General features: G+C 37.0%; 1 protein-coding gene across 1 annotated transcript; it reads right to left on the reverse strand.

Annotated features, from left to right (window-relative positions):
• Positions 1 to 6,392: 6,392 nt before the first annotated feature.
• On the reverse strand, positions 6,393 to 49,936 carry LOC141488323 (mitochondrial adenyl nucleotide antiporter SLC25A24-like). Its single transcript, XM_074188310.1, has 10 exons — positions 49,693 to 49,936; positions 32,222 to 32,348; positions 29,337 to 29,424; positions 26,214 to 26,322; positions 21,525 to 21,683; positions 20,593 to 20,745; positions 14,875 to 14,982; positions 13,222 to 13,389; positions 11,382 to 11,532; positions 6,393 to 11,143 (listed from the first exon to the last, which is right to left on the reverse strand). The coding sequence occupies exons 1-10, from the start codon at positions 49,873 to 49,875 to the stop codon at positions 10,965 to 10,967; spliced, it is 1,425 nt and encodes a 474-aa protein (XP_074044411.1). The 5' UTR covers positions 49,876 to 49,936; the 3' UTR covers positions 6,393 to 10,964.
• Between the last annotated feature and the right edge of the window lie 22,153 nt (positions 49,937 to 72,089).

A 72,089-nucleotide genomic window follows, 5' to 3' on the forward strand; every position in this document is an offset into this window, starting at 1 on the left:
GGCATTCTCCATTAAAGATATCCCAAAATTGCCCCTGATTGTTGCCCTGGTGGTATGAGCAAGTCCATTAAGGTTGATCATCACCCCCATGTTGCTGTTAGGATGTACAATGTTCTTTTGGTTCTGCTTATCTCACTCAGCATCAGTTCATGCAAATCCTTCCAGGCTTCCCTGAATTACCATCCCTCCTGGTTTCTAATACAACAATAATGTTCCATCACATATATATACTACAAAAACTGAGTTGTATTAAAAAAAAATGAGGACCCCCTATATTTAAGTATATTTGAGTAGGAAATGGAGGAAAAAATAAAAAGATGATAGTTAATTCCTATGAAGCAATAATTCTATTCACTTCCATCTAGGACTAGGGTGTGATGGAAACAGTTTATTCCATTCTTTCATTTGTTCAACAGCAGGGGGAGATAGAAATATAAACAAGAAACAGTTGTGCCCAGGAGGAATTTTGGAATAGCTTTTTCAAATACAAACATGCTAAGCATTATCATTTTAAGCCTAGGTGTACATAGTAGAAAGATGTGTTATCTACTTCTGCTTACCACTATTCAAAGCCTAGCCGACAATTAAGGAAATTTAGAGGCAGAAGGGAAAAATTCTTTCTGAAATAAATAGTACCCAATACACCAATAGTTAATATGTTTCCACATAGCTCTCTATTACCTCTAGGATTCATTATAAACTTCTGATCTTGGCATTCAAAGCTCTTCTTTGGTTCCAGAGTTTTTCTGATTTATTGTGCATAGCTTCCATTCATTTAATTATTTCAGTAAATCTTCATCTGATATTAATTCTTTATTTAAAAAAGTTAAGCATCTTAAGTTATGATGTTGTCATGATTTCCTCCTAGAAAAATATATATAAGCACATATTTATGTATGTGTGTATGTTATACACATATATGCATATACAAACATGTGCATATATATCCTACCTTTAATGCTGAGGTTTATTACCTGGGATCCATGAACTTTTTTTCAAATGTTAATAATCATATTTCAATGCAATTGGTTCCTTTTGTATATTATTAATTATAAAACATTATTTTGAGAAGATTCCTTAGGCTTAACCACACTGCCAAAAGAGTCCAATGCACACAAAAGGTTAAACATCCTGGTATTGAAATTAAAACATTTGAAATTAATAATGATTGCTATGAAACTTTTATGATATATAAGGGTAGCTTGTTGAAGACAACAGATATACAATAAAGTCAAGATATGCATTGCACAGGATTTTCATGGAACTTTTGTCACTTACTTTCCCCCTTTCTTTTATTTTCATGAGAGAACAGAGGATTGTGGGAATTAAGAAAACATCCAGAACCTGAAGCCTAGAGAGAGCCCCCTCTCCCCAAATGAATCCTCCATAGGTCAAAGATGAAAAACTTATAATTAGCAGGAGTCCTCACACTGATACTGGTTGTGGAAGAAGGGATACAGATACATCAAAGTATGGAAGCATTAATATACCTTAGTTCATTTGTAATCTGGTACAGATTACTCAGAAAACACTAAGTCTAATTCATTCATTTTATAGATGAGGAAACTGAGGAACGGAGTAATTAAGTGACTTTCCCAAGATAACATGTCATAAGGGAGAAGTGTTTAATTTCTGCCATTGACTCAAACCTCCACTGATTGTATTCCCTCAATTTTAGGAGGGGTCCAAACACCCCAATTCAATCTAACCATTAACAATCAGATTTGCTTTTTCAATGAAATATTTATTTCAAAAATATAGCAAAAACAAATGCATAAACCTTCCCCCCAATACTACAAGGAAGTATAATCCCCCTATATCTCCTTGGTCCCTGAAGAGGAAGGAGGATGAGGTTCACAGATTAGCTTGATCTCCTACATAGCACCAGTCCCACCAAGTTCCTTGTCCAAAACTTACATCTCCAGACCCTGGCTTCATATGGCTTTCCTGCTGGGCTGGCAGGAATGTGGAACCTAAAATTCCAGCTCAAAAAATCACCTCTGTTCAAGCTTCCAGGGTCTAATACTCTTATCTTCTGCACCCAGAACTAGAAAATGACAAATGAAGCAGATCAAAACCTCAAACCTCTCCTCAGGACCTAAGAGAAGGAGAGAAACCCTTCCCCTTGCCCATGATGCCTAGGCTTCAGGTGAAGAAGACACCAGAAAGAGAGTATGAGCTTGACCGTGATTCTCAGGTAAATTTTCTTTCAGAGGGGGATGAAGCAAGGAGAGAGGAGTAGAAAAGAGGATGACAGATACACATTTAAACAAATGAAAAGATTTGTGATTGGGAGGCTGCATAATACAATGGAATGCAAAAACCAGTAATACTCAAGTAAGGGGAACCAACTGGGATCAAATGCTGTCTCTGGAGCTTCTCTAATAGTCCTCTCAACTCCATGAAGGTTCTGGGATTTCAATTTTGGCTCATCTTCCTGGTCAAGGACCTATACTGCACTTGGGACTCTGGATGGTTTCTGGAAAGCCACAAAGTGTAAGGGCAAAAGGGAAGAGACAGCAAACAGAGAATAGCAGTCAATACTAGGGAGAAGCAGTTGAGACCAAAATAGCCTCAACACAGCCTTACCCTTCCCAGGTGCTTAGGGAGGAGAAGGGCCAATGGTGGTTATCAGAGACGTGGATTACTATCATCCTTCCAGCTCACCTGTGTGGTTGATATTCTGCTGAGGCTGCACATGCCCATCAGGGATTGCAGAGAAGCCATCTGCCCTCCTCAGGAACAAGAATTGATGGTGATGTATTTGCATTTTATATGCTATTTCCTTTACACTCATTTTTTTTTCCCTCTTTCTCACCCAGATGTGTATTTATGTATATCCCTTTTGCTGGGTATATACAGGGCAGGTTTGTTTGGTAGATTTTATCACAGTATACAAGATGGAAATGCGAACTGGGAAAATGGGGAGAGACATTAAAAATGATGCTTACATGCACTATAAATGTATATGTTCCCTGGGCTTATCAAGCTATTATTTAGCTTTATAAATGATTCTATAACTCTCCCTACAAGAAGAACCTTCAACCAGAAATGACCTTCCATTTTCTTTTTCTCCCGACCAGCAAGCTTGATGAAACTCCCTTCCCTTGACCAATGAACTTGATAAAGCTCGGCTGAGTGTGGATCCTTTCCATTTCCCTCTCTAGTCTGACTTCCAGACCCGTGCTAACATAGTGGCACAGTGCCACCTAGTGGTGCGAAACGGGTGCTGGTGACCGTAGGCAAAGCCCTTATTCTCCCTCCATTTCTTCCTCTATAAAATGATGGGATTGGACTGGATGGTTCTGAGATCCCTTCCAGCTCGGGTTTGGGATTTCTTTGATCCTGCAATTGTCATATCATTTGTTTATAAGAATAGTTAAGGTATAGAGATATGTGTATATTACATATATATTATATGTATATATTATAGATGTATATGTATATAGATGTATAGATATGTGTGTACATATGTATTTTTATATATAGCATGTATGTATGTATATATGTGTGTGTGTGTGTGTATAGCATCCACTTTGTTCTAAGCATTTTACAAATATTGACTCATTTGATCTTCACACAACCCAGGGTGCTATTATTACTATTATCCGTCTTACCATTGATGAAACAAATTAAATGACTCATCCAAAATCACATGGCTAATGAGTGTATAGAGATGAATTTGAACTCAGGTCTTCCCTACTCTAGGCTCAAAATGCAATCCATTGTACCATCAAGCTGCTTCTACATTGTTCCTCTAGATGTCCAATTGGGTTTTAGCTCCCAAAAGTCTCAGGGAGGACAGAAACTCCAATAAAACAACCATTCCCATAGAGCTAGGTGAAACCTTCATTCCAGACTACTAAATATATGGCCAATAGTAAAATGCTGATGTGAATTTTCATAGCAAAATGATGATGCTTTTTATGAAGGATATTTAAACAAAACAGGCGTGTCATCTTCAACCTTCAGAGGATATACTTATACATTTTCATTACACAGACAAACCACACGAGCCCATTAAAAACAATTATGAAGAGAAAATAATCAACTGCTAACATACATGGCCAAAAAAAAAAGTGAAATGGGAGATCCAAAAGGGAGAGAAGAGCATGACCTAGAATAGTAGAGGATGACAACATGTTTATTAAAGACTTCCAAAATCCTCCTTTGACCTCTTCCCAACCCAGTTGGTCATTTTTAGAGCTAATGAAAGGGAAAGGGATTAGAGCTTTGAGTTCATTGATATAGGGACTCCCAGGTGAGGAAATTCTCTCTACCAATGCAGGTCAACACTTTCTATGCAATTTATAAGTATTAGCATCCTAAAGTACTGAAATGTCATATGACTTGAAGAAGGTCACACAGTCAATGTGTCAGAGGCAGGGCTTAAGCCCCTGTTGTCTGGGCTCCAAGATAGGAGTGTACTGATAAGTGTTTAACAACTGGCTCTAAATCTGGAGGGGGGGAGGGGGGGAAATGGTGAGGGGAATGAGTCTCACAACACATTTTTTTGTTTAATCAGCAAATTAATATTTTCTCCATCACATCCATAGTCCTAAACAATCAACAAAGCAATGAATTAAGTCCTAATTTGTAGTTTTCTGATTTCTAAGGTATAAATACACATAGTGGAAAGTTAACCATTAGAGTTATGGTAATATCAAGTTGAAGGGTAGTTAAGTGGCACAGTGGATAGAGCTGGGGTCTGGAGTCAAAAAGATCTGAGCTCAGCCTCAGATAGCTGTGTGACCCTAGGCAAGTCACTTAAGCCTTATTTGCCTCAATTCTTTATTTGTAAAATGGGGACACACTGGAGAAACAAATAGAAAATCTTTGCCAAGAAAACTCCCTGGATAAGTCCATGGTATCACAAAGAGATAAATACAACTGAACAACAACCAGCAAGATAGAGTATTAAATATCTCTGATTCTCACAACTTCTCAAACCTAACAAAAACAGAAATTAGGAGTGAAAAATAAGGCAAGTTCAGCTGTCTCCATTTCTGTGATACCCAGAATCCAAAAGGTTAAAAAGAGAAAATTGAACTGATGTCTACCCCAAGCTCCCTCAGTACCCTTCCTCCACAACCTACCACACTTGAAATTATACCAGTCAATTCAAGGACATATACATGGTTTTACAACAAAATCCAAGGACACAGGTTCGCAACAAAAAATACAACCCTCCATGCTGGTCTCCCCACCCACCCACCCTTTTCCAGTACAATGGAGATCCAGGATCCAGTGTGAAGTAGTTTACTAAGACTGTGATAGCAAGAGAGTGGCAGCATTCTTTCCTGAAAACTGCAGAAGAGCAGAAGAGAAAGGAGAAAGGGGCAGGACACATGTTTGAATTTGAAATAGAGCTCAGTCCCATACACCCCCTCCTCCCAGAGTCTCAGTGATCCAAATTTCAGAAATCAGTGCAATAAAGCAGCTCTCTTAAACTTCTGGTGCCACAAGAGAGAATTGAAGAGCAGAGGGAGCAGAACACAGTATGGAGGTGGAATACACAACCTTCCCTAACCTGAAAAATGGAGCTCAGCATCTTAGTTGGGTCAGTTCTATGCATCCACAAAAAATCTCTTGTAGCTGAGATCCAGACTAGTGAACCATAAATTGCTCAATAAGGGAGGAAACTGAGGCATTTTGAGATCCAGTCCCTAAGAAAACTACCATAAGAGGGGAAAGAGTCAGGAAATGAGCAATAGGGGAAAATAACAAAGCGGGAGGGGGGGTAGGATAGAGGAGTAATTACCAAAGCTCTGAAGAAAAAGAAAACTCAAAAGACTTTGAACATAAGCAGAGGTGACATTAGCAGCAAAGGGAAGTATGGTCTTCAGATCTAGTAATAAGTTGAGGTATCCATGAATAAAACAAAGGAAAATGATCCAATTAGGCAGAGAATCTTGTGGAATTTGAGGAAAATATGGAACTTCAAGTGGGAAAAAGGAAGAGAATATGGACCTCAAAGCTTTAAAAATGAATGTTAAAACTTATTTTTAAATATAAAATACCAAATAAATGAATTGGAAAAAAACAATGGGCAGGATAGAAAAATCTGAATCTGTGATGACAGTCTCATCAGAGAAACAAAAGAATAGCATGAGATTACAAATACACAATAGTGAAAGACAATCTAGAAGAGAAGCAAAGAAAAATAATATTCAGTGAAAATACATTCACTGCCCAATCAAAACATCCTATCTTCAAGATAGGATGCAGATAAACAACTTAAAGATCTTAGGTCTTCCAGAAGAACATAATAAAACAAAACTCATCATACTATAATGGAGGAAATTTGGTGGAAAATACTGCCCAGAACTTCTGCATTACAATAATTAAGTAAATTAAATACCAATTGAAAGAATGTAAAGCTTGCTTCTGAAGGAAAAAAAACTCAACTCTGCTAACTTCAAAACACATAATAAATTCAACAATTAAATCTAGAAAAAAAAAGTTCCACAATCAGGAAAAAGACCTTCAAATACAAAAAAAATAATATTTTGATATTATTCTGCACCCTCCAGAAAACAGTAAAAGGGAATAAAATTATGATTTAGTTGTTCCCAACTTTTCATAACTATATTAACTATAGCACACTAGATCCTTTTGTCCTTTACAATCTCCTGAAGTCTGTCCAAGCTCATGTTTATTGCTTCTATGACACTATCTCTTCATCTCGCCCTCTGCCATCCCCTTTTCCCTTTTCCTTCAGTCTTTTCCAATATCTTCAGCTTTAGTATTTGACCTTCCAGTGAAGTCTGAATTAATTTCATTAAGTATTGACTGATCTGACCTCCTTTCTATCCCAGCAATTCTTAATATGCTCCAGCACCACAATTTGAAAATATCGATTCTGCAGTGCTCAGCTTCCTTATAGTCCAACTCTCACATCTCTACATTGTCACTGAAAAAAAAACACATACAATTGACTCAATGAACCTTTGTCACAAAGGTGATATGTCTGCTTTTTAGTATGCTGTACAAATTTACCATAGATTTTCTTCCAAGGAGCACCTTCTAATTTCATGGTTGTAGTCACTAACTATAGTGATTTTTTTATCTCAAGAATATAAACTCTTGACATTGCTTCCACTTCTCTATTTTCCAGGAAGTGATGGAATGTGTTGCCAAAATCCTAGGGTTTTTTGTTTTGCCTTTTTTTTAATGTTAAGTTTCCCAGTTTTTATATTTTTTTTTCTTTTACCCTGATCAAGAGGCCTCTTAATTCTTCTTCACTTTCTGTCATCAGAGAAGTATCATCTACATATCTGAGATTGTTGATATTTCTCCTGGCAACATAAATTCTGGCTTTTGAATGCAATAATGTGTTCCAAAGAAAAATGGGTCTCAGGATGCAGCCCAAGGTGACCTACTCTGTAAATCTGAGTTCTTAAAAGATGGACATTCAAAAATAGAACATTTTGAAACATACTTAGAAAGAAAACTACACCTGCAAAGATTTCCTTCTGAAACACCTCAGATCACACATATGCAAGAGGGGTGAACAAATGCAAGAGCCCATGAACAACAGCAAAGCAACCAGAGAGAATAGTAAGAGACTTTCCTAATTGTACACAAATTTAAAATAAAGGCAGACCGGGGATATTATGGACAGAACTTGGAGACATCCTGCCTACTGTGAATCAATGTTTTTTGGTGGGACCATATTACAAAATGGGAGGGTGCATGAAAAAGGAGGAGGGCAATAGGGGACTTGCACAGAATATACCTAAATCAAATCAAGGTCAAACAATGAGACCCCTGTGGTCTCAGGAAGAAAAGAGTCTGTAAGGGGACTAGATTAGGAGTGTCATAAAAATAGATCAAGCAGGATCTGAATGAAGAGATATGAAAGGACACACCCAACCCATTCCTACATAGAAGTGGAAGGAACACAAAAGTTAAAACATGTTTCTGTCAGAATATTTCAATGTATTGATAAATGTGACAATTTATTTTTTCTCTTTTAAAAAAAAGCCTATTTACTATATGGGATGGTTCCCTGGGATGGAGAAGGGGAGAGATGTTGGGGATAACTATGATGATATTTCAAAAAGACAGCAATAAAAACTTTTTTTAAAAAGTTTAAACGTTGGTTCTCCTAAGCCAGTATGAATCTGGCTTTAGCACATCCCTGCTCCAAGGCTATCTACCAGCCGTAACTATCACACAGTTCTAATGATCAAATGAGAAAGCAAAAAAAAAAAAAAAAATACAACAGGGAACATTTGTTTGAAAACAAAAATTTTTTTCTTGTTGTTTTAATATAAATACATGGTTTCATGCCAGAAAGAGGCTATCTTAAAATTCCAGATTTATGAAAATCAACAGATGTTTTCAAGAGAAGTGAAACACATATAAATTGCTTTCATGCCTTACACATTTCAAATAATCTCTTTACAGGCAAATAGTGTCAGCTGAGCAATTTCCCCTTTTCAGCAACTAGAGATAAGTCAAAATTAGCAAAATGATCAATCCTCCAGTTTGATGAATAAAATAAAGATTGAAAATAGTTGCTGAGCTATTTAGGGTTTTTATTCAAGGTATCAAAAAAAAAATCCCTGGAGGATACAACTACATTCTAAACTACTTTGTATACATTCTAGACATGGAAACATTCAGCAAGAATAATTTCGTGTGAAAGCTACTTTTCACATCAAACTTCCCAAGCATCCAGTAGAGGTCAAATACCTTGTTGCTCTCTTTGGTTCTGAAAACATAGGAGGTAGACTAAGAAAAAGCAAACATTAGTTATAAGCAGCACTTGATTTTTCACCATCTAAGCTATTATAATAACAACACCCCCCCCCAATAAAAAACTCCCTATCAGTTTATTTGTTTACAAGTTTGGAAAGCCAAGTTACAAGTTGCTAACAAATATTTCTAAATCTTATACAACAAATTTCAGGGGGGAAATGATCTGACTGGAAAAAGGGAAAAAATTTTTTGTGGATACAAATTAAGGTCAATGATGTTACAATACTGATATTTAATCCACTAAAAGATGTCAAATGGGAATCATTTTGTAAACTGTGGCTATAAATACCAAACTAACTGTAAAGGACATATGAAGAAAGGTACTATCTGCATCCAGAGAAAGAACTGATAAATAGATGTACAGGATAATTTTACATGCATTATACTTATTTGCCAACTCTAGGAGAGAGGAAAAAAATTTACATGATAATTGTGTTGTGTATTTGAAAGGAAGAGCAAGTTGTACATAGTAGACTTGCAGTTTCAGGTGCAATCATCTTTTTTATTGTACTATGTTACAGAAATGAATGTTTTCTTCCATAAAATAAAAATAATTCTTTTTTTAAAAAAAGTAAATTCACGCCTAGATATTGGCTGCATATGTAGTAAACAATTCAGGACCCAAGTTCATGCTGGAAATAGGAATTCTTCCTTTTGGGCAATGAATGGCACAGAAATAAAATGCAAGGAATTTCACAGTAGGTCCCTGAGCACAGATGTGGACTGCTGTTCCAGCAGCTCCAGGCTATCTCTCCATACAGTTAATCATCCCTGTTCCACTGAAATGTACCTAGAATTGGAATCAGCTGCCAGCAACACCTGGTTCTCCTGACATATGGATAATTTTACTTTGCACACTGAAAACTACCTTAGGCTCATTTCTGTGGAGGCAGTGGGGTGCAGTGAAAAGAACCCTCTTTTTTCCAATCCACCTGCTAATGCTGCCATTTACATTCTATCTAGGTTGTAAATGCCTTTTATGTATCTAATTATTTATACATCACCTCTCCATCAGAAGGAATGCTCTTTGAGTAGAATAGGGGTTTTTTGCCCCTTTTACTTTATCTCCAGAGTTTAACAGTATCTGGTCATTGTCTGATCAATTGGCTTACTGGCACCAGACAACCTGGAATGAAGTTCCAGCTTTGCCATTTATTACCTCTATTCCTTCGGGTGAATCACTTCTATAAAAGTGGAAATGACCAGGCTTGTACTACCAACAAGGAGGCTATGATGAAAGCACTAAAAACCCTTGAAGAATTATTGAAAAATATACTGTTGTTTCCTCACTCAAACTACTCAAGTTGAGAGGAGTGACAGCAAAGAAATGGAACAAAGGAGAAATGATTCTACTCCGGAAAATAACTGAGAAGTAAAATTTAATATTTCAAAGGATGCTCCCACTGAACCTTCCTAACATTATTAAGCAGATTTACTCAAACTGGTGATCTCTTTACAAATTTAACAATAAGCTCATAACATAATAACATTTACAAATGAAGTCAAAAAGGTACTTGGTGAAATAAGCAGAATTTTATCACTCTTCTTTACATCATAATGATAAAAAATGGAGGTATTCGCATACTGTGACAACCCCCCCCATACACACCCCAGTTTTTATTTTGCTTAAAGAAAAAGAACTCTACTTCCTTAATTATCATAAACTAGCTTAAATGCACTGGATTGTTTATTCCCTAATGGCTGCAAAAGTTGTCCAAAATACACACACACACACACACACACACACACACACACACACAAAATGTAAAATCCAGTTGGTGAATTTTTAAGGCATTTAAATACAAAATATAAATTGGTCTAGCTGACCGAGAAGTGAATGTTTGAAAACTTTACTGTTGAAAATATGTTTCTCTTCCATTGAATCCTATACTACTTGAATGATGTTTTTAAATGTGATATCAGGAGCCAAGAGGACAATAGGAGAGGTAAGTAGAATTCTTTGAATATCAAATGTTTTAACACATAAAGAACTTAACAAAAGTATAATTTCATCTTTAAATCTTCATACATATAAAATTACGGTAAGATGTTTGATATGATGGTTGATATGTTTCTCCCATTGGGGCCATGATGCATCTCTTCTCAAAGATCTTTGGTGACTTTTAGAGATGAGGGACACACAGATACTGTCGTGCTCTTTTGCATTCAAGTTCATGTCAAGAGTTCACTCTTCATTTCTAGGCTATTCCCAAGTTTTCCTTCATTTTCTCATATGCAACATAGCTGATGCTCACTGCAGGCAACACTTTCATGAAGTTGGGCAGGATGCCCCTGTAAAGTCCAAAGATTCCTTCTTGGGAAACTATTTTCTTAAAGAGGCCAACCATAGTCATCTGAGGTGCTCCTTTCACCATGGCTAGAAAGTAATGGAAAAAATAAAGGTCATGCTAGTAGTTCCTGTGATGAAATGAGATACTGAATTCCTTAAAAGAAACAGGGGATTTCCTTATCGCAGTCCCCTCAAAAAATCCAGCACTTATTAGAAGAGAAGTTTGACCTCTGAGTAATTCTCCAAAGATGAAACCAAATGGGGATGATTTTAAAACCATAAAACATTGTTTCTTACCATGGTTATTCTTTTGGCAAAACCTCACCTTGAGCCTGCATACGGGTCCTGACAAGAGCCAAAGGATAGCTGGCCAATTGGCCACATGTACTGGACAAGGTACCACATCCCAGCAGCACCATTACCCCAGGGTTTACAGAGTTTTCTGCATAATGATCTAGCCAATGATTCTTCAAGAGCTGTCAAAGAATACAAAAGGAATATACTATCACCATCATACAAGTCAAGAAATAGTTAAAGGAGTTATTGTCTTTTTTCTTCCACTCCTATACATAAATAACCCAACATTAGCCACTCTACTCTTCTAATTGCCTCATTGCATATATTCAGCTATGAGGTTATAGCCTGTAGTTCAAAGTATCATTAAAAGTACTTCTTTTGTTCATTGACTGCCCCTTTACTTCTAAGGATAATTCAAGAACCAAATAGTGTTGACTCAAATTATCTCATGGATCCCCTGTTCCTCGTTATCTGATTAGCATTAACCAGAGCTCAAGAGTTTTTATGGTTGAAGGGCCCTTACTCTCTACTGCAAACTTAAGTTGTCTGACTTGAGCAAACAACTTTTCAAAGTTCCCTTCCCTTAGTAGAGGGTATCAGTGGTTTTCAAATACTGGGTTTAAAAACAACTTTTTTTAAATCTAAGGATTTATACTTTTTTCAGTCATGATGATAATAATTGTCATAATTGTAAAAGGTATAGAAATAATAAATAATTAAGTTTCCAAAGCCTGTTTTTATTCAACATTTACTTGTTACCATGGTACAACAAGACAGATGCCAAGGTCTATGTCAATGATGTCTGGAGGCAATATACTTTGAACTATAGAGATGAAAGGATGAAAACAACTCAAAAGAAAACGTCATTGCCCCATTTGCACTAGACCAAAGTAGCAAAAAAATATCAAGAAAAAAAGGTACTCAAATCAATTTTCACATTGGAATTCTATAGAAATCTGAATGTACTTCATAAAACTCATAACCCAGATGTGCTGTTGTTTGCACAGAAGATGGTGCTGGTCTGACTGGGGGAATGAGCCCTTGGCAATGGCTATTAAGTTGTGCCAATTTAATCATACTATTTTACCTACCCACCTCCTGACCAATTAAATTGTGTCTCAGGACAAGCAGTACATCTAACAACAGAGTGGAACGGAAGAGAATTCTGGTTCCAGTATCACAGAACCTGTCTTCAAACTCTGGTTCTAATACTTCTGTGTGACCTTACAAATATTTAATCTCTCTTGGTCTTATCTACTAATCTCTCTCAGTTTCCTCTACTTAGAATGAAAACGAGAGACTTGGTCTAGATTAGGGACAGACATACCATAGTCTCAAAAATATAAAAACTCTTCTTAGTTTTGAGAGGTGTAGAAAAACAGCTGCTAAATTCTGCCTACACAGAATTTAGCCTAAGGGTAATAGTTTGCCTACCTCTCATCTAGATGATTTCTGAGGTCTTTTCCAACACTGACCTTACATAAAACTACTTATTCCAAATAGAGATTGAATCAGAGATCTTGGCCTGAACAATGTCATATCCTAATTAGCAACAGAAAATCTCCTCTCCAATTTAGCATTCCATTATCTTCTCCTTCTCTTCCCCATCTTCAAGATCAGAAAGGTTCAAACATCCAATATCTCTCTTGCTGAAAAAGTAATATAAAGGGCAAATAGAAGGTACAGTAGATAGAGCACTGGCCCTAGAGTCAAGAGGATCAGAGTTCAAATTTGGATTCAGATACTTACTAGCTGTATGACCCTGGTCAAGTCACAACTCCAATTACCTCCCCCCAAAAAAATTTTAATGAGCAGAGATGGTAATACAGTCAACAAACTTATCAGATTCAGTTTGAGGACAAACTTACCTCATAAACAGCCAAATCTATTCCTGCATAGGGGATGATGCCAAGGAAGTTCGGAATGTAGCCTTTGTAAAAGGCTCCTAAACCTTCATGCTTCAAGATCTTCTTGGCACAGTTGAACATTCCTGAGTATTGCCCAGTTTTGCCTACAGCCAACCTAGTCTTTAAAACCTGAAGATGAAAGGACAGGGATATATCTAATTGATCAGAAGTAGCCTAACCTACTCAAAATTGGATGATGCCACAGATCTTGCTAATTCCAAATTTCAAGTTGAAGGCTCTCTTAAATTCAATGAAAAAAATGTCATTGCTGTTAAGTTCTAATGGTTTATATCTTGGAATTATAAGTATGTGAGAAGAATTTAAGGAGACTATAGGAGTACTTGCCAAGGAAAGAAAGCCAAGAAGTGAGAGAGGATAATCAGCCTTGTGCATAAAGAAGTAAATTCCACTGCTAGCATTCAGCATAGGAGAAGATCACTGTGCTAAGAGGGTGAACAACAGCAGTATGGATAAGCAAATATGGGATCCCCAAACTCTTCAACTGAACCATGGGTGCCACTCTTTTTTATTTTAGCCTCTTTTTTAAAAAATACTTCTTTGCCTTGATATCCCCAGAAAACCTAGCTAGCAATGTTCTTTGCACAGTATATAATATTTGTCAAATTGATTTTCTTTGAATCTATAAAATAAGTTGACTGGACTAAGGGGCACTAATTCTGCCATTTAATATCCATTTGACTTCATCAGTAAAATAAAAGAGTTGGCTCAGATAACCTTCAAGTCCCCTCTCTAGAGATCTCTGATCTCTAAATTCGCCAGCTCAGCTGCCTATCCATTCTCATGTCAGAATTCAGTATAAGGGGACAATATTTTAGACAGTTAAAATACTTAAGCATAAGGCAGTATGACAGCAAGGCCCCAAAGCAAAGACTCTGGCAGACCACAGAAGTACAAATCATGAATTCGCACTCCACTACATCCAAATCTAACATATTTAATGATACTGATGTCCTCCTTCTTTGCCTGCTGCATTTCCATTGACTGAAAAAGGAATTCTCTCCATGTCTGAATAATCAATCCCCTAAGCCACTGCAGATCTTACAACTTTATATCTTGATTGGCATTCTGTTGTTATGTTTTTATTCTATGTTGCTTAGATACACTACAATCAATGGGAACGTCCTTATTCTAGCAATAAAACTGTCAATTCAGGTGCAATATTTGGGATTAGTTAAAAAATGCCCTAAAGGAGGGCTCTTTGTTTGGGGACCAATTCCTACCTGATAACAGAAGCAATTAGGATGGCACTGTGGCTAGAGGCTGGGCCTGGTGTCAGAAAGAATTGAATTCAAATCTGACCTCAGATATTTACTAGCAATATGATAAGCAGATCACAACCCCTATTTACCTCAGTTTTCCCATCTGTAAAATGGAAATGATGATAATAGCATCTACCTCCTCCAAGGGTTGATCCCAGATGAGAATCAAAAAAGTTAATGTTTACAAAGTGCTTAGCACAAAACCTTGAACATAGTAAGTACTCCATAAATACCATAATTATACTATAAGATAGTTTCTCTCTAATGTTGTTTTTACTACTAAAACTAGACACGGGGCTTATATGAAAGAAAAATGAAAAAAGTCAGCACTTACCTCCATGGGGTAGATGAATGTCTGTGCTGTTGCTCCTGCCATGGAACCAGAAATAAATCTCTCGGTATTCCCTAATTTGGCACCATCAGAGGTCAGCCACTTCTTATACTGTGTGAATAGAAGCATTTGAGGAGTTACACACTGAAGACACTGGCCAGAAGTGGGAAAAGGGCACAGTAATCTCAACTCACCTGGCTCCCAATCCTAAAATCCCTGCCTAACCCATGGACAACCAAACCAAAACACAATTTCTTCCCTTTCCTTCTCTCTCCTTCCCCTACCTTCTTCCTAACTTCCTGGTTTCTGTTAAGGGTATCACCATATTTCAAGTCACTCACAGCATCCTCCCCATCAAGTCCCATATCTAATCAGTGGCCAGATCTCATGTATTCTATCTCCACAACTTCTCTCATATCTACCTCTCACATTCATGCAGTGACTGTCCTCACCACTTCCTTCCTAGACTATCACAATGGTCTCCTAATCGTTCTCCCTATTGCCAATCTTTCCTCAATACAATTTATCCTACACACAGATGCCAAATTGATGATATTCTTAATATTATAAACATGTCATTCCCCTACTCAAGAAACCCAGGTGTGTCCCACATGTCTCCCTGATAAAATATAAAATCTTTTCTTTGATATTTAAAGCCTTTCTGGTTCCTACACACATTTCAGGCTTCCCCTTTACACAGCAAGGCTCAGCCCAAATACCACCTTCTACATCTACATGAGTCCTGACTTGATCAGGATCAAGATGCCATACCACTTCCCAATGGCTAAGGTCCTAACCTCTGGTAATGAATTTGTATAAAAACAAGAACTGAGTATATGATTTTATTAGCATAAGGAACTTCCTTTACCGATAGAGGCTGGCACCTTTCTACAGCCTCAAGTTTTGCCAGTCGCCTAAGCACTGGAAGGGTGTGTAATTTACAGATTGAAAAATGGTCACTATATATCAGAGGGAAGCTGTGAATTCAGCTTCCTGTGACTTCTAAGGCAGTTCTCTTGGGCATCAGTTCTCTCCAGTTCTCTGAGGGTCATGCTATCTTTCTTATTTACTTTGCAAGTATTTGATATCTATTTATGTATGTACATGTTGCTTTCTCTTCCCCCAAAAAATAAAGATAAAACACTCCTGAGAGCAAGGAATGTTCTAGCACCTCCTATAGTGCCTACCATGTGGTAATCTGTAAACATTTCAGAAGCACCTACTCTATTTCAGGTACTGTCCTAAGTTCTGGCAGCCACATGATGAATGCTTGGCTGGTGAATAATAGTCTCAATAAGCCATCTAATGTTAACACACAACCACACCTACTTCCCACACCATACTCCCACATACCCCCCCACCTATCACCCACCCCCACAACAGGCTTTCAATCTGATGAACTCCCAGGAATTGGTCCTTTGATACTCATAGATACTGGAGGCACCTAGGTTGACCCAGTAGATAGAGTACAGGGTCTAGAGTTGGGGAGATCTGAGTTCAAATCTAACCTCAGAGGTTTACTAGCTAGGTGACCCTGGGAACTTAACTTTGCCTCAATTTCATTACCTGTAAAAATGAGCTAGAGAAGGAACACTCCTATATTTTTACCAAGAAAATCCCAAATGGGGTCATGAAGAGTTGTTTGTGACTGAAATGACTGAAAAACAATAACTCAAAAGATTCAGGGGAAGTTGGCAGCTTCTACCAAGCTGGAAATATTTTGACTACCAAACCAGCAGAAGGAACAGACTCACCCAGTTCAAAGAAGTTCACCAGTCAGAACACTAGCCATGCCATGATGAGGAATCTTTTTTGATCACATTGTTATCTCAATCATCTTCATGACTCCATCAAAGGTTTTCTTAGCAGAGGTACTACAGTGGGTTGGTCATTTCCTTTCCTAACTCATTTTATAGATGACAAAACTAAGGCCAACAGGGTTAAGTGACTTGCCCAGGGTCACACAGCTAGAATGTGGCTCAGGCCAATTTTGAACTCAGAAGATAAGTCTTCTTAATTCCAAGCATGGCACTGTGCATTATGGCACCACCTAGCTGCCTTTTTTAGTCACAGGAATTTCCAAAAACTATCCAAGTCATAGAGTGGTCATCATCTGTCAAAGAAGTTGAGGAGATGGGAGAACAACATGGCACAGTGGATATAATACTGGATTTGAAAACCTGAAGGGAAAGCCCAGAATCTAATCCTGCCTCATACATTTAATAGCTATAGGACTCTGGATAAATTATTTTAAAATTCTGTAACTTTGTTTCTCCATTGGTAAAATGAAATAACAATAGCATATAGTGTTGTTTGTTGTGAGGATAAAATGAAATGATACATGAATGCATTTTGCAAACCTTAAAAATGCTATATAAATAGGAGCTATTGTTTTTATAAAAATATAAAAAATAACGACTCTGGTATAATTTGCTTTGGGTTTTTGTTTTGTTTTGTTTTTTTTCCTGAAAACCAGTGGTCATCAATAGCACAAATACCACCATGGCTTCTTGGAGGACTTGGGTTGTGAGATGAGCCTTGGATTAGTAGAATTTAGATAATTAGAAAAAAAAAGGAGAAAAGCACAAGGGAAAAGAAGGAATGTGTAATGTGAAATGATTGGCCTCAACAGAATAAACAAAGTAAAGGGAGATGATGGTTCATCATTCAGTTATTGTTTAATAGATGAATATATTATTGTTCATCCATAAACTATTATTAGTGTTAATGAATAAATTAATGAAGAAACCAAAGTTGTCAAGCTTCCTAAACACTGTTGGAAGACAGTCTTTGTCCACTAAATCTAGGTTTTCATTAATTTTGTGACTCCATGTCAAATCTACATTTCAGGGTTACAGTTCTGTAACCTAAAAATCAAGTTCAAATAGAAACATATTCCCCTGGGGTTGCAAACTTAGAAAACCACAAAATAGCATTAGTTATGTTCTGCTATATTTTTATTTATTCTTGTTAAATATTTCCCAATTACATTTTATTCTGGTTTGCAGAACTTTTGCGGAGTCATTTGCTATAAATTTGACACCTCTGACCTAAAATATAAGCTAGTAATGTGCTATTTTAGAAAGGTACAATTATATAAATCCTCAAACATTCAGGGGAAGACAAGATCCTGGTCTAGCTAAGAGGCTGGCTATCATTCCAGCTTTTCTTTGTCCCTCAGTTTATTAAACTGATCAAAGGAATTCATCACATTCCTCCCAAAAGCATTTTGTCATTGTGAAAAGACTCTAGCCAAAATCATTTAATTCCACTTGAGGAGATAAAAATATGAGAAGGGAATTGCACAAGTAATGGATTGTCTAGGAGAAAGAGTGAAGACCAAAAAAACAAAATCAGAAAAGAACAACAACCTGAATTTACTGTGACACAGTTGTGCCTGCAGCTATTCAGGAAGACCTACGTTAAAGAACCTCTCCTGCATCTTCTTAACATCAAAATAAACTGAGACCTTACAGGTGATCTAAGTCAGATGGATCCAAAGAAAATATAAAACTTTTCACACCAAAAATTTAATTGTGTCCTCTTTATTTCTTCAGGTGCACAGGCTTAACTCTGTACCTTTTGTCAATGGAATAAAATCTTTACATAATGTAATAAAGTTAATTTAAAATAAGATGAAGCAGGGCAGCTTCGGGGTTCAGTGGAATAGAATACCAGCCCTGGAGTCAGGAAAACCTGAGTTCAAATCTAACCTCAGATCCTTAATAATTACCTAGCTATGTGACCTTTGGCAAGTCACTTAACCCCACTATCTTGCAAAAGTCAAAAAATAAATATAAAAAATATAAAAAGTAAAATATAAAAAATAAAATAAGATGAATCCTGGAAAATGGCTTTTAAACACAATAGCGCACAATTTTAAAGGATCCCTACTACTTACAGAATCAGAGAGCAGGCTACCTGCTAGTTCACTGCATTCACCCAAAGCATCCCCCTTATTCTATAACAACAAGAAGTCATCCAGACTTCATGCCAGAGGTTTTGATCATTGAGCAGAGGACCTGTTTTACTTTTCTATTTATTGTCTCAGCTCTTAACATGGTGCTTTGAATATTATGACAGCTTTTTTCATACATAATTAATAAAATTATTATTTTAAAAGGTTTACCCACACAAAAACTGATGGCAGGGATGGGCAGCCCTGCAAGGAGAGGTCGAAACTTGCATCACTGAAGGGCACAACCATATCAATTAAATCAAAGGTCCACTGAAGTATTCCAGCTGTTTTAATATGGATTTTTCTAATCAGAATCTTCCTATGAAGCTCTTCAGCTCTCCCCTTCTGGTGTCCTCTTCTTATCATTACTACTAGATTTATCTCCTGGAGTAATAATCCTGATCACATTTCACATAAAAATCTATCATGCCCTGTCTTCAAAGACTCCACATTGCCTACTGAATAAAGTTTAGATTCTCCAATCCAGAATTCACCACAGCTCTCCACAATTTGGGTTCTTATTTGCTTTTGCTTTTTTTTATTTCCTACTATTCTCCTTTACATTTCTCTAAATTCTTAACTGATCTGATCAACACCTTGTATTTTTTTTTGCTTCAATTGTTTTCCTTCTTCCTAAAATATCCTCTTCTTTCCCTCCCGTCTGTTTATTGAAATCTTATTCATCTTTCAAGGTTCAGCTCAAATATCACCTTTTTTCAAAAATATTCATTAATTTCTCCCACCAGAATTTTGTTCTTCTTCCTGCGACTACTGAGAGAGCTACATTCATACTTCTGTGATATACTTTTCATTATACTACTTTGTATAATTATGCTTTATCTCCCAAGTTGCTGTTGTTTGGTCATTTTTCAGTCATTATCTGACATTTTATGACCCCCTTTTGGGTTTTCTTGGCAAAGGAACTGGAGTGGTTTGCCATTTCCTTCTCCAGCTCATTTGACAGATGAGAAAACTGAGGCAAACAAGGCTAAGTGGCTTGCCCAGAGTCACATGGTTAATAAAGATCTGAGATCAGATTTGAACTCAGAAATGTGAGTCTTCCTGACTCCAGGTTCAGCACTCTATCTACTGTTCCAAAATGCCCAAATAGATGTGTGACTCTTTATGACCCCATGTGGGGTTTTCATGACAAAGACTAGAGTGGTTTGTCACCTCTAAAATTCAGGGGGAAATTGTACCTCTGTCCATCTTCCAGTAGGAGGCAACATGGAGTATTAGATAGTCCACTGACCAGAGAGGAAGACCTAGATTTGAAGACTGCCTCAGACACTTGCTATATTACCCTATGTTAATCTTACTCAGTTTTCTCATCTGAAAAGTGGGGGTTAATGATATTACCAAATCTTACAAAGTTCTGTGAGGATTAAGATAAAATATGTAAAGCCCTTTGCAAACCTTAAAGTGCTACATAAACATTAGCCATTAATTACTTAGCACAGTAACCTTAAACATATTTGATATTAAATAATTGTTTATTAATTTTAATCAATTTTTAAAACTAGAATTAAATGTTATAAAAGGACCTTGGATTTAGTCCAAAGAGTACAAGTCCTTTCTGCATCCAGAAAGATAGTCAAATAAAGCAATAATAAAGGTTTGAGGTGGTTTTATAACCCACTAAGAAAAAGTAAGCTAGAGATAATATTTAATAACCTATATTCTCTTTTCTCTGGCAATAATATTTAAGAAGGGGGATTCAGTTCAAGAACTATTAATAAATTACATGAAAATAATATTTTTACCTGTTCATATGCCCAGAATTTAACAGCTGTCTCAGGAGCAATTTTAAGAACATTCACACCATTTCCTCTCCAAAGGGATCTGATGCCTCCTTCTTTCACCATCTGCTTAAATCCACCAAGGAGGCTCATTTTGTTTGACTGTGAACCATGAACCTAAAAATGAAAGGAAAAGATTTTCATTTAAGAGTTTATAGAATGGTAACTTTTTTGAAGCACTTGTATATAAAACTCTCTATTTTCACTATGGTTTAAAATCTCAAGGTAATAATGGGAGGTTCACAGATGAGGAATTATATGGATCAAAAGAATTTAAGGAAGAATAAAAAAGCAAAGGCTGAGAGATTCATAATTTAAATCTATAAAATAATTTAAAGTACAGATTTGCCCACCAAACTTGGAAATATTAGGGCAAAAGAACAACCTTCAAATTTTGAGTGTGTGTGTGTGTATGTGTGTGATATATAAATATTACTTAGCATGGGCCCTTATATTGAGTCAAAATCTACTTCCCTGTAACTTCCACCCAAATGCTAGCCCTTAAAATATTTGAGGTCAGCCAATCCTTTTCCCTTAAGCCCTTTAAAACAAGCAGTCTTAGCTTCTTAGTCTGTTAATATGAAAAAAAGGAAAGAAATATGCAATACACAGGTAGCATACTTTCTGTGAATAAATTTTATTTATTTTCTTATTTATTTATTACTTCTAGAATGTAAGCTTGTTAAGGGCAGGAATGGCAATTCATTCATGATTCTCCTGAATTTAAGAATTTAAGAACATGTGAATTTTCACAAAGTCCTAGGAACATGAGTATCAAGATATGCTGCTAAAATTTTTTGAAAATATTCCTTCAAAAAGAAAAAATTATTCCCATCATTTCAATGAAGAATTTAGAATGAAACATATAAGCCTATCCTCATGACCCAGTCACTCACTTGCATCATGACCTTCAGCCGATCTAAAGGCGCTGTGCTTGTTCGTGAGACAGCCCCAGCAATCCCTCCTGCCAAGAGCTGTCTCCACCACCGACCAGACTTCTTTTCTTCTTCTGTGAAATCATCTGGAATAGATAAGCTATCCCCTATATCAATTCCCTGTTTAAAAAATGGATAGAAAAGTTCCATTATAATAAAATTTTAAATAGATCATTTAAGATCAAAAATTTTTTTTAGCTATTTGTAAGAGTCAAGTATTATTTCACCTATTTCGCCTACATAATTAAAACCAACCTCTTTTTCTACATTATAAAAGGAGAGCATAAACTTTTTTAAATAACTTATTTATAAGTAAAGTAATAGTTCACTTGAAATTGATACAAGAAGCAATTATAAATGCTGGTCAGTAAAAGGCTATTGAAGTTTAAAAAAACAAGTGGATATTATAGTTTTTAAATGACAGTTGTTCTCAATGATCATTTTGAGTCTAAGCATAGAACAAAAATATTATACTATGTTTACTATGTTATATCAATATTTTAAATTGGAATAATTTTGATAAAGCAAGAATTATGCAAAACATCTAAAAAGAGGTTACCAGTTTCCACTGGAAGACTACAAATAGGGAGGAACTCAATAATTCCCAAGGCAACCATAGTAGAGAGTCAATCTTTAATTTCACCATCTGGTAAAAGGAACACAGTGGTCATTTTTATATGAGTTGGTTTTTTTGGGGGAGATTCACCAATTCAAGTAAACCAGTGAACTCAGGACCTCAAATTAAATTTCAAAAAATACCCATTATTCTTCATTAAGTGCAAAGCCAACAGAAGCCTAGTCTTCTGTGCTACAGGATTATTATGGATGTATCATCATCCTACACTTCCCTAGGGCACTCCAGAGTAAAAGAGAAAAACTTGAATCAACTGCATAGCTGACTTATACACAACTAGAACGTGTCTAGGGTCAAATTTTAACTTGCTTCCTCCTGACCCCAGAGCCATTGCTCTATTCACTAGACCATCTAGCAACCCCAGATGGTCATCTTATTTATCATTTCCATCTATCTCTCACTGTTGCTAGGCAGACTTGGAACCAGGAAGACCTAATTTCCAATTCTATCACTGACACTGATTTATTAAGCAAATCACTTCATTCCTATATATTTCAGGCCCTTTACTTCAACTTAACCAAGTCATGCACGAGCTACAATCTTTGTTGTTGGAGAAAGTTCCCATGCTGAGAGGCTGAAATCATAGATCCTTCTGATAACTGTTTCTCACTTAGGTTAAGTAATATGAAGGCTCCATATGTACTCGTAAATAAAAAATTCATACTAGTAACAATCTTCTAGTGACTTAAATAATTGCTAAATATATTATAAAATAATAATTTCATTAATGTGGATACTCCTCCACTGGTTGCAGATCTTTGGTATGTGGCCTTCCAATGAGTGGCTGGGTCTAAAAAATCCATCAACGTTTTGCCCACTTAATGATGAACCTCTCTGAACTTAGGCTAGTCTTTGGACAACTAGTAGAAGAATCATTATTACATCCACTCTTGAAGGCTTTCTAGAACACATCTGTGTATATTCACCACTAACCTAACCTGACATCACCTCTCAGCCATAATAGGACAGAACAAAAAGATTTTATTGGAGAAATATTAATAGTAATCCATAAATAATGACTTAAATTTCTATAGTGTATGATGATTTACCAGAATCTTTCTTTACAAGTCTTAAGATTTGCAATCAGAAATTTGGAGTCTGAGCCCAGGATCTCAATTGCATGATCTTAGATAAATCATTTAATAACTCTAAGCTTCTATTTCCTTATCTGTAAAATGGGGATAAAAAGACTTGTACTATCTAAAGGGTATATTATAATCATGGGCCATATTGAAATAATACTTTATAGTTTACACTTTTCTCCCAACAAGCCATGAGGATGATGACAATAAAATTATGTATCTGTGTGTGTAACAATCATTTGATCCTCAAAAATAAACCCTCAGATAGATACACTACAGTCTGATTCCTCCCTTCATAGAGATGAGAAAAATTATAATGAATAGAGAACTAGCCTCAGAATAGAAAGTTATTTCTCTGAGTGTGTGGCACTGATCAGGTCATTTAAAAACTAGTTTCTTAGTTGTAAAACAGTTGTAAATTTATTTGCTCAGTCCCTTCTCAGGTCTGTCTGATTCTGTGATATGTTCCCTGTGTGCTCAGGGATCTCTAAGGCTTTAGGACCAGAGGTTGATTCAGAAGTTGCAAGAGGTACGCTCATCTGCTGTAGTCTCATCTGTGAGATCCTCACCCTCCCAGAAGTTCAAGAGATAGGTAAAGCTTGGTATCCTAAAACTTTTTATTGTTCAGTTGTTTTCAATCATATCCAATTCTTCATGACCCTACTTGGGGTTTTCTTGGTAAAAATACTTGAGTAACTTGACATTTTATTCTCCAGCTCATTCTACACGTGAAGAAACTGAGGCAAACAGAAGTAAGTGGCTTGTCCAGGGTCATACTGCATTGAGGGGGGGCCCTGAACTTGTCTTCTTGAGTTGCCATATTTCCTAGACATACATATCGGGGAAGAAACCACCCCCTGGCCCTACCCTGACTTGATATAATTTTGTTTGCACCCCAACTGGACTCCCTGTGTTTTCTTGGTTTTGGTTTTCAACAGCTAATGAGTGTCTGGGGCTGGATTTTATGAGTCTTTTGGATTCCAGGCTCTGTCACCATATGAATGAAATCACAAAAAGCTGGAAAAACAGAAACCCAGAAAGATTAAGTGAGTTCCCCCTAGACACATATTCAGTGCTGGAGTTCAATTTCAAATTCAGGTTTCCTGATTTCTCAAGTCCAGAAATCTTTTCACTGTTCTATACTGTCTATTAATTTATAATACTAATTTCTAGAGTAGTTAAAAATCTATGAATAAAGAATTCTGAAGTCCTCACACAGATACAGCTCTTGACATATACATACAAGAGACTTTGTGAACAGTGATCCTTATTCAGTAGAAAAGAAATCTTTTTTTAGCCTAATTTCATTGGCATCTGTGAACAGCTATAGAAAACTGACTCATTTGAAAACTCATGCCAACCTCCATTTTATTTCAGTTTAACCAAACCAACTACAAGTCAGACTTGAGGGCTGTGGAGGTATCCAAGCCAAAGCTGGATGATGGCCAGTCACTTGAGCATGATCTTGCAGAGCAGTGGTGTCAAACTCACATAGAAATTGGGGCCACTAAATCATCGATACGGGGACCTATGGACCACATACTAATATTATGCATGTTCCATTTTATTTGTATTTATTTCCCAATTATGTTTTAATCTAATTCTGGCCATACTCAGGGAAGGACACTGTTTGGTACTTCTGTTGTAGAGGGCATTCATTCCTTTTCAGGTATGGGTTGAACTAAATGGCCTTTCAAGTACATTACAATTCTGAAATTCTCTGCTTATAGACTCTCCTTAGATCATTTAGTAACATATCAATGTGGTCAAAATTGATCAACTCTTTTAAAAGTTTTATTATCCTATAATAAATCCCAACAACCCATGAGGATGATGGCAATAGTACTACTGTGTGTGTGTGTGTGTGTGTGTGTGTATGTTTGTGTGTGTATCAATCATTTGATCCTCAAAACACCCCTCAGGTAGATACTACAGATCTGGAAAATGAGTTTTAATTTTGCAAATTCCTCTAAAAAGTGGTCTCACCAGTTCAAATAACCAGTGCACTCAGGACCTCAAGCAAAATTTCAGAAAATATTCATTATCTTATATTAAGGGCAACATTTGTCTATGTCTTCTGTGCTACAGAAATTACCTGGGTGACACTCTACCTATGGACATATCATCCTGCACTTCCCTAGGGCAGTTCAGAGAACAATTAACTGGGTCTCTGAATCTTCCATCCCACCTGACTCTGGAAGAGAAAGGCCATGGGACGAGTCTGTTAGGCAAAAAAACAGCTCATCATAGTGAGTGAGGTCAGCTTCTAGGTGTTGGCAAAGGAACAGGAAATGATTCATTAATACATGGAACCATTGGTTTAAAAAAAAACCATAGATTAATTCATGCTTTGAAGTAACAGAGAGAGAGAGACTTGTCCATTGAGCACAGCAGAATACAGTTTGGAGACCTCACAAATACCAGAGAAGAACATAAGTAAAAACTATTTCCAGATGCTAAATAGCTGATGAACAATGCAATCCAAGATAGCAGGATCAAAGGACAGAGATTTACAGTCTCCAGCTTTAGGATACCATGCTTTACTTATCTTGCCTAATCTCATGAGCTTCCTGGAGAGCAAACTGCTCACCACACCTCCAACTCAGTAAGCCACAATTGCTACCTGCTAGGCGTAGCTGAAACTACTCTTCAGCAATGGGCAGCTTTTGCAACTCTGAAATGCCAAAGTGGTCATTCAACCTTAAAGATCTTTGAGAATCTGATCAACAAATTACAAAATCATAAAGTTAGAAGGAGGTATAGAAGTTCACAGAGTCATTCAATTTTAACTAATCAAATCCCTCAGACAACACAGGAATGTCCTCTACAATATGTCTAAGAAAGGACAATCCAAACTCAGCCTCAATAACTATATTTAATATCACATCATTAATTTTTTTCAAAAAAAAAGAGTAAAAGGTCAGTCTGACTTACAGAATGTTTCCAGAAGTGAATTATTTCCTCAATGTTTTCAGCAGGATTAAATAAAAAGTAGTTTCTCCATTCATTCCAGTCAACTGACATTGTTCCATCAACATCAATGCTAAAAATAAAAAAGAATGTAGACTGATATAAACAAAAATCAAATTAGCATAACTGATCAATCCAGAGCATTGATAGTTCCATCATTGACTTTCAGTGTCTGCTTCTATTTGTCTTTGCCCTCACTCCATTGCAGTCTTCTAATTCTTCCTCTCAATATTTCCATTCTCCTACCATGGATATAATGTTGATTTCTCCGAATTCAGAATTATATACACTTTACCCTTTTTAATAATGGATATGAAAAAGACTTTTGATGTGAACAGGATCCAGGGACATGAGGTGAGGGGTGGGTATATAAGTACATTCATTTAACCCTTACAATCAGAGGTGAGGTGAGGCTCTGCCTCACCTATCACCCCTTCATCTCACATCCCTGAGATAGTCACTTAAAAGAGAATTACTAAGAATCACAAAATCTCATATCAAGAGTTAGAAGCAGTGATATGGTGAAGCCAGTTTAAATCAGCATTTATACCTCAAAAATCAGTTGAGTGCTCTAAATCTATGCTTGTTGATTGTCTAGACTTAAGAAAATGATGGAGAAAAAGTTAACAGTGCAGGTAAATGTAAAAGTGTGTTGTAATATATTGTTTCTAGAGAGTCAGCTATTAAACATTACCAGCACACCATGACTAAATGAATCCTTTGAAATGATCAACATTCTTAATTCTTTTTTGAACCATACACCCCTTTGGCAGTCTGATATGAGTGCTATTGCTAGAATAACACTATCAGAATAGCGTTTTTCAATGCATAAAATAATTAGGATTAAGAAACAGATCATTTTGAAAAGCAGTGGACCCCAGTATAAGTATCCCTGACAAAGTTAGTATAATCTTCTCATTTTAAGTAATGGTAATTGAGGAATAAAGAGGTTAAATAATTTGCCCAGGGTCACAAAGAAAAATGAGCAGATGAAGATGTGAACCAAGGTTTCATGATTATAAATCCATCTACTATCAGATCATTTCTCTATTTCCTAGATGAAATGATAGAGGGTAAGTAGGAAAAATACAGTACACTCTGAGAGACTTTCAAATTATTATTATCAACATGCAAATTCTACCAAATTTGTAAAATTACTGAAGAAATCAACATTACAAATCTCCATGATTGGTAGTCATGGCCATGTACAATGCCATACTCAGATCCCTACTTAACTAATACAGAGTCTTATACTAAAATTGGGTGCATGTTGAGAAGACCACATTCTGGTCCTAGCAGAACTGGCTTATTTTAATCAGCAATGGTTTCAGGAATATTTCTTGCTATACCTTTGGATAAGGGGAGCAGGGGCAGGGAGAAATCGATCATGAACTTGTAGATCATCAAAGTTTCTGCTTCCAGTCTATTAAGTTATATCTCTACCAAGAGAATATTCTAACAACTGATTATTGTATGGAACTGACCCTGACTCTGCCACTTAAGTATAAAGCCTGGCAGGATCTACCAAGAAAAATCTCAGGTATGGATCTAGTGACACTATCTGTTGGCCAGGGAACAACTCATGCAAGAAGAGGCTCATTGTTAGAAGTCTATCTGAGTGAGTGCCTCAACCCCTTTGAAAGTCTTACTTTTCATGCCTTCAAATGTGATTTTCTGTTTCTCTTACTTACTCTTGAAAGAAGAATAGTAATTATTCTGGAAGAGAGAAAGAGAGAGAAAGAGAGAGAGAGAGAATTAGTTGGATAATGTAGTGGAGTGTTACAGTGTCCAGGAGGAGAGGATGAATAGGTTTGTCATTAATGTGTAAATGAATATTTATATAATTAAATTAACACAGAAAATTAAAAAAAAAGAAATCTACCTGAGGTGAATATATTTATATATTTATATATTTCAATGCTGTATTTCAACATAATTTATATGTTATTATCCCATGAATTTTATTTTATGCATTTAAAAATATTATTCTGAGAAGGATAGGCCATAGGCTTCAGTAGATTTCCAAAGGGGTTCATGGCATGAACAAAATGAAAACCATTGGACATAAGACTAACTTTTCTCTGGGAATTCTTCATTTTGTTTTTATAATGATGTTGAAATATCTTACTTCTATCATTCCTTCAAATGGGATATTCCATTTCTATACTTATTTTGGGGAGAGAGGGGTAGTAATTATTATAATTAATAGAGCTATAATAACTTTAATTGAGGTGGCACAGTGGAATGAATAGAGAGCCAACTTTAAAGATAGGAACATCTGGGTTCAGGTTCCAGCTCAGACCCATACAGACTGGTTATATGACCCTGGGTAACTCATTTAACATCTCAGGGCTTTATACAGCTAAATCACAGGTCTTCACAGAAGAGAAAGGGCTCTAAGCTATATAGCATCATCCCTTCCTCTGTTTTGCATTTTTGTCCCACTCTACTGTAAAAGATACAAAGGGACAGAGAATTTCTTTTCAATCAATCTACTGCCTCTCTACCAACATTTTAAACACCTTCTTTTAGGAACCTGGAGTTAACTGAGCAGCCAACAATTATTTAGTACACCTGTAACTGGTGTCTGACATACATGCATCACCTGATAATGGTGATGCTGATAAACAAACTGGAATAGCCAATGAGATGAAGTTATAAAAAGGATCAAAAGACATGATACCCACCTTTAAGAAACTGATTAACCAAGAGATAGGAAAACAAACAAATTAAAATACCTGGGAGCAAAAAGTATGGTAATGTCTATAATAGAAAGAGCACTGGAACTGGATTCAGAAAACAGGTTCAAGTCCTGCCTCTGACCTTGAGCAAGTCACTTTTCTAGGCATCAGTATCTTTATTTCTAAAATTATAGGTTGGCCAAGGTGCAGCTCTAAGTCCATAATCCCCTGAAACAACAAACAAAAACCAAAGAAGGAAGGAAAAAGAAAGAGAATAGAGATACTACAAAAGAACAATTGGCACAAGGATCCATTTTTTTATATCTGCATTTGCAGCTTTTGGCCTCCAAAATGTGATAGTAAGCTGAAAACTAAGATTATATAATAAAGAAGAATGAGGGCTAACCTTTGCAGAATCTTCTCTGCCTGTAGTTCGGAAATATTTATGCCTAGGATCTTCAAAGACTGGATGACTTCTGAAGCTTCAATTTTTCCTTTAAAAAAAGTATTCACCAATTGAAACATACCAAAGCCAAAACAAATTGTAAAATGTTACAAATTCTAGAAAACTATCAGTTCAATTACAAGTTCTTCACTAGATCTATTTAAAGAACAGAGACTCAAGTTCTCATTTGAAACCAAGAGAAGTTAAGGTCCCATACAAAACATTACTAGAAAATATAGACAACAGCTAGGTCTCTATTTCAGAGCCATATCCTCCCCAAGTCAACTGCTTTCAATCTAATTACAAGTATTTATTAGTGGTATTTACCAGTACACTACTAGTGTTTATCACATACATACTACCTACCTAGCTAGCGTTGTGGTAGAAACAATGTGGGGGATAGAAAATAATTATAGACTTCATTATTTGTTCAACAGATACTGCTTAGAATGGAATTCCAAGCTTCCCATTACATGACCCCATCCTATTTTGCTTTAGCTCATACTACTCCCTCCATACTTCAACCCTTTTGGATTACTTATCATTCTTCAAGCCCATCCCACACTTTCCCATCTCCACACCTTCATTAACATTATTACCTATACCTTGAACACCCTGATCCTTTCACTGCTATAATGCTACCTCCTCCATGAATTCCTGATTCTGAGTTGGTGGTGACTTTAATCCTTCATCTAATTTTGAGCACATTAAACTGCTCTTATGTCCATAGATTCTAATTTAACATCAGTGATAAAGGCAAAGATCTCTAGTATGCTTTAAGGTTTATATAGCATCTTACATATTAACATATTTATTTTTTAATTTATATAACTGTTATTTATATTATTTCTTACTATAATAAATATATTTTATTTATTTACTGGGCAAGCAAGTCATTTACTATAATAAATATATAACTATATGATATATATATATATATAATTTAATCCTCAGAATAACCTATTGAGATAAATGCTATTATTATTCCCATTTTATGTGTGAGAGTGGTGAAGTGACTTTCTTGGTGTCACACCTAGTACTGTCTGAGGCAGGATTCCAACTCCCTAATTCATCTGCACCACCTAGAAACATCTATTTTGTAAGAAGATTTATTTGTGCTCATGTCATATCTCTCCCTACAATAATTTAATCCCTAAGGGTAACAAATGTCTTTATATTTGTATCTCTCCCTTGACCCTGGATAGTTGTTGTTATTCATCCTTCAACTTAATTTTGTCCAGAGAATGAAATGATAAATAGAATTATGTGTTTAATAATTTTACGTATACATATTTAGAACAGGGGTGGGAGGAGGGAAGAAAAAAGGAGGAGAAAAGAAATTTACATAATAACTTACTTATAAATTTAAAAGAAATAGCAAGTTGTACATAGTAGATTTGCAATATTATGTCCAATCATCTATTTATTCAAAATTGTGAAAATTATTGCTTGTTTTATTACATATATATGTATATTATTACATGCCAAAATTTTTTTAAAAGAAGAAATCTGCCTGAGGTGAATATATTTATATATTTATATAAATATATATTTATATATATTTTGATAACTATATTTCAACATACTTTATATGTTGTTATCCCATGTATCTTATTTTATGTATTTAAAAATATTATTCTGAGGAGAGGCCATAGGCTTCAGTAGATTTCAAAAGGGGTTCATGGCATGAAAAAAGTGAGAACCATTGGACTTAAGACTAGCTTTTCTCTGGGGATTCTTCATTTTGTTTTTATAATGATGTTGAAATAGCTTACTTCTCTCATTCCTTCAAGTGGGATATTCCATTTCTATACTTATTTTGGGGAATGCTTGTTTTATTACATAAATTAAAAATAAATATTTTTTAAATTTGTCCTGGGGAGGTAGTTAGATGGGTGGAGGAGCAGCTAGATGGCACAATGGATAGAGCACTGGCCCTGGAGTCAGGAGGACCTGAGTTCAAATTCGACCTCAGACACTTAATAATGACCTAGCTGTGTGACCTTGAGTAAGTCACTTAACCCCCTTGCCTTGCAAAAACAAATTGTCCTATAATTAACTTAAGGGGAGTCAGGAAGAACCAAGTTCAAATCTGATCCCAGGCACTTACTAGCTGTGAGACCCTGAACAAGTCACTTAATCTCCATTTGCCTTAAATTCACTAGAAAAGGAAATGGCAAACCACTCTAGTTCCCTTGCCAAGAAAACCCCATGAACAGCATGGTCCATGGGGGTCACAAAGAGTCAGACACTATTGAATAACAAAATAACAACAAACTTGGTGAAACAGTATAGTGTAATAGAACACTGGATCTGGAGTCAAGAAAACCTGGGTTCTAATCCTACTTTGGGTACTTACTAGATGTGTGACCCTGGGCAAGTAAGTCACTTAAACTTTCAGTCTCAGTTGGGTGGCCAAATCAGACTTATACCTTTAAAAAATACTTTCCTGCAGATAAAGCAAGAGCTACAATAATACAAAGAAATTGTCTCTTCTGGATCAGAGATATGGTTGTAATTGTTTTTGTGTGTGTATATGTGAATGTGTATTTAGCCTGATAAAAGGAGTCGAGTATATCATAGATCCATGGTAGGAACATCGGAAGTCACCTGTCTAATCTCTTCCCTTTCTAGATGAATAAATGAGGTCCAGAGACAATAACTGAGCTGACACTGGTATCTGACACTAGTATCTAGGGCAGAATTGCAATTCTCTAACTCCACAATCTGTACACTCTTGTGGCTGTTCTTCATTCTCTCTCCTAACATTTGAGAAGCTAAAGACTTTAGAATAGACATTCATCTTTCATTTCTAGACCAAGTAGTAAATAGAAAATGAAACACACCATCATTATTTTTGTCCAGACTCTTAAATGCCAACTTCATCTTCTTGTCATGATCTTTAAGGTATTTCATAAATTCTTCAAAGTCCAAATGTCCATCAAGGTTGGTATCGCCAGTCCTGAAAATTTTCTGCAAAGAATAAAAAAAAGACAGAGAAGTTTAAAATCTGGGATGCTGTTTATAGTGCTAAATGATGTCTAACCTTTCTTAAGTAACCTTAAGTTCATGAAAAAAATTCTAAATTCACCTTGATTTTCCAGATCACAGCTTCACTGGTCAAGCATTCCCCCAACTCCCCCATCACACATACCGTTTCTGAACTTGGCACAACACTAGAATACTAGTCATCATTCCACTATCAAAGATTTTGAATTCTGACATTCAAACTGTTTTACACTGAAACAGCAAAGGAGCAATTTTCACAATTTTCAATAAAATCAATTGGAGAGGAACCTATGATCTTTGAGTGTATTGGACAGAAAAGGATTCTCTAGGAAGACTCAAAGATGCAAGAGCTAAAAAAAACAAAGTTTATCTCTGAGTGCCTTCTGGGGCCCACTGCAAAAGTGAGTATTCATTTGTTTGTGCTAAAATTAGCCCTCTATCTCACAGGGTGGTTACTAGGAAAGTGCTCACTTTGTAAACAGTAGCTATTATCACTATTGCTTTTATTTCTTGGAGAGAGAGAAAGGGGTCAGGAGGCTTGATCTCATTAAGACAGGGAACTCCCTGTGTAGAAAATAGCTCTGCTAATGCTGTTCCACCAACAATAGTGATGACAGACCACCAATGCAACCACCTTCCAAACTGCAGATGGTAACAATGAAATCTCCCAAACCTTCTGAACTCCCAGAACTTCTGAAAAAAATTTACAAATGTATAAGCCACAATATCTCCTGAAACTTCATTTAATTATATAATATGCTTCATATTTATGAAAACCAGAGGAAGGAGAGGTCCAGAAACTTTTTCAAAACTCAATAAATAGAAATAAGGAGAAGTGGTGAAATGCAGGACAATGAATGTGCCTTACTGAAGAGATTTGCCAGAAAAAGGAGATAAAATGGAGATATTAACTCTCAGCTATTGCCTGAGGTGTCATAAAATGAGAGAAACTGATAAATCTGTACTTGGAGATGTATTCACCACTACCAAGTCAGAAAAACTCTGTCCTTTTGATATTCTATGCCATTCATGCATTTATCAAACTGTAAGCTGCAGTATGTTTATTTGTGTGCATGTTTTATGAGGCTGAAAATTTCCTGAGTTCAGAGATGTTTTATTTGTCTTTATATACCTTCAGCTCTTAGAATTGTGCTTTGTAGTGAATTCAAATTTGATAAATGTAGAAGGAAAGCTTATCACATTTAGAGTTGGCACCAGGGTAAAAGAAACACGGAAATCAGAGGCAGGATGCCAATAGATCTTGACTAGCTAGTACACTTGGGCCAAATCTATTAAACTGAAATTAAGAGGAATGAATTTAACCTCTTACTATTTTACAAGTAGAAGATGGCAGTTTATTTATATAAAAAAAAAGATCTGGGGGTTTAGAGACTGCAAGTTCAACTCAAGTCAACAGTATAATTCTGAAATGTTTTTGGATAAATGGATGGATAGAAAAATGAATGTATTTGAAAGGATTTTTTTTTGAGATATCTCACCTAGGATAAAAGTGCAGTATCACTTGTTAACTTGATCCCATGTTGACTGATGAACTTTTATTTGCTCTTTTTCTAACTTGAGCCAATTCATGCCTCTTTAAGTAGACTAATGGCGCTCCAGTTCACAGGAGTGCACCATCTTGTTTTAACTCACTGTAGCTTAGAACTCCTGAATTTAAATGATCCACCAGCCTCAACCACCACCAGCATCAGGAATTATAGATGTGGGCCACCACAGTCAGTCTAAGGTAATTTTCTAAGTAGTAAAATAATGACAAATATGAAATCAATGAACATTAAAATTCTACCACAGAAATAATCTGGGGCGGCTAGATGGTGCAGTGGATAGAGCACCGGCCCTGGAGTCAGGAATATCTGAGTTCAAATCTGGCCTCAGTCACTTAATAATTACCTAGCTGTGTGGCCTTGGGCAAGCCACTTAACCCCATTGCCTTGAAAAAAAACTTAAAAAAAAAAGAAAAAATATGAATTCTTATTCCTAGACTTAATAGAAGAGATAAGAAAATATTAAGACTTCTAAAATTTGGAATTGCTATAATTTTCAGGTTACTTTTATCATAAAAAATAATAAAAGCAACCAAAAAATTATGTCAAAGAAAAAAAAACTACATCCCATTTGTCACCACAAGAGAATTGTGTCACAGGTCTAATTGAACAATAAATTCCATCAAGTATACTAGCCTACAGGCCAAACTGAAGAGTTACTATAGTTCACCATTCTAATCTACCTAATTTGGCATTGTTGGATAATGAGCTATAAATGCTTCTCATTTTAGATACTATTAAAAGCCCAACCCATAGTTTGGAGCTTGGAAATGCAGGTTGACAGACTGATAAATGGGAATCTGACTGAAGTTGCTATGTCATAAAATTTTATTGTAGCTATTTTATGTATTCTCTTATAAGTGAAAATCTGAGCTAAGAAATAGTGACACATTTTCATATTTTGCTTCTAAAATTACATCTAGTTTTCTGGATCATGATCTCATAAAAATCACCCCCACATTCTGTCTTTACTTTCTACAATATTTCTTTTACCCTATTTTCTTTTGAAATCAGGTCTCCTCTATCCCACCAAGGCTGGAAGTTTCCCAGTCACTCATAGCCCTGATCTCAATGCCCATCAGCACTGGGCCTGCCCGGGATTCTACAATAAGGGTACTAATAGTACCCACCTTCTAGGGTTTTTATGAGAATAAAGAAAATAATATCTGGAGAGGGCTTAGCACATTAGCAAGCATTCTATAAATGTTAGTTAGCATTGCTATCATTGCTATTATTCATGTTTAATAATGTTATTTATTATTATTATTAGAGGGAATAGTATGTTGACTAGGGTTGAAGGGTAAAGGGAGGTTTTTTAATATTGATGGCTATCTCTTTCTAGGCAAATGTGCTTGATACATAGTAGGTACCTAATAAATATTTATGAATTGACAATTTAAGGATCCATTGGCAAGGGAGAGATTAAAAATACTTCACAGATTAGAAATCACTTGTTGAACCAAGATGCTGGAAAAGGTATAAAAAGGAATAGGTTGACAGGCACCAAGGCCTAAGGGATCAGGAGGGATGCTTCCGTGACTGGAATGAATATTTTAAAAGAAATTCGTTGAATAAACAGAAAGATGACTTTGTTCAAACCCTAGCTCAAACATTTATAACTGTAGATGTCATTTAAACCAATCCAGACCTCAATTTTCTGATCTGTAAAACTGGAGTGATGGTAAATACCTGCTACATAGATCACTATAAGGATCAAATTAGATAATGCTTGGAAAGTGCTTTGCAAATTTAAAATTCCCCATAAATGTGAGTTATTTATTAATAAGGAAAATAAGACACACATACACACACACACACACACACACACACACACACAGATGACCATAATACAAAAGAGAGCACAATTAGATTTACAGGAAGAATTGAAGCTTTTAGGACCAAATTTTTAGGATCTGATGCCTCACAATTTGGCATGTTTCATATAATATTATTAGTCTAATTTCCACTGGGATTGCAGGAAAATGACCTCTATAAGGGGAAAGGACTAACTCAAATGCACCCACTGCCTCCTGTGTATCTGGGAGACAGATACAAGACTTCCAAAAATACTAGATGTTTTCTTAATTGATTAGCAAATGGAACCTTCATATTTGTCACTTCAAAAAGAGAAGGAGCTCAGTCATTCTCCACAAAGATTTCAGGAGAAATAATTAAACCTGTGAGCAAAGCCCTCTGGTGCCATATCATCTGTGGAGCCCCAGTGACCTTTAGGAACTTGCTCCAGCTGGGTGGTCACATGTGATAAGAGTTCATCCACTTCTATCCACTTATGCTCAGCTGCCCCTTTGAAACGTGATGATAATACTTGTTTTGATGTAATATATTGTGAATGAATTGGAAGTTTTAGATTTAGCCATTTTCATTTGAAAGAAAGCTATATGGTGAATTCTCATTAACATGAGATTCCTTTGTAAGGAAGCCTAGACTAGATTATTAGAAGGTTTGAATTAAAAAATTTTAAAAGCTAGTCTTTCATTTACCAATCATCCAATAAACATCTGAGTTTCACACAGATATTCCTTCATTTAACAAGCATCTATTAAGTACCTACTAAGTTTCATACAGAACACTGTAAAAGGTGGAAGAGAGTGAGAACCAAAGAATGAACACAACACTGTGCATGCATTCAAGAATTTAATAATGAGGCGGACATGGGTGTCAGGAGAGGGGAGGGGGGACAGAAGAAGGGAGAGGTGGAGAAAGGAGAAGGAAAGAAGGAGCACATTCTCTGAGGTAAGCTGGGCTACATTTCACAGAAAAGCTATGGCAGAGAGAAATGAAGTAACATGCATGTCACACAGCAACTAAGTAGCAGAGCTGGAATTCTGACCCACATTTTCTGACTCCTACAGAACTAGCATATTTACAACCTTTTCACATGCTACATCAATACTTATTATAGGGATTCCAATGTAGCAGAAATTGAAAGGAAAATTGGGGGGTAGCACACAAGGCATAGCAAATATCTATATTAGAAACTCCACTATCATTTCTTTCCATCAGAGGGGATCAGTGATTTAGGGATGGAAGGGATCTTAGGGATCATCCAATATAACTTGCTCATTTTACAAATGAGAAAACAGAAGCCTAAAGAGAAAAAGTAATCTCTCAAAATCATACAAGTCGTAAAGGATCAAAACTAGGATTTGAACACAAATTTGCAGAGTCCAATTCTAGGTTTTTGGTTTGTTTGATTTTCTTTTTTCCTCCCATTCCTTCACCTGGCTAGGCAAATCCAAACTATTCCCCCATTGCTTTCCTCCTGATCACCTTCTTAACTAGATAAAGTTGTTTAAAATGACAGTCATTTTAAAAGTTATCATTCACAGAATCAGAAACAACACAGATATATATATATATATATAATATATATAATATACACTTACATATAGACAAATACATATATTTAAATAATATATAATATATACAATAGATCATAAAAATTATATATTTTATCACATGAAATATAAATTATAATATATTAATAATCAATATAATCTATAAATTAATATATCATCATGTATACATATAACATATAAATAAAACTTTATATATATGTTCTTTTTAATAAGTGTTTTTAGTTAAAAACTTTATTAATAAGATACACAAAAATAGGTTACAAATCCAGGTTCAGCTCTTTCCAGATTATGGAGTAAGGGAGACCCAAGGACCCAGTCTCAGATACTAGTTCTGTGACCCAGATAAATTACTAAACCTCTATCTGCCTCAGCTTCCTCATCTCTAAAATGGAATAATTTGGGCACCTGCCTCTCACGATAGTCATTAGGATAAAAAGAGATATTTGTAAAGGTTTTGCAAACTGAAAGAACAACACCCTTACTGTTAAATATATGGTAGGCCCTGAGGAAATAAAGCTAAAAACATAACAAAATAGTTACTTTAGACAAGAAGCTTACCTTCATAGAATGGAGAATTATAGAGCTGGGACAGAGCAGAAAGATGGCCTGATCCAAATTCCTTTTCAAGAAGAGGAAACTGAGGTTCAGGGAGTGAAAGGGCCTTTCCTGAGGTCCCAAGGTAATAAATAGCCAAGTCAAAACCTAACTTTGACCAGTAACCAAGAAATTTTGATTATCTTATTTTGCATTCTTAGCTCAAAACTCTACTTGCTCTTCTCAGATCTCTATCATATCTGGGCAAAAGGAGCTCACATATTCCCTGACAGCTTCACGAACAAATTGACCCCAGGCAACTTCATAAACATTCCAATGAATAATGGAATTATGAGCAATAGTATGGATGAAAACAAATTAGGTAGAATTCAGTAACCCACTAATAACATTTTAAAATTGGGTGACAGTAACTCATTTCTTTTAAAGTTTAATAGAAATCATTAACTAGTCATGTCTTATTTAACTTCATAAACTGTAAATATGAAGAAGTCCTAGAGTGTATAACAAATAATTTAATTCAATTCAGTACAAATTTGTGACATGTGACATGTGATAAAATGAATTAATCAATCCTTCCCTTACTTCTCCCTACCCGCAAACCAAAGTTATTTTGGGATAAGTACAATGTGACCTCAATTCAAAACTCAGGGAAGCTTATATTGACTGCACTAAAGAGATAACTCAGTAAACTGAGGATCACAAAAGTCTTGACACATGGGGGCAACAACCATAAGGGCCCAGCCCTCAAAGGGTATACCTTTACTGAATGCTTCCCTGGTTATTACTGGGGTCATTCAGTGGCAGTATAACTAGAGGATAGAGAACCAGACTCAGGAAATTCCTCTAACACTAGTTTTATAACCTTGAACAATACATTTAACTTCTAATGCTCTAAGCACCTTTCTATACTGTTTCAATTAGTCAATAAGAATTTATTAAATGCCTACTATGAGTTAAGCACTGTGCTAAGCACTGGGGATACAAAGGAAGGCATAAGATAGTCCCTGCCCTCAAGGAGTTGACAATCTAATGGGGGAGAAAGCAAGCAAATAAGTATAAACAAGATATATAGTTATGATAAATGAGAAAGAATAGAGGGAAGACACTGGAATGAAGAGGTATCAAGAAAGGCTTGCTTGTAGAAGGTAAGATTTTTTTGGAACTTGAAGGAAGCCAGCTATCAAGCAGGAAGGAAAGTCAGAGAAAAATGCTCCAAACCAAGAGATGGACTGGCTTATTCCTAAAACAGTGTGAGGCTAGTGTCAGAGAGTAAAACAAGACTAGGACATTGCGGGGGGGGGGGGGGGGGGTGTAAGGAGGTAGGTTATGAAGGGTTTGGAGAGGACTTTGAATTTGGTCCTTGATAGAGTCATAGTTTAAGGGGGGTGACAAGGTAGGACCTGAACTTTGAGTAAATCTCTTTGACAGCTGAATGGAGGGTAAATTGGAGCCAAGAGAGGTTTGAAGTAAGCAGGCAGACCCACCATCACATTATTGTAATAGTCAGGCATGAGGTCTTAGTGGCCCGCAGGAGAACAGTGGCAGTGTCCAAAGAGAAAATGGAAAGTATTATTAGAGAGATGTTGAAAAGGCGACATTAAGAAAGCCCAGACAACAAATTGTTAGACTTGGGGGGGGGGGGGTAAGGAATTGAAAATGATCCCTTGATTGAGCCTGAGGTATTGGGAAGAAGTTGCTATTCTCCGTAAAAGTTTCAAAGAAGGCATTATTTTACATAGGTAAATAGAGTCTCTGAATCAGGGAGTTTCCTGTGTTGGTATAATCACAGATCCAGTTTCTATCTCAATGGCTCTACTTCAAAATCCCTGGATTATTGTCAATGCAGATGAACCAAGTCTTAGACACAGGGTAATATTGCTCTTAACCCAGACTAACCTGATTCTGTCCATGAAGCTGTTGTCCTCAGTCTTCCTCTCATGTGAATTTTGTGCTTTGGTCAGGACAAAGTGGTGAGGGCATTAAATGGCCCAGAACAATATTTGATCAAGTCCTATTGGGAACTGTGATTCACAGAATCACATAATTTTGAGAGCTCAAAGGGGACCTCAGCAACCACTTGATCTAATCTATTTCCAAAAGAAATCCTCAAGCCAACATGCCCAACAGTAATCTAGAATCAATTTGAAGACCTCCCTCTAAACCATTCCACTTTGGAATTCACTCCAGATACACACACAAACACAACAAACACAAGCTTTGATTGATTATATAGTGGAAAGAGCACTGGGGTGGAAATCAGAGATCATTTTTGCTCAATAGCAAGAATAATAAAGCTAGTACATATAGATAGATAGAGAGAGAGAGAGAGAATGAACCCCAATCTAGACCCATCCATTTTACAAGTGAGGAAAATGGAACCTAGAGAGGATAAATGACTTTTCCCAAAGTTGGTAAGTGGTAGGCTAAGTGGTATAATGACTTGAAGTGAAGAAGACTTAAGTCTGAATCTGGCCTCAGACACTTACTAAGTGGGGGGCTGTGACCCTGGGAAGGTCACTTAATCTCCCCCAGTCCCAGTTCCTTGATCTGCATAAATTTTTTTTAAGGTGGTGAAGATCTGTGAAAATTTTTTTAATGTGTCAGCCAGGACATTGTAAACATGTCAAAGTAATAAAACATTAGTCCACAAAAGAGATTATGTGGCAATTCACTGATTCAAAAAGTTCTATTTTTAGTTTGTTACAGTAGCTCATAAAAGTTCAAAAGAACTGGAAAATTAGAGAACGACCATTAATTAAGGAATGACTGAACAAGTTGTGGTATATGATTGTGATGGAATACCATTGTGCTATCAGAAATAACAAGGAGGATGCTTTGAGAAAACTGGAAGACTTATACAAACTGACGAACTGATACAAATGAAGAAAGCAGAAACAGGAGAATGTGATACAATATAGCAACAATATCACACAATGATCAACTATGAATTAATTAGCTCTTCTCAAGAATATAATAATTAAAGATATTTCTGAAGAATCATGATAAAAATGCTAACCTTCTCCACAGAAAAAAATTGGTATTGTATAAATGCAAATTAAAGTATATATTTTTCAGTTTGTTTTCCTTGGGAATTTTTTTGATCTGTATTTTCTTTCACAACATGACTAATTTGGAAATATGTTTTGCATGACTGCATATATATTATGTATATCAAATTACTTATTTTTCTCAATGAGAGTGGAGAAAGGAGAGAGAAAATTTTTTTAAATGAATGTTAAAATTGTTTACATGTAATTGGAAAAAATAAAAAATTTGACAAAAATTGTAAAAGTCCAAAAGCTAAGATTTCCAGAGAAATAATACCACCACCACCACCACCACCACCACCCAGAGTGGTTGTGAGATCAAATGAAATAAAATATGTAAAGCTCATTGCAAACCTTAAGCAAAAGCATTATTTGACCAATCTAGATTTTACAGGTAGAGCTATATTTCACTTCTTTTCTTATTTAAAAATCTTTAAACTGTAAAGAATGTTGATAATAAAGCTATTAAAAACAAAATGAAAATGAAATATTTAAATATTTTCAATTTCAGGATTCAAAAAAAATTTGAGTCAACTGACATACCTGGTTCTTCTAAAGTTACCATGGGAACCAAGAACATTTTGATAACTATATTTCAATATAATTTCAATATAATTGTTACATTTATAATCCTGTTTAAATTGTTTAATTCATTTAAAAATTAATTATTCTGCCAAAAGTAGAAAAAAGTTAAGAATCCCTAACTAGAAGATTTCTCAGATGCTCTTTAGGTCTAAATTCTATGATCTCAAGGGTCACATGAATACAAAGCATAAAACTAATACAAATCAAAACAACTCTAGGGTTTAATCTCAAGTCCCTCACAATAGCAAAGATGGTAAAAGATGGGAAAAGTCAATATTGGCCAGATTATGAGAAGCCAAGCACTATACAATGTGGAAAGAGATGTAAATTGGTGCAATCATTATGGGAAACATTGAGAAATTTTGTGAATTGGTGCAATAATTATAGGAAACAATTGTTTGAGAAATTTCTCTAATGGTGCATACCTTGCTGCTAGCAAAGTATACATTCAAAGGCACAAAGTTCCCATAGATAACAAAACACTTTTTGTGGTAGCAAAAATCTAGAAGGAATAAATTATGTGCCCAAAGTAGAAAATGACTGAATAAATGATTTTATATGAATGCAATGGGATGCTAGTATGCCATAAGAAATGACAAATTTGAAAATTTCAAAAATATACATGAATGCTCAAATGAATTGAAAGGAGCCAAAATAATAGCCCTGACTCCAGAGTAAGAAGATATGGTTTCACATCCCAACTCTAATATTTATCACCCAAGAGACCTTGGGCAAATCACAAGCTTCTTGGGCCATATTTTCCTCATTTGCAAACTAAAGGAGTTATACTCAACCTCTGAGGTCCCTTCAGGCTCCAGAGCTATGCTGTGATGAAATAAACAGAAGAAAGAAGACACTATACATGGTTAACAACAGTAATGAGGGAACACTGGTTAAGTGTAAAGACCAATCCTGGTCCTGGAGCACACTTCAGAGGAGGAACAGAGAAGTATGGGTGGAGAATAAGGTTTATATAATCAGAATTGATTGCTGTCAATTGGTTATACATCAGTATTTTTCTTGGTTAGAAAGATGAATTCTGAAGGGCTGAGTAGTAAAGTAGGAAATAACTGTGATGTGAAAACAAAAGGCATCAATAAAGCTTTTAACTAAATAAATTCTATGATTGGTTGAGGAAGAAGTAGAATGGGGAAAGGCAAACTCCAGAGAATAAAGACTATTTTTTTTTCAAGAAGTTCAGGAAAAAATAAAAGGAGAGATTTATAATGGGGGACTAAAGGGATAGAGAGGTTAAAGGAGGCAAAGGGGAATGGCCTGTCAAAATGGAAGGGGAAAAATAAAGATTTATGAGAGAGAGGGAATACTGATGACTATACAGTTTTCAAGAGTATCATAGGGCAAGTAGAAAAACATCTCTTTCTCTAAGATAAGAGGGAAGGAGAAGACTTAGGGGGTGAGATTTCAGAGAAGGTCTGAGGTACAGAAGACTGTGAATAGCCAGGACAGATTTGGGATGACCAAGGCTGAGGAAAAAAGCAGGATATAAAGACATGGTGGGATTCTAGCATATGCTTTAAAGAATCATTGAAATAATAGTCCAGGCTAGATGTACAGGGAGGTAAATGAAGTCTAAATGGGACTGAAGGGGCAAATAGGAGGATAAGGAAGAATTAAGGGCTCAAAGGTCACAATGAGGACACTGGATAGGAATTAAGGGAAAGGGAGGTTCAAGGGCAGTAGATAATTACAGATTACAGAGGTCAAATTTTAGCTATGACACAGTTCTGGGTGACACTAAAATCTAAGATTGGAGATATCATTCCAGGTTCTTTATGTTCTGATCTCAACCTTTTTTTCCATCTGTCCCAGGTTAGCTACAATGCAAGAATTATAATTTCAAATGAAAGCCATGTCCAGTAATAGGAAATGAATTTGATAGTTAAGAGATCATTGATAATCTTGGGGAAAATGGTTTTAGTCAAATGTTGGAGTCAGAAACCAGAAGCCATAGGGGAAGAATTAGGAGCAGCCCATGTAGAGAATTCTTTCAGGGAGTTTGGAAGGGGAAAAAAAGAAATATAGGATGATATGGCATTGTCAATGAAGAACTTTTGTGCAGATTCAATGGAAATAAGTATTTTTGTAGAAAGTAGGGAATTAGATAAGGAGATACTGACAAAGAGAGAGAAATCAGGAATGGTTATTGAGGCAAGTTCTTAGAAGGGGATGAGGGGGATAGGTGGAGAACCCTGGGCAAAAAAAAAAATCATATCTTGCTCAGAATTAGGACTAAAAAGATGGACAAAAATATAGAAGGGATTTTAGGTGGGGAGAAAAGGTGGTTCACTGCAGATGGACCCCACCATCTCCATTAAGGAGATAAAAACAGGGAGAGGCAGAGAGACAGGAAGCTGGAGTGAGAACAAGAAAAGATTGAGAAGTAGTGATGAAGAGGAAGAGCTAGAAGGACAGAGGATTATGTTCAGAGAGAAGAATTTCAGGAGTTCAAAATTATGGATGTGGCACAGTTATACCAGATGGTGACAATAGAGGGGTAATGAATGAAATTAGTGGTCATGAAAGTCTGGGATATAGATGACCTGTCCAAATTGAAGAGACATCAAAATCTATGAAGTTCCCAAGTATGAGGGTAGGGATTGGAATGGCCAGGGACTAAACTCCTAGAAAAAGGAGGGGAAGTGGAGACCAGAAGAACACAGCAACAAGGACCTGGATCAGAGGATAAGAGATGATGAAGTGAACCACAAATGAGAAAAATTTGCTGAGTGATAATGGCTGCAAAAAGATCCAGAAGTCACAATGTAACAAAGATAATTCCTCCTCATTTCCATACACATTAGAGACATTAGAGAAGAAGCAAATAAAGTATGGTAAAGATCAGGGACATAAGTATCTTCCAGAGAAAAGAATTCCCTAAAAGCAAGAAACAAAAACAAAACTATGAAACAAAGATTTATCCATCACAAAGTATAACCTTTGACTCATTGTGAGTCAGGCTGAATTCTGGAGATGCAAAGAAAACACTGAAAATAGCACCTACAGGGACAGCTAGGTGGCGCAGTGGATAGAGCACCGACCCTGGAGTCAGGAGGACCTGAGTTCAAATGTGACCTCAGACACTTAATAATTACCTAGCTGTGTGGCCTTGGGCAAGTCACTTAACCCCAATGCCTTGCAAAAAAACCTTAAAAAAAAGCACCTACCTTCAAGGAGCTTACATTCTAATGTAACTTACCTCCTGACTTGGGACTTTTCCAATCTCTACCCCCACCCCAACCTTTTCATTTCCCTTTTTATGTGCTGTCTTTGCCAATTGGAATGTAAGCTCTTTGAGGGTAGGAATTGTTTTTCTTTTTATTTGTATTTTTTATTTCACAGTGCCAGACACACAATAAGGGTAAAGTCAGTACTTTATCAGTCTTTAATGGAGGGAGACAACATGTACATAAGAAGTAGGGACAAAGAAGATGCATATAGATCAGACACAAAGCAACCTTAGAGGAGAGGGCATTATCAACCAGGACAAGAAAGGGCCTCCTGCAGAAGGTTGTGTTTGAGTTGTCATTTTTTTTAGGTTTTTACAAAGCAATGGGGTCAAGTGGTGCCTCCTAGATGCCCCTTAGTTAAGTCTTGAAGGAAGGAAGCTAAGAATTCTAAGAGGTAGAAACAAGGAAAGAGAATATTCTATGGGAGAGAACAACTTCAGAGCTAAAGGATGAAGGAAGTTTGGTAACAATTTGGGGTGAAAGAGGAAGTTTAATGGATAAAAGAAAAGAGAATGACTTCCCCAATTTCATCATGCCTTTTCCCAACTCCTCAACTTTGCCTAAGCCAGTCCTCATGACTAAAATTGGCTCTCTCCCCAGGCCCATCTCCACCTGTTGAAATTTTTCCCTTTCCTTAAAGGCCTGCATTCCCTATGTCATCTTCTTCATAAAACTTCCCCTACATACTCTAAGTGGTTTGTGTCCCTTCTCATATGTCCTGGGACTGATTAGGACCTCTCCTACTTGGGGAATCATATTCCCCCTTCTATTATAGTTACACACACACATACCCCATAACTCAATATACACAGCTGAGCAATTGCCAAAAAAGTAATAGCAACACTTTGAAGAAGTTCTAAGAACTGTGGTGTAATGATAATAACGGACTTTAACAAAACAATTTAAAGTTTACAAAGCACATTATAAAATGTTTCTGTCCAGCACTGCGATTACACAGGCATCAGGAAGTGTGGAAGCTGCTTTCAACAGCATGGAACAGAAAGTCATCTATAACTTGTTGTCTTAGCAAGGAACTTGGAGCTCTGAGGGGTGATGGTTAACATGCAAAAATTTGAAAATTTTCAAAGAACTTTCCATACTGTTGTTACTTCTTGAGCTTCACAACAAATTTGTATGGAATTATTATTACATGAAGAAACTGGAGTTCAGGGAAGTTAAACAATTTGTTGATGTTATTAAAATATCAGAGAAATTAGTCAATAAACATTTATTAAGCATCTACTGTGTGCAAGGTGCAGTTCTAAGCAATCATAATACAAAGGCAAAATGCCATATGCTCTCAAGGACCTGAGTATATTAGGAGTGACAATATACAAATACTTATTTACAATTTATTTATTTATTTATAAAAGTATATACGCAGGATATATTAGAGATAATCAGCAGAGAGAAGGCACTAAAAAGAAAGGTTGAGAAAGGTTTCTCCTAGAATCTAGAAAATGAAATTTTGAATGGAATTTAAAGGAAGTTGGAAAGTAGAGATGAAGAGGTAGACCATTCTAGGGACAGCCAGTGAAAATGCCTAGAGTACTTTTAAGGAACCAGTGGCATTGGATCAAAGAGTTTATGGAGGGGGTATAAGCTACAGGAAAACCAAAAAGGTAGGATTTGAACACCAGACATCCTGATTTCCAAGTTCACTGGATAGGAATTAAGGGAGAGGGAGGTGCAAGAGCAGTAGATAATTACAGATTACCTATTGAATACTAAAGGTAATAGGGAGTAGCTAGGGTTTATAGAGCAGGGGAATCATGGGATCAGGTTTATGTTTAATAGCTATGTGGATGATGGATTGAAGAGGGAAAAGACTTTAGGAAGAGAGCTCAATTAGGAGATTAAGTGACTTTCCCAGGGTCATACATCTTACATTCATAAGTACCTGAGGCCACATAAAAATTCAAGTCCTCCAGACTCCAGGGCCAGTACTCTATTCATGCCACCACCTAATTGCCCCAGATTACCTCAATAATGGAATTGGGAAGTAGAATGGAAAGAGAAATAAAAGTGGAAATCGTGAGAGAAGCATCCTGATGGTCTTGACTATCCATCAGCCGTGTGAGCCTGGGCAAATCAAAGAATTTTTCAAAGTTTCCCTCAGTTGTAAAAATGAAAGAGATCACAGATTTAGAGCTAGAAGGGCATTTGAGACCATTAGAGTCCAACCCCCTCTCCTTACACAAGAGGAAACTGAAGCCCAGAGAAGAAAAGGGACCTGCCTAGAGTCATACCACTGTATTAACTGTCTGAGGTGAGATTCCAATCCAGGTCTTCCTGTCTCTAACTCTTAAGACTTTAACATTTTAGTATCACACATTTTAGGGTTAAATTGAATGATCACTAAAATCCCTTCCAACTCAAAAGAAAAAAATCAATCATTCTTGACTCCTCATTCTTCCTTACTGAACATATCTATTCATTGCAAATCTACCTCCATGATCCCATGCATCTCTATTCCTTTTTTCTCCATTCACACAGTCAACAAACACCCTACTTCAAGTTCTCATCGCTTCTCACCATCACTTCTCTCCTACAACAACCTCCTAATTGAGCTCTCTTCCTCAAGTCTTTTCCCTCTTCATTTCATCATGCACATAGCCATTAAACACAAACCTGATCCCATGATTCCCCTGCTCAAAAAACCCTAGCTACTCCCTGTTACCTCTAGTATTCAATAGGTACCAGTTTCCCTATTTGGCACTGAAAGCCCTTCACCACTTGGCTGCAACCTAACTTTCCTGCCTTACTCATTACTCTTTCACACTAAGCAGGGTCCAAGAAAACTGGCCTTCTTTCTCTGCCCTTGCTAATGGCGCTCCATCGCCTAGCCCTGTTGTTCTTTTGCACTGGTTGTCCCCCTGGTGGCAGCAATGCCCTCCTCCTGTTTAAAAACCCTGAATCTCTTCAAAGTTCAAGCTTTTCTTAATCCCTCACTATCTGTCAGTGAGGGATTCTTTTCCTTCCCTCCATCATGTATTTATTTTATATCTACAGATATGTGGATGTATATATTTAAATATTAACATTAATTTTAAATATGAATTTTTTTCATGTTTGTATTCCTGACAATTGCCACAGTGCCTAACACTTACTAGTTGCTTTAAAAATGCTTGTTGATTGGAGTCTGATTTCTTTTAGCACTAGAAACTGTTTTGAAAAGAATTCCAATGTGTTCCCAATCTGAAATCTGTTCAAATATCTTCAATAAACTCATAGAAGTAGCCTACACACAACAAACTGTCTGATAATTTTCAAGTTTTGTTTTTGCTCTGACCTGTAGTTTCATCTGTTTTGGGGAACTCCCAGCATGGAATTTCTCTCCACTTAAGTAGATTGGCATATAACAATATAACTCTAACTCTTGTATAATTTAAGTGACTTGCTTAAGATCTAGGAACAACACTTGTTTCCTGTCTATAAAACCATCTCTTTAACCATATGGTATACTGAATTTTTTACAATAACAAATATTGTTTGAAGAAAAATTTTAAAATATTAATTTTTAAATTTAAAAATGATAAATAATAGTAATAATTTTAAATATTATGCTTAATAAAGATGTTTACTATGAGTCACCAGTGCATAATTACTATAGGTAGTGTGGTACAATGGAAGAACGGTTTTCACCAGGTGTCCTACAATGACCTCCTAATAGGGCTCTCTTCCTTAAGTCTCTCCCCTCTCCAATCCATCATCCATACAGCTTGTAAAGGGATTTTCCTTAAACGCAAACCTGTGTTGTGTTGAGTCTGAACACCTGGCATTTAAACTGTGACTTTTCTAGTTAATCCCTAGGTGAACTTAAAAAACTGAAATGTACTTCTTTTTTTCTGGCACTCAGTTCCCACAACCATAAAACCAAGGATTTGGACCAAGTGACCTGCAACATCCCCCTTCACCCTCTCAATTTATGAGTCTATGATACTAAACTAGTTTGGAAATGTTCATCTACTATTTCTTTCTAACAATTTTTTAAGCTGTTGGTTGTTGGTTGCTTTTTGTTTGTTTGTCTTTTACTCTTTAGATAAATTTGTGCCATTTCTATTGACACGTCATTAAGGATAAATAACGTTCATTTAAGGCCTAAGTCATGGAAACAAATTTTTCTATCTCGTTTTGAAGACCCCGCATAGATGACTCTAAAGATAAAAATATAACCATGCAGGTAAATGAAAATACAAAATATGATATTAAAATAGAGATGGTTAAAACCAAGTCGTTTCACCCCCTTATTCATCAAGATTATAATTTTCCCTCTTAGTGGTAATATAGAGAACAAGCCCAGGATAGAGAGTACAAGGCGTATGCAAGGGAATGAGTTTCAAAGCACCTTCCCACACTAAAAGGGAGTTGAACTTCTAATCATGATTAAGATGCCTCAGAGGGTCTGCGTTCAGAACTAATGCCCCAAAGGGCCAAGCCCTCTTGTCGGGGGATGTATTCAAAGATATCAGCTTCCAGGATTTTAGGCAATTCTAGGCTGCACAACAGGAAGTCGAGAGAAGCTCTGTAAGAAACCCCGCCCCGCAGGAGCCCCTAAGAGCTCGCCAGTGGCTTCACTCGAGACATGTTCGCATCTCGTGTAACGCGTCCCTGTGTTCTGGAGCGGATACTGTTTCATCCGAGTCCGGCCGGGCTTCGCCGCGGCTACAAAGAAACAGAGGGACTAGAGGAAACACTGGCCTCCAGAGTCGGCCATCCCAAACTAGTGAAATTTCGTTATTGGGGAACCACCCGTTGCCTTTCCCTGCCGGCTTCTGTGTCCAGGCCAGGCTGTCTCCACCAAGGCCCGGGCCGAGCCCAGTTCGGGCGTCGAGTGCCCTCCCTCCGCCCCTCCCCAACCCAGTGCCAGGCCAGAACGGGCCAGGCCCCTCTTCTCCGGCATCGCCACTCTCGACCCCGCAACCCACCTCTTCGGCTTCCTGGCCTAGAGGGATGCCCAGCTCTTTCAGGCCCTCCTGCAGCTCTCCGATGTCCACCTTCCCGTCCCCGTTGCGGTCCAACTTCTGGAAGAGGTTTCCATAGAGTCTGGCGGTGTCGGCTTCCTGGCAGGCCGCCACGGGCAGCACGAAGCCCCGCACCCAGCGAAGCATGGCCCTCCGAGGAGAGGGGCAGAGCCGGGCAACGGGGCAAGCCTCCGGGGCCACCGCGGACGGGAGGGAGGGCCGTGCCCGGCTGCTGCAGAGTCCGGCCGCCGCCGGCACAGCCAGGGAGAAGGAGCCGCCTGCCAGGGGATCCCCGCCCACCGAGTTCCTGCCCACGGGCTGGGTGGGGCCCCGGGCGGCCCCGGGCACTAAGGCGCCCCTTGGAGGAGAAGTCGCGGCCCGAGCTGGGAGCCGGAGATTTCCTGCAGCTGCCCGGGGCGGGGCCGGGCCCGAGGGGTCTAACGGCCGAGGGGCGCGGCGCTCCCCGAACCCCGGGCTCGGCCCGGAGGGCCTGAGGCTGGCCCGTGTCCGGTGGTAGGGGAGGCCTGGGCGCCCGGGCAGCCCGAGAGAGCCGGCATTGCTCTGGATCTGCCCGAATCAAGGCCTCGCTGGAGCCCCAACAGCCCCCGTCCCGCCGGCTCGTCCCCTCATCCCAGTCCTGGTGGCCTCGGGCCGGGTTGGCACAGGGTCCCCGCCACAGAGCGGGGGCTGCCAGGGGCCCAGGAGGCTGGGGGCGGGAGAATGGCGGGGGGAGAGAGAAGGGGGTGTAAGCAGTTACACAGCGGCTACCATTGCGTTGGTTTTTACAAATATCTCATTAGATCCTCCCAACAACGCCAAGGACTGTACGGAAGTGTTCTTATTCTCTGTTTCTCTGTCTCTATATCTCTCTTAGTCTCCCTCCCTCCCTCTCTCTCCCCACTCTGTCTGTCTCTGTCTCTCTCTGACTCTGTCTCTCCCTCCCCCTCTTTCTCTGTCTCTCTCTCTGTCTCTCTGTCTCTCAGACTCTGTCTCTCTCTCCCCCTCTTTCTCTGTCTCTCTGTCTCTCAGACTCTGTCTCTCTCTCCCCCTCTTTCTCTGTCTCTCTGTCTCTCTGTCTCTCTCTCTCTCTGTCTCTGTCTCTCTCTCTGTCTCTCTGTCTCTGTCTCTCTCTCCCCCCTCTTTCTCTGTCTCTCTCTGTCTCTGTCTCTCTCTCTCTCTCTCTCTCTGTCTCTGTCTCTCTCAGAAAACGGACAAAGGGAGAGACTTGCCCAAGGTCACACAGCTAGAATCTCCAGTCATATTCGAACTCAAGTCTTGTTAACGCCAATCCTAACCCCTCATATTATTGAAAAAGAAAACTGGGGGTCAGGGAAGTACTGTGTTAAAGATGGCAGGGGGGGAGGGGGATCTGTACCTTCCCTTAAAGAGGTAAAAAATGAAGATAAGACACATAAGATGGATACAAAGAAGAATTTAATGGAAGTGTGGTTTGACAAGCTACACTTAGAGAATTTGAGGAGGGAGATAACACCTTGTGCTGTGCCTCAGGAAGCCTTGATGGAGGAGGATGCTCTGTAACTCTGGCTGGGGCTGATGCTTCTGATAGGATATGTCAGTCTTGGACTTTTACGTATATCTAATCCTAACAGTGAGGATGAGAATTTTACTTTTAAAAATAGACTAAAAAGAAAAGCATTGTAGTTAGGCATTGAGGCAGTGAAGTAAATAAAGTCCTCAACCTGGAATCAGAAAGCCTAAGATTATGGCCATTGTTGGTCACTTTGATAACAAGCTTCCTACTGAAATATATGACCAAAGGCCAACCATGTGGCCAACCGATGGCTGAGAGACTATCAATACTGAACATCCTTTCCCAGCTGGGAATGTCCTTCATTCCACTACCTTTGTTCAATGGATGAATGCCCTGATGATGTCTAGTATCCCTCAGTGGCCCTCAGGGGCAGCTAGATAATGTAGTGCACCACCTTGGAATCAGAAGGACCTGAATTCAAATCCAGCCTCAGACACTTGAAACTCGCCCTGTGTCACTTAACCCCAATTGTGTGTGGGAGGGGGGGAATAGCCCTGAATCTCTATATTTGTTCCATAGATTGTATTTAAGTAGCAGGAAACAGATTTTCAGAATGCTCTTTGACAAAAAAGTAAAATCAAAATAGCTATCATATATATATATATATATATATATATATATATATATATATATATATACGTATATATATACGTATATATATATATATATATATAGTTTATATATGTTGTATATAATGGTTGTTAAGTTGTGTAAAACTCTCTGTGATCCAACTTTGGGGTTTTCTTGACAGAGATACTAGAGTGGTTTGCCATTTCCTTCTCCAGCTCATTTGACAGATGAAGAACTGGGGTGGGGGGGGGGGGCAATAGGGTTAAGTAACTTGCCCAGGATCATGTATCTAGTGTCTGAGGCCACATTTAACTCAGCAAGAGGAGTCTGTGATTCCAAGCCCACTGCTTGCCACCTAGCTGTAAAGAACCGTAAACATCATCTCATTTAGTTTCTTCATTTTATAGATGAAGTAGATATTTGTAGACCTTTCTAACTTTAAAGCCCATGATTGTACGAATTTCTCTTCCAATGAAAAGCACAGAAGGAGGGGCACTGACAGGGAAACGATAGGAATAAGAATGCGCTTAGAATGTGACTAGGATGGGTTAGGAGATAAATGGAAACTCTGCACTTCTGGTAAATGAGACTGGCCTGGAGAGAATTGAAGGAGTTTTAATTTCTTCATTTAACACCTCTCTGCTACCAGTCAGATAATAGATCCTGGGAGCAGGTGAGAGACAGGAGGAGCTGAGTGAATTACCCAGACAGCTGCTAGCTAGTATAGAAGAGACAAAAGGAGGGAAGGACATAATGAGCCCATGTCAGCAAGGAGGGAAGAGGATAGCCCATAGTCCATCACCCATCAGTCAAAACTGTTCAGATGAGACCTTTGGAAGTTTGATATGCACAACTAGAGACTGCCTGTAATTCTTGGTATTCCTACATAGTGACTTGAGCAGAAAAGGTCTTCAATGGAGGTGAATGAATGAATCACTCAATTAATTATGCTAAAAATCTAAACTGCTTTTAAAGTGATTATTCATGGGATTTGTAACTGAGTCATGAGGCACACCCAGGTCATCCATGTTCACTTCCTCTAAAATCTACAATCTCTTTACTCCAATCTTTGACTTCCCTATACTCCCATCCCCACCATCCCACCACCACTACCCATCCCCATCCCCACCCCCCATCCCCAACCACACATCTTCCTGCTGCTTTTCCTCTTCTATATGTTCTATATATAATATATGTTATATGTTATAAGTTCTCTTCACCCTTTAGAAAGTAAGCTTCCTGAGAACGGGGACTTTTGTCTTTTTGTTGTGACTTGAATTCTTAACTCAGGTCTTAGCACATAAGAAACAATAATTGTTTAATAAGCACTTAATAAAGGACTGACACAATGGGCAAATCACTAAATTTTGATTTTGATTGAGGACCTGTTAGAATTTTACTTTGGCTGCTCACTACTTGTGGGATTTCCACCAAGTGCTTCATCTTTCTAGGTCTGTTTCCTCTTTGTCATATTTAAATCTGAATTTGGGGGAGACAGGACTTTTGAGGTCAAGTACAAACTTTTCAAAATGAACACTGAGACACAACTTTCACAGAAATTAGCAGAGATAGTATTTCAACTCAAGCCCTCTCAACATAGTCCTTATTTCATGAAAGTCCAAAGAGTCAAACTCTATTGATATCTCCAAGTATGACTCAGTTTGTAAAAGTGAGAAAACTAAGGAAAGTGAGGTATTTGTTAGAAATTGATTTGAAATTTCAATCTGAGTCTGTCAGTGAAATTCTTATGGATCAAATTTCTAGTGGGCCCTAAAGTCCAATACTAAAAATTTGTAGAGGGGCAATTAATTAAAGAAGTAACATTCCAGGGAAGAATTTGCAATATATGTTATTAGTAACATGTTGGACAAAACAGGGCAAAAGTCACTAAAGATGTGACTAGAATCCTGAACCAAAGGTCTTGTAATCAAAAGGGACAGCAATGGGAGGAGATGCCATTATTGCCACATATTCATCTGGGCTTTAACTGCTGAAAAAATTATTAGCAATATTTCATGGGAAAATCATTAATTATTTTGTTATTCATTTATTTCAGTCTAACTCTTCATGGCCCCATTGGAATTTTTATAGCAGAGATTCTGGAATGGTTTACTATTGTCTTCTCCAGAGCAATTGACAAATGAGGAAACTGAGGCAAACAGGGTAAAACTACTATGTATCTGAAGCCAAAATTAAACTCGGGAAGAACCATCTTTCTGACTGAACCTGGGACTCTATCCACTCCATCTCCCAGCTGCTTCATTACTTGTGGTCAATAAATAAAAAGATTTCTTGTGACTGTTGTAAATGATCAATCATGTGACTCATAACTCAAGCCCCATTCATCCAACCCTTTTTTGCTACAGCATATGAGAGATATAAAAAGACAACAGCAAAAATATGCATATTTTTCACCAGCCCTGGAGTTAGGAAGACCTGAGTTCAAATCCATTCTCAGACAATAATTACCTAGCTATGTGACCTTGGGCAAGTCACTTAATCCCATTGCCTTAAATAAATTTTTTTTAAAATATATACATAAAATAAAAATATATACATTTTAATAACCTGCTCATATCATCCCCTTACCTGTTCCTTTGAGACTAAGTTCTAAAATTTCTCTGTAACTCAGTTGTTTGGAACTCAAAACCTATATTCCTCTAGAAACATAGATTTATATTTGGAAGGTACCCAAGTAAATATCTGGTTCAATTCACTCATTTTAAAAAGAAAATTTAAGTCATAATGGTGGTCAATCTTGTTGCAAGATCAAAATTTGAACCCAAGTCAGTGCCTCAATGGATAGATTTCTGGACCTGGAATCAGGAAGAAAAACCATACAAGTCATATATTTGTTTTGTCGATTGCCTAAATTTAAGAATATGATGGGGGGGGGATGATAATGCAGAATAAGCTTTAAAGTGTGTAGTATTTTTTTCCTGGAAAGCCAACCACACAACCCCCAGCTCAAACCCCATTCATTCAACCCTTATTTGCTACACCATATAAAAGAAGCATAACGACAATAGCAAAAAGATACATTTTAATGAATATATGAAGCAGTATGAAAAAAAGGAAAGGGAATTAAGTTGTGAAAATATTCTCTGCAAGATGTTTCCAAACAGTTATTCAATTCCATTCTAATCCTATTCCCCTCCTCAGCATAGCAAGAGAGGGACAGAACCATTGAAGAACTCAAGACCCCAGTGGTAAATGCTCAGGATGCAATTTTGCCTCTAATTTGGGAATGTTTTCAAAAACCTTTCAGGGCAGGCTCAGAAACTGTTGAAACCTTAGGGGAAGACTGGAGAACATCTGAGGCCTCTCACCTTGGCAAAGGCCTGAGAGTACAGCCATACTCCCTTTCTTAGACTGCAGCCCTCTGTTTCTGTCTCCCGTCTGTTTACTCTACCCTTTGTGTGAAGCTCTGGCATCTCCTTTTTAAACCTCCCCCCTTGTAGAGTATTAAACTGGAAATGTCATCATCCAAGCTTTTTGAGAAAATGCATGACTATTACATCTTATGTGTAGATTTCTAAATAGGCAAAATGTCCTTATCTTCTGAGGAAGCCCATTTCATATTTGGAAAGCTCTTATCAGAAAATTTTTCCTTAGGTTTACTAAGTCTGCCTTTTTTCTAACTTATACCAAGCAGAAAAAGTCTTAATTCACCTTTCAATTAAAAACCTTTCATATGCATAAAAGCAGCTCCTCAGTCCTTAGTTCCTCCTTAGTCATCTCTTTTCCATGCTACATAACCCCAGGCTTTTCAACCATGTGGCATGATCTGGAGACCCTTCCCAGTGCCTGTTGCCCTCTGCATACTTTCCATCTTCCCAACAATATTGTTGCTCAGTCATTTCTAACTCTTCATAACCCCAATTGGGATTTTCTTGGCAAAGATATGGGAGTTTTTTGTCATTTCCTTCTCCAGGTCATTTGATAGATGAGGAATCTAAGGCAAACAGAGTTAAGTGACTTGGCCAAGATCACACAGCTAGTGTCTGAGGCCAGATTTGAAGAGTCTTCCTCACTCCAGACCCTAAATTCTATCTACTGAGACACAAAGCTGCCTGGGGGGGGGGGGGGGAGAGAGAGAGAGAGAGAGAGAGAGAGAGAGAGAGAGAGAGAGAGAGAGAGAGAAAGAGAGAGAAGAGAGAGAAGAGAGAGAGGAGAGAGGAGAGAGGAGAGAGGAGAGGAGGAGAGAGAGAGAGGAGGAGAGAGAGACATGCATGCAAGCACCTCAGTGTTCCAGTAATCCACTCTTAACAGTCTAACCTTTTCAACTAACATTCCATGTTACTGACTCAAATTAAACTTGCAACACACTAAATTCCCATATAAACCACTATCTTAACTACTGTACCTATACCTTATGTTGATGTGAGAATTTGATTCTTTTAATTCAAGAATAGGACTTTGCATTTCTCCCTAATAAATTCTGTTTAAATCATTTGGTCTCCTGAATCCATCATACACAGAAAACAGTTTGCTTTTCCTCCTAGCTTTTGGAAAACAGAATAATAAAGAAGTCTCTCGAAGCATTTTTTCTTGACTGAGCATGAAAGCCCAAGGGGATCTGGTTTATTTTTTTTCCAGCAACCTCCCTTGTGTGTCTGTGTGCCCCATTTTAGTGTGCAGCCCTAGGGGATAAAAGCTCCTGTTTACTGGGCTGAGCAGAGAGATATTTGCTTTATTAGTCATTTATTACACTCAAGGTTTGGGCAATAGTAACTCTTGCGTCACAGGGTGTGTGATGGCTATGTCTTTGACAACACCTTCTGAGTACTTCCCTATTCTCATTAGGCATACCTATACCAGAGGTACAAGAATACTGACCCACTGTCCCAGCCCTCTGTGGCAGAGATTTTAAAAAGTCAAACTACAAGAAAAAAATGAAAGATCAGGGCAGCTAGGTGGCGTAGTGGATAAAGCACTGGCCCTGGAGTCAGGAGTACCTGGGTTCAAATCCAGTCTCAGACACTTAATAATTACCTAGCTGTGTGGCCTTGGGCAAGCCACTTAACCCCATTTGCTTTGCAAAAAACCTAAAAAAAAATGAAAGATCAGTACAATTTTTCAGTGCCCAAACAACCTCCTGGTCACACCACACATTTATGGAATATCCATAAATTACTATGCCGGTAGGGCATAAATGAATAAGTCAGAATACTGTCATCTCTTCAAGAAAACTTTATGTCAATGCAAATACTTCTTCCATCAAGAGAAGTTCCCTTTATTTTAACAGATTCATTCTCACAGTGGATTAAAAATTTTTCATTAATGGAGTGACTGGAGCACAGGAATCAAAATTCCAGATCTAGAGTCAGAGGACCTGGAATCAAACCTTGCCTCTGATTCCTACTTGTTCTGTGATCTGATCTCTTGGGTCCTCACTTTCTACATGTATGAAAGGTTCCTGGAATACCTAACCCACAGAATTGTTCTGAGTATTGGATTTTGCAAACCTTAAAGTATTATATAAATTTGAATAATGAAGATTACAATCTTCTGTGTCATTAGCTAGCCTATTCCTAGGATGACATAGCAACGATGATGGCAGTCATATTCAAAAACTTAATAGAACTTAACATAATTTGTACTCTACTGGTATAAGTTCAAAAATCTATGGTTACCACCTAGCCACATTGAGACTTTGGAGCATGATTTTAGAAGACTAATTCTAATAACAGCTGGCAACTACTTAAAAGATTTGTGCTTCAGTCAAATTGTCAACAAGCATGGTTGGTAAATTCCTATTATATGCAGTTGATGTTTGTCTTTCATCCTCGAAAAAGACCAGAGAAGTGATGCCAATGCAAGCACGTGAGTTGGACACTTTCTCCTCCAAAACCCTCCGGATTCAGTGGCCAGATATGAATCAGGATGACTGAATATGACCCTGGATGTGAGGCAATATGTGTTAAGTGACTTGCTCAAGGTCACACAGATAGTAAGTATAAAATGACTAAGGCTGGATTGGAACTCTTGTCCTCCTGACTCCAAGGCCAGTGCTCTATCCACTGTGCCACCTAGCTACCCCTTGCAGACACTGGGGATACAAAAAAAAAAAAAAAATACTGCTCTCAATGAACTTATAATGGGAAAGACAACATGCAAACAACTATGTAGAAACCAGATATATACAAGATCCTTTGGAGATAAACTCCAGTAATAATGCATTATCTCATTTGATTTACCCAATAATCCTATGAAGTAAGAGCTATTATCTCCATTTTGCAAATGACAAAGAAGAAATTCAGAGTTTTCTTGTGGTCACAAAGAATTAGATTACCTGATGTAGAATTTGAACTCATGTTTTCCATGTCTAGCTTTTTAGCTTTTGCAGAGTTCTGATGTTCAATGTTTATTAGTTGAAGTGTTTTCTCACCAAATAATTTTCTACAAAAGGGGTTCAAATAAATCCAAAAAAAAAAAAGATAAAACTACAAAATAAACATTAATTAGGCAGGATAGTGTAGTAGAAAGACATTTGGACCTAAAATCTTGCTTCTGATAGTTCCTAAGTGATCACAATAAATCATTTTCTTCCTCTCTAAGCCTCTGTTATTCTTTCTATTGCAATAGTTTATGAGGTTATAAGGCTCTGTACCAGGATGGTAGCAATATCAGATCAGAGTAGGGCACAGATGAGAGATACTACAAAGGAAGAATTAATAAAATTTAGCAACATATTGAACATGTGGGATTATAGAGTGAGTGAGAGAGAGTGAAGCCAAGGATAATACCTGGGGTTTGAGTTAATGAGGGAATGGAATCCTTAGCTGTAATAAGGCCGTCAAGAAGAGGGGAACTTTTCAGGTGAAGAATGAATTCCGTTATGAACATGTTAAGTTTAAGATGTAGAAATGAAAATAATGGGAAGCCTAGGGGAAAATAACCATGTCCTTCTAGAGTTTGTGACAAAGGGGAAGTAATCTGGTCATATTATGACATGTACCCTAGATTTTAGGAAGGCATCTTTCAAAGGAAAAATAGAAATTCAAGGACAAAAATGCTTCAGTGAATTCAACACAAGGGATGGAAAGTGCTCCCATTCAGAACCTGAAGAAATCTATTTGAATTCACTGGAACTCACTAACCAATAATTTTTTTAAAAAATAAACAAATGGGGCAGCTAGGTGGCGCAGTGGATAAAACGCTGGCCCTGGAGTCAGGAGTACCTGGGTTCAAATCCGGCCTCAGACACTTACTAATTACCTAGCTGTGTAGCCTTGGGCAAGCCACTTAACCCCGTTTGCCTTGCAGAAACCAAATAAATAAAATAAAATAAAATAAAATAAAATAAAATAAAATAAAATAAAAAACATGAAACAGTAATACCAGGAGAAGATGGATATAAATGTAGAATTGCTCTGTAAAAGTGGTATAAAGGGGGCTAAAAGTCAAAAAAAAAAAAAACTGTGACTAGCAAGAAAAGTCAAGGACAATGGAAAGAGACTTGGAAAGTTTATCAACTGTATGAGGGAAAAAAGAATAAAAGGAAAGATGTAACTTGGGGTGGATAACTGACAACAGAGAGAAGGAACTGATGATTTTTTTAAATTGTACTAATGTTTTCTTCTGATTTGAACTTTAAATGTCATAATAAAAATGACTAACAGGGTTAATACTCAGATTAAGTAATGAGCTTCTTATAGACTGCCTAGTCACCTGGCCAAGATAACCTGTTTCCTTAGGTACTGAAAGAATTGGCAGATGTGATTGAGAAGCCACTCTCAGTTCATTCAATATTTGAATGAACACAGAAAACAGAAGTACTACAAAACTGGAGAAGGGCAAATGTCCAAATTCTCAAATTGTTTTTAAGGTTTTTGCAAGGCAAACGGGGTTAAGTGGCTTGCCCAAGGCCACACAGCTAGGTAATTATTAAGTGTCTGAGACCGGATTTGAACCCATGTACTCCTGACTCCAAGGCCAGTGCTTTATCCACTATGCCACCTAAGCCACCCCTCCAGATTCTCAAATTAAAAAAAAAGAGGTGAAAAACTGAAAACAATAGGTCAGCTTGTCTTCAATTCCTGATAAAATTCTAGAGTAGATCATTGAAGAGATAGTTCTCAAACAATTAGAAAGGGACATTGTAGTTACAAAGAGCTAACGTAGCTTCATCAAAAGTAAATCAAACTGCCAGGATAACATCATTTCAATTTTTATAAGTATTAGGAAGCTAGTAAGTGAGAGGAAAAATGTGGATATAATTTACCTAGATATGAACAAAAGTTTTATGTAGTGTTTCATACTATTCCTGTGGAGAACGTGGAGAGATGTGAACTAGCTACTAGTATAATCATATGGCCTCAGAATTAATTTGGTAACCAAGTGTTAATAGACCATTTTTAACAAGGAAAGAGGATCCAGTAGAGGGCAGTGAACTGGTATCAAACTCAAGAAGTTGGGGCCACTAAGCCAGACAAAAGGATCCCTTCAAGCTACATAGAGGCTTAGAAATTCTCAAATTAATATTATCTGTGTTTTATTGTATTTTTATTTATTTTGTTAACTATTTCTCAATTATAGTTTAATCTGGTGGGTGGTAGGGAGAGTGGCAGGCCTATGGGTTTGCCATCTCTGAAATGGAGTACTCCAGAGAATTATGATGGACTTTAATATACTTAATATTTTATCATTCTCTTGAATAAAGGCATAGAATAGCTTCTAATCTGAAGATGATATGAAACTGGAGAGAATAGCTAGCATGGCTGCTAAATGGCCATCTCTGAAGCAGAATACCCCAGAGATCTTTGATGGACTTTGTTGTCTGTAATATTTTATCATTCACTTGGATAAAGGAATAAATGGAATGATCAATAATATTGAAGATGACATAAAGCTGCAAGGCATAGCCAATGGGCAGGTAATGAAGTGAATAGTGTTCCAGACCTAGAGTCAGAAAAACCCAAGCTCAAATCCAGCTTCAGATACTTAGTGATTGTGTGAGCCTGGGTGGGTCTCCTAACCTCTGTTTGCCTTGTTTCCTCAGCTATAAAATGTAAATAATACCATCTTCCAGGACAACTAGATGACCCAGTGGATAGAGCACTGATCCTAGTCAGGAGATTCTGAGTTCAAATTCAACCTTAGACACTTATTAGCTGTGTGGCCCTGAACACAGAGAGTGACAGGACTGAAACCACCAAACAAAAGTTTCCGGGTTAAAGGAGATGACTGACTATCACTATACTTTGCCCTCAACAGATCTCATATGATGTACCATGCTCCTTCCCTGAGAATTAAAGTACTTCATTTTATTCAGAGGATCATTTAGTTCTTGATATCACAATTTCAAAAAGATAATGATAGTTTGGAAACTGTCCAGAGAAGGGTAACTATAGTGGTGAAGGAATCAAGCATGTTCAGGGAATGATTAGACTTGCTATGTTTAGAAGGCAGAAGAACCAGAAACTAAAGATGTTAGTTGGAAAGAGAGAAATAACCCTTTATATAGCACCTATTATATGCAAGCTATGTTAAGCATTTTTAATAAATATTATTTCATTTGATCCTTACAAGGTAGGTGCTAACATTATCTCATTTCTTGATTGAGGAAAATGAAACAAAGATGACTTGTCCAGGGACACACAACTAATATCTGAGACAAGTTTTGAACTCAGCTCTTCCTGACTCCAAACCCAGCACACTGTCTACTTACTGCAACACCCTCTAAATGATTTGTTGTTGAGTCATTTAATCCTGTCTAACTCTTCATGACCCCTTTTGGAGTTTTCTTGGCAAAGATACTTGAATGATTTGCCATTTCCTTCCCTAGCTCATTTTATGGATGAAAAAACTGAGGCAAACAGGGTCTTGTCCAGGGTCACCCAGCTCTTAAGTTTATGAGGCCAGACTTGAACTCATGTAGATGAGTCTTCATGACTTCATCACTCTATCAGCTGTATCACCTAGTGACTGAACCAATCGGGATGGCCAATATTGAAATGAACTGCCTTGAGATATGAGTAACCTTTCCTTCAAGGTGTTCACAGAGAGACTAGATGGCAACTTATTTGGTAACTTGATTGTTATAATTCCTTTAATGTAAGGTTTGGACTATATGACTACTGAAATCTCTTCAAAGGACTCACTTCACTCTGCATTGGTATTTTGCCTGGTTTCAACTCTATGGAAGAAGACACCCCTTTGGCAAGGTACTCCTGCTGCCCTGTTCTCTACATTCCCTACATTCCCTACTTTTCTTTGTGTGTCATCTCCCACTTTAAACTGTATTAGACAATTAAAGGGATGATTAGAAAATGAGCCAAGGACAGGAACTGTTTTTCTTTTTGTTTTTCTTTTTATTAATTGTAATCCCCAAGCTTAGTACAATGTTCCACATATATACTAGGTTCTTTATAAAGGTTTATTGGATTGAATTAGATTCGAAGTTGATACCACAGTTCTTTAAAGTCGTGACACTGTTATACAGTGAATTAGGTATCCATCCCAAATTTGTGCCATCTGAAATCTTGAAAAGCATGCCATGTATACCTTTATTTCCAAAATATTGATAAAGCTATTGAATAACACATGAAGAAGGAGAGATTACTGAGGCATTTCACTAGAGATCTCTAGGTTGACCTTGAATTATTAATGAGTACTCTTCCAGTCTAGTTACTAAACTGTTACCTTTTATCTAGAACACTGACCTTGCAGTCAGGAAGACAAGAATTAGAATCCAATCTCAGCTCTGTGATCTTGGGCAAGTCACTTAACCCTGATTGCCTCGCATCCAGGACCACCTCCAGTCATCCTGATTCATATCTGGCCTCTGGATCCAGATGCTTCTAGAGGAGAATGAGGCTGGTGCCTTAGCACAGGAGCCCCCCCACTCAAATTCAATTCAAATGCTTGTATTGGCATCACCTCTCTGATGTCACAGTCCTCTGAGAATGAAATACAAACATTAATATTATAACTTTTAGTCTTTGTCTCCATTTTGTCCATAAAGTTAACATAATAAAAACTACCAAATATTTTACTGAAATCTCAGTGATTGCAATTATAATATTGTGTAGATCTCCCAATCTAGTAATCCTGTCAAAAAAATGAATTGAGATTAGTCTGCTATGACCAGTTCTTAACAAATCACTACTTACCTTTCTATTTACTAAGCATCCCCTTAATAATATATTCTATAATTTTGCCCAGTGTAGAAGTCAAGTTCATTGGCCTAGATTTTCAGATTCTACTTGCTTTGTTTTTTGTTGTTTCATTTGTTTAAGCCGGAACAATATTTCTATCATTCCAGTCTTATTGCACCTCTTCATTCTCCTAGATGCTGACAACGATTCAGTAACCACCTCTTCCAAAACTAGTAACTTGCTCTTGTCAAGTGCATATCAACGCTTTCTTATTATCTCACTACTTATCATAAGTTTCAAACCATACTAGTTATTTCTATTCCATCCTTTCCTATTCAAGGATCATTTACCTTGTTAGAGAAAACACTAAAAAAAACATTGATTCATCTGCTTCCTCTCCATCATCTCAAGAATTAATCATGAATTCTCATTTTTTTGTTGTATAATGTAAAATATCATTTGTTGTCCTTAGTTTCCTTGCCAGCAAACTCATTGTGAGCTTTAATGCTCCTGCAACAATTCTTATAGTATTTCTTCATGCTTCTGTATTCTGCTTCTGTAATTAGCCTTGCTTGTGTCATGGATTACAAAGGAAGCCAATTATATTGAAGTATAATCATCAAAATATTTATAGATGACCTATAATAATATGTTCCTTTGTGAATATATTAAATGACAAGACATTACACTTATAATATAGGCAAATTCAAGTTAATTTTATTTGTTTAAAGACATATATCAGAGTGAAGGTTGCTGTAGCTAAGCTTAAATAAGAACATTAAAATGTGAAGTGGTCTTTGACAAGATTGCATGTATATCAGATTGGACAGACTTCCAGTCAATTTTTATTTTTTGTTTTGATGACTGTAAGCAAAGGTATTCTGCTAAATGTTTAACAACTGGTTCCCCAAAAATTGAATGTCAAACATACTTAAGTTTGAGTTGCCTTATATTTCTATATCACTTTCTTAAGTCTAGACAATAAAAAAACAGTAAATCAAATCCTGATCTGTAGCATCTCTTAGATAAGGATGTAGTATCCAAGATAACTATCAGATAAAGATGTAGAAGTAGATATGAATATATTTAGAGACATATATACATACATGCAATCAAGTCATCCCCCATTAGATAAATAGTAAAAGGATATGAAGAAACAGTTCTCAAAAGAAAAGTAAAAATTATTAACTATATGAAAGATAGCTCCAAATCACTAATAAAAGAAATTCAAACCATAGCAACTCTAAACCAAAACATCTTCAGAATAACACAAGATGGAAACAGTCATTGTTTAAGAGATTATGGAAAGATAAGCTCACTAATATGTTAGAAATCAGAACTTTTGGAAAGCAATTTGGAACCATTCAAATAAAAATTAATAAAATGTTCATAGGCTTTGACTTAGAGATTGATCATCCAGACATTAACTCCAAGAAGATCATTCATAAGAAAGCCAAAATACACCAAAATATTTATTGCAACATTTTTTTAGAATAGTGAAGAACTGAAAGTAATGCAGATGCCCATTGATTGGCAAATGGCTAAATAAATTATCATGCAAGAATGTAATGGAATGTTAACTTTGCTGTAAGAAATAAAAAATGTGATAAATTCAGAGAATCCTGGAAAGACCTACATGGACAAATATAAAGTGAAAGAAACAGAGCTAAGAAAACAAAATACAGTGACTTGGACAAAACAAATGGAAACAATCATAGCCAGAAAACAACTGAAAGGATGATTAAACAATTACAAAAAATAAGCATGACCCTAGAAAAGAAGCATGAGGAGATAACATCCCCCAATTTCTCTGCTAAGGTGGGAGATTCATAGTATGGAACATCATATATATTTTCAGATTTTTTTGATATAGTAATCATTTTTGCTGCTTTTTGTCTTATTCCTCTCACTTTTTTCCTTCATGAAAAAATATTATTTGTTTCAGGAATAACCTCTCTGGGAGGCAGAAGAGCAGAGGAAGAAATTTGGGCTCTGTAAAAAAAAAAGATATTAAAAAAAAAGAAATGATTACCAAACCAACACCAAATCAAGCCTCCCTGTCTTTTTTAATGTAATGTTATTTCTGTTTTATGATGTTACTTGATATTTACTCATATAGTACTTAATGACTTTTCTTGAAAAAATATGCCCATAGGCCTAAAGTTAACTCAATATAGTCTACAAACTTTTATCCCTTCCCATGTATTCTTTTTTTTTTTTAAGTATTTTGCAAGGCAAATGGGGTTAAGTGGCTTGCCTAAGGCCACACAGCTAGGGAATTATTAAGTGTCTGAGACCGGATTTGAACCCAGGTACTCCTGACTCCAAGGCTGGTGCTTTATCCACTATACCACCTAGCCACCACCTAGCCGCCACCTAGCCGCCCCCCCTTTCCCATATATTCTTGGTCATGCTTTTCTATATAGATTTTTCCAAACTTTTCTAATCTTCTTATACACTAAAGTTGCAGGAAATGAAAGAACTTCTTCACTTTATTCAGAGAACCATTTTTAAGTTCTTGATAGGATTTTCCAACCTCCTCATTCTCTACAACAAATATTGATGGACAATACATTTTCATGGGCTGTAGTTTTGCAGATACTTATTCTAAGAATGGCAATACAAGGTGATAAATTAGCATTTAAATCACAAAACCTCTTTTGAAATTTATTTTAAATGATTTAGCATGCACAGAAAAATTTTAATTCCTTGCTTAAGGTTCTAAAGAATTTTTTCTTTTCTTTCAATAATTTTATAATAAGCATTGCAGCATATGTACTAGAACTGTATTAATATCTAACACTTATATTTTGTGTTCAAAAGTATTCTAAATATATAGATATAGATGTGTGTGACTATTGTCTAAATCTAAAGACAATTTAGCTCACATATACCATGGATCAGATCTGAGATCTAATCTACCCTTCTCCAAGATAAATTATAAATTCTACTTTTGTACAGAAGCAGGAGAAGGACCATGGTTGAGATCTTGTGTTTTTTCTTGTTTCTGCTTCAAGAGAGAAACTGGACTGTAATTATCTCTATCCACAATACCTTAAATATTGATGTCTTGGCAGTACTATTACACTTTGGAAAAGAAATGCCAAAAGGGACATATATGTGGTCAGAATGTAATTAGAAGATATTTAACAAAATAAATAAAAGTACAATAAACAGATAATGTTTATTGTGTAGTTTTCTAAGTCAATATGCAGTCTGCATAAAAACAATAACGATAATACCTAACATTTCTATGTATCTAGTATTACTAGACACTGGGCTAAGCATTTTACCGTTATTATGTCACTTGATCCTCACAACTGTCCTGGAGAGGAAGTGCCATTAAAATCCCTATTTTGAAATGGAAGCATACTGAGGTTAAGGTTCATGGCTAACGCAGGTCTTCCTAACTCTCAACCCAGCACTTCATCCACTATCACCTTACTGCTCTCCAGAGTTTAGTGGTCCCTGCTTCTACCAGAGTTTGACAACACTGCTTTAGAAAAACCCAAGATCAATGATGCTTTCTAGATCTCTCCAAAGGGAAGGGTACCACTTAGCTTACACCTCCTACCAAACACCGGTTACAAAAAGACAATCAGAAATAGCTAGCAATCCTCTTTATGAAGCTAAACAGGAAACAGAAATCTTTGCAGCTATTCAGATTAGAATAGATACTGGAATATATTGGAATAAATGAGCTCTTCAGGGAGCAAATGCAAAACTAAGTTTAACCTAAAATACACACAGAAGGGGGAGGGAGAAGGGAATACACATTTCTAAAGTACCTACTATGGTACCAGACTATGTAAGGGATTTACAAGTATTTTCTCATTTGATCCTTGCAACAATCTGTGGGAGAGATGCTGTCATTATCCCTATTTTACAGTTGAAGAAACTGAGACAGAAAGAGTCAATATGATTTTCCCAGGATCACAAAACTATTTAAATGTCTGAAGTCATAGTTGAATTTGGGTTTTCCTGATTCTAGGCTCAGCCTCCATTCATTCAAGAACAATCTCTCTGGAAGTTTGCTCTGAATCAAAGAGCATACCAGGGCTCAGCTTTTCCTATACATTCACAGCTCTGGGACTCCAGTTCACTATTAAAAATGTGTGCCTCACTACTCTGATTTCCTCTTCACTCCTTCTCTGAAATCCCCCCCAATAGTAATACTTCCATGCTCGATTCTCACAAATATATGGATGTTCTCTAAGATACTCGTTATTCTCTCAGATAATTAGGAGTCACAACTTCACCCAAGTATGGCAGCTTCCCAGAGTGGTGTGCTTGCTCGAGAGAGAGAGAGAGAGACAGAGAGAGAGAGAGAGAGAGATGGAGATAGAGACAGAGACAGAGATAGAGATAGAGATAGAGATAGAGATAGAGATAGAGATAGAGATAGAGATAGATGATATAGATATACACACACAAAAAAATATACACACACATTGTACATATACATGTCTATATGTGTGTGTGTGTGTGTATTTTTTAAAGCCCAATGTACATGGACAAGAGTTGGTGTCACATATATTTCTCTTGGTATTCACAATGGTCACATAATGTAGGTCATAATTGTCAAAACTAGGGTTGTTCAAAAGGATTTACTCAAGTTTATGTGGCTAGTTAATGTCTGAAATCTAGGTCTTTCTGACTCCTACCCAGGAATCTTTGCACCACACTAAGCTGTCTCTCAAGCAAACATCCTAGAAGAATTTTAAAAATCATCTATGCTAATGCTCCATTTTTGCAGCTGGGAATCCAAGGCCCAAGTAAGAAGTAAACTGACCAAGATCATATAAGTAGTGATAAGAGACAGATTGGCAGGTAGGTGGACAGTGCTTAGCATTCCAGACCTGGTTTCAGGAAGACTTGGGTTCAAATCCCAGCCTCAGATACCTATTAGCTGTGTAACCCTGTACAAGTCACTTAACCCTATTTGCCTCATTTTTCTCATCTCTAAAATGAGTTGGAAAAGGAAATGGCAAACCACTTCACTATCTTTGCCAAGAAAATGGAGTCTCAAAGAATCAGACAACTGAAAATAACAAGAACCAAGATTCAAACTCAAATCATTCCAACCTCTTGCCTTTCCAATAACCCTCTATCTCCTAAGCTTTTTTGCTCCCTAAATGTATTAAGATTCCAAAACTAGGTATTTATTTACTCTTAAATTTGCTTCATACATGGTCATAACAGTGTTCCTATTCCAAGTTGTATCTACCACTTGTTTAATGCAAAAGGGTAAAAAGTTAGTTGTATAAATATGAATATAAACCCTTAGTTAATTGACAAAGGATTATTTTCAGTCTGGGAAGAGTGGCCAAGATGCACTATGACTAATAGTTCAGCAGAAGATGTCATAATTTCAAAATGCTGAGTAAAGGCTGCCTTTGGAACTGATGGAGGTACTGTTTTTGTATAAATCTGGAAGTTAAGTGGATCTTTATTTTATTAGTTTCATCAAAATATTTAGTTATGGATTCCCTAAGTAGCCCTGAGAAATTGTGAGCAAAAAATATTTGTGATTTAAATCACAAATTGGGAAAAACATAATGGAAAAAAAATTCAATTTCCCAGCTGTAACATTATTATTCCTTCCTGCTATTTGGAACCATTCACTCCTATTCTCTTTTGGTTTACACCATTTAACTATATTTAGTATGACAAAAATAAATTAACTGAGGAAACAATACATCTTGAATTGTAAAACTGTTTGTATTTTTAATATATGTTATATAAGTATATGCTTTAGATCAATCTCATCAGACTCCTTCCTCCATCAGTGGCTAATCTAATAAAACCTAGGGGATGAACTAAACCAGTCCTGCATGTTGATGAGAAGGAATTTAATGCCCTTTCTAATCCCTATGGTTGCTTCTTGCTGCAGTATGAAATTTATTCACACCCATTATGTCAGCAAACCAAGCTGCAAAGGATGCTAATATTATTTATTATATTCTCTTTTCAAAATATAGAAACATTGTACAATGTTAACACAAAGTAGGTTTATTAATAAATGCTTATTGATTAATTGATTATAACTAATTTTATTCTTTCATTTTCTATAAAATTGAATAGTACAATGTGAGTTTATGCCAAGAAAATTCTCCTTTGTCAAAATATGTTACTTTGTAAGTGACAACAGTGACCCTCTTAAGGTTGGATGTGTTTTGTAGGAGGCTCGGGAAGAGAGGTGTTGTTTGGGAGTTAAATTCAAACTCTTCTCCTTGAAAGATATATTCTATTAATTGATGAACATTGAGCCCCTATTTATGTTCATATTTGCAAATGTTGTATATGTGGGTATCTACAGAGATCTAGGACAATTTGAAAAATAGAATAAGATGATTTCTCCACAATTAGGATAAAACAGAAAGAACACTTGAATGGGAGGTCAGAAGTCAAGCTTCTGCCATGACTCATTTCAATGATCTTGGCAGTGTAGCTTAATTAAACACTAATCTGGAGCAGGTATATGCCAATAAATGTTTAACAACTAGTTCTCACAAAAAAAATGTACCTGTGATCCATTTTAAAGTTAATTTGAATTAACATTTTCACCATCACTTTCTCAAGTATGGACAATAAATGAAACAATAACTTGAACCCTGGTTTGTAGTATTTGCCAATTTCTGAGATATAAGTGCTCACAATGAAAATTTAACATTCTGCTTTGTAGCCTATATAAGATGGATCCAATGTCAAAGGAACTATGCTTGAATCCCAGTTAATCCACTCTCCTGCATGACCTTGGGAAAGTCACTTAATCTCCCTAAGTCCCAGTTTCCTCATCTATAAAATGAAGGAGTTGGAATAGATGTGCTCTCAGGTCCTTTCCAGCTCTAAATCTATGCTCTTCTTAACTTCAGCACTTAAACACAGAGGCTCTTAATTTCTTCATTTATAAAATAAATTTGACAGGCTCAAAGATCTTTTCCTTCTCTAAAGTTCCATGTAGTTGTTCAGTAGTCCTTTTCATCCACCCCCTCTATGGTTCACCTCAGCTCTGGTTGTTTCAATAGGAAAGTTTGAAAGTCCCCTGTTTCATTGAAAGTCCATCTTTTCCCCTGAAAGAGGATGTTCAGTTTTGCTGGGTAGTTGATTCTTGGATGTGAACTAAGATCTTTTGCCTTCCAGAATATCATATTCCAATCCCTACGAGCCCTTAATGTAGATGCTGCCAGATCATGTGTAATCCTGACTATAGAGCCTAGGTAGTTGAACTGTTTATTTCTGGAAGCTTTTAGAATTTTCTCTTTGATTTGGGAGTTTGGGAATTTGGCTATAACATTCCTGGAAGTTTTCCTTTTGGGATCTCTTTCAGGAGGTGACCGGTGAATTCCCTCAGTTTTTATTTTACCCTCTGCTTCTAGGATATCAGGGCATTTTTGCTGTATTATTTCTTGAAAAATGAAGTCTAGGCTCTTTTCCTGGTCATGACTTTCAGGTAGCCCAATAATCTTTAAATTATTTCTTCTGGATCCCTTGTTTTTCCAGTGAGATATTTCACATTTCTTCTAATTTGGGGCTTTTTTGGAAGAGTTTTATTTCTTCCTGATTTCTTGCAAAGTCATTAGCTTCCTTTAGTTCCATTCTGCATTTGAAGGAGTTACTTTTTTTTCAGAGAGCTTTTTTATCTCCTTTTCCAGCTGGCCAATTCTGCTTTTTAAAGCATTCTCCTCATTTGCCTTTTGTTTTTGCCTTTCTCCGTTTGGCCTAAAATGGTTTTCAATATATTATTTTCTTCAGTATTTTTTGTTTTTCTTTCACCAAATTGCTGATTTGGTTTTTCATGATTTTTCTGTATCACTCTCATTTCTCTTCCCAATTTTTCCTCTACCTCCCTTAATTGCTTTTCAAAGTCTTTTTTTTTTGAGCTCACCCACAGTCTGAGCCCATTTTCTATGTCTCTGGGAGGTTTTCAATCTGGAAGCTTTGATTTTGTCATCATCTGAGTATGTGCTTTGATCTTCCATGGGACTAAAGTAATTTTCTATTGTCAGATTCTTCTTTTTTCTGTTGTTTACTCATTTCTTCAGTCCAAGACTAATTTACAGCACTTCCAAGGTTTTTGGTGGTTTTTGGGAGACACCCTACTGGGACCTTTATTCCTCCAAGATCTTATGCTCTCTTTCCTGTGCTTTGATAAGTAGATGACCAACATCACTTCCCTCTGCCCTGGAGCTATAAGGAGGAGCCCTGCTTGGCTATCTTAGTATGGAAGCCAAAAGTGCAACCTGGATCTGAATGTGGGCAAACAGCAGAGTCCTGCTCCCAAGGAGAGCAGAGAAATTTCTGCAGTATCCCCTGACCCCCTTACCATCTGTGGGCTGTGCTCTAGAGGTGCAGGCTGGTTTCTTCCAATTCTTGCTGCAGGTTCTGCAGCCAGTGCTCCTCACACCATGCTCATTCTGGTGTAGCAGAATTCTCTCACTGCCTCTTCAAGCTGTTCCTGGGCTGCACTGTGTGACCAGGGCTTTTTCTAAATCTCCATCCTGGTGAAATATACCTTTCTCAGGGAACTTCTAAGTTATCTTGGACTGGAAAAATATATCACTCAGTCTTTCTGTGGGTTCTGCCCCTCTAAATTTTGGCTAGAGTCATAATTTTATGGCTTTTGGAGCTTTGGGGGGAAGGAGTTCCCAGGAAATACTGCCTTCACACCACCATCTTGACTACGCCACCACCTTGACTCCACCCCCCTCCAAAATCTCCTAGTAGACTGACCAATGAATCCACTAATAATTACTAATTAATTCTGAATTTTCTATCTTATACCCTAGTTCTTTCTATCCTGTATACAATACTGATAAACATTGTCAAAAGCTTTGCTGAAATCTACCCACACTTGCATATGTGTCATTTCCCCTGTTCTATCAGTTTAATTATCCCATCAAGAATGGAAATAAAATTAATCCAGCATGGCTTGTTATTGATGAATTCATACTGACTCTTAGTAATCATCTTTTCCTTTTCCAAAGTTTTAACTACAGATTCTATTTTTTCTAAGAAGTGAAGCTAATTAAATTCCCCAGTCAATGCTTTTAAGACTATGCTTCCCTTTTTTGAAAATTAGTACAGTGCCTATGTCTAGTCTCCCATTCTCTCCATGATTTTTCAAAGCTTACTAA

Source organism: Macrotis lagotis, chromosome 5 (genome assembly GCF_037893015.1).
Source record: "Macrotis lagotis isolate mMagLag1 chromosome 5, bilby.v1.9.chrom.fasta, whole genome shotgun sequence".
Classification (NCBI taxonomy): domain Eukaryota; kingdom Metazoa; phylum Chordata; class Mammalia; order Peramelemorphia; family Peramelidae; genus Macrotis; species Macrotis lagotis.

Bases quoted from the DNA above. Each gene is read 5' to 3' on its own strand.
- LOC141488323 (XM_074188310.1), bottom strand. From the start codon at position 49,875: ATGCTTCGCTGGGTGCGGGGCTTCGTGCTGCCCGTGGCGGCCTGCCAG. The intron at 29,425-32,221 runs GTGTGTTTCATT...CTTTTTTTAAAG, and splicing joins TCTGGACAAAAATAATGATG to GAAAAATTGAAGCTTCAGAA. The intron at 11,533-13,221 runs GTAAGTTTGTCC...ATTCTTTGACAG, and splicing joins TAGATTTGGCTGTTTATGAG to CTCTTGAAGAATCATTGGCT.